Genomic DNA, 72,089 nt, shown 5'->3' on the forward strand with positions numbered 1-72,089 from the left:
CTAAAGCAGATGCAGTAAAGGTAATATAGGTCACTCACCAACATGAGACTAGAGGCAAGGTTGCATATGAAGAGTCCCTCAGGGAGTAAGTTAAAGAAAAAGTGTCTGCCTTAGAATCCCAGACATTACTGAGGCAATTGCAACTTTATCAGAAGCTCCTGCAACTTGGACCAAGGATCACAATATCTATACATACCGTGAATGATGATATGAGCTAGGATTTGACACAGGATTGCATAATTGCTTTAGCACAGAAAGAAAACCATGTCACTTACACAATCATGCTTGTAGCTCTATAGTAAGTATATATTTCAAGGTCAATTGTGTTTATGACTTTGTAGCAGTCACTTTTTCATAGGCTAATTGAAGTGGTTTTTGTAGTTTTTTGAAAAGTCAGAGCCACCAAAGCCTTCAACACACTATATATATAGTTGATATGGCTATTTCATTCAAGTTGAAGGATAACAAGACATTTGAAAAAAGCATTTCCAAGTGGCTCCAATTTTGCAATCTCGATTTGGTTGATATGCTTTTCGTCCCATATTGTTCAGAGTATATTCCCTGAACTTTTCCATTAATACCCTCTATTTATAAAATCTTGATATGTTCAAATTGTATTGACACCCTCTTGGTCTAATCCCCTCATAATTGTTTTTTTTCTTGCAATAATCACTAGAGTTTGGTGCATATAGACACACAACAAAAGTTATGCTATACCTTTAACTCCTTAAAAGGAACTCACCAGGATTTAGAATTATAAATCAATCATCCACATACTTTTGCTACAAAAAGCGTTTTCTACTTTTGCTACAAAACGCGTTTTGGTACAGTAATCATAGTCACTTATCTGTATCTCTCCCTTATTTTGGCACTCTTCATAGTCCAATATACATCTTAGTATTCTATTTTGATAAAACAGACACCACAACAAGAGGATCTTTTCTCTTATGGATGGAAGACTCTAACAAGTGCAAAATATATGATGGACACATACCTTTTAGAGATACAACTTGAATCTGTAGGCATTTTTATTGCATACTATTTAAGAAGTTCCAAATTAAATACATTGGTATAAAAAAGATTGAAAAAATACATTGTTTTTTATTGCCAATGAAAGAGGATAGTGTGACGCCAAAAATTGATATTTTTAATTTGGCATTGGTATTGTTTTTCTCTATGTTTGATAAGAGTTTGAGTATCAAGTGATAGCCTAGTGGCTCTCACTTATTTCTATTTTCTATGATATTGTATGGGATGGAGAGGATGAGTGGAATGGCTCATTGTAAATACCATAGGTATGAATTATAAATACCTTGGTATGGGGTGAGAGTTATTTGTGTATGGGATATTATGGAGTTTTTTTAGAAAATAGGAAGAGTGAGTCATATAAAGAGGTGGGCTCATATCCATGTGTTCCAATAACATAAGAGAGGCCACATGCCAAGCGCGTGGAAGGCATATGGAGGAGTGTGAAGTCAAGAGGAATCCTTCTAGAACTCCTATGTGGAATAAGGAGGATGTGGACAGGGGGTCCCTATGGGCTCCATGTGAGGAGACTCTTGACTTTCTCAATATTTTAAGAGTCTTGAGCATCTTGTGATGGGACACATGGCAAGAGTAGCCAAAAAGGACATGGATGGTGACATACGTGCTTATGTGATTGATGGGGAAAGGAATCTACAGGCAGCAATTGTAAATGGGTGAAGGAGGGTAATAAAATCTCTATAAAAGGAGCCCTCCTCTCCCTTGTTCATCAATCTCTTCCACCATTAGGCCTCATGTTGCTGTAGCTCTAGTCTCCCCAAGCCTCTTCCATGAGCCTTCTCTCCCTCTTGTAGATATTCTCTTATGTAGACTCTTGAGTCCATCTCTCTCTAGTTTATTCTCTCTCTATGAGTACTCTTGGAGCTTCTGCTCCCTCTTGTATGTATGAAACCTTTTCTTCTCCCATGTGTTTGTAGTGTTGGAGTGCATTCTCACTCTATTTGTAACGAAGGTCACTTCAGGTTCTCTCTCTCTTGATGAGTGTCTCTTCCCTTTTCTTTCTTTCAAAGCCTTAAAAGTTCTTTCTATTCGGCTGCTCACTGTGCACACATGGTCCATCTGTTTCCTGAGCCACCATGCAAGCTTCTTACCCTCTTCTAGGCGAAATCCATGAGGGGTGGATTGTTGATGAAGGTGGAGTCTTGAGGGAGCATCCTGCTCAAGCGAAATTAGCCTAGGTGGAGGGCAGTTTTCATGATAGTTTGACCCCCTGTTAGTGTTTTGCTCATAACTTTCTGCTCGGTAGTTTGATTGTAATGAAATTTATATCAGCGCAAAGCTCTCTTTAAGGCGCATGTTTGTATGTGATCACATCTTGAATCAAATACTGCTGCAAAATGTTATGAGTCTCTGTGTCTGACAATCTGTTTTCATGATAGTTTTTACCCCCTTCCAGTAAACTGTCCATATCTCTTCAACCGTCTGTCTGTTTTCAATGAAACTTATATCGGCACGAAGCCCATCTCAAGGCGCATCTCTTTGTGTGCTTGAATCTCTATTGATATCATGTCTCTACTAAAAGTTATAGGCCTCTGTGTCTAATGACAGTTTGTAGAGTGTTTTGAGCTAAGTATAAGGGTGTCTATGAAGGAGGTGCAATGTTTCCTCAGAATCTACCCATCCGACCCAATCAGCCCCTTCAAACTCCTCGATATATATCAATTCATGTCATGTTGAGCCGCAAGATCTTCTTTCAACAATGTATCGCTCTTCTCTTTGGCGTAGACCGGCTCGCTGAGATTATGGCCTCTGCTGATCCTTTCCTTCTCCCTATGCTTGATTACAACATCACTTGGGAGGTTACCATCTTCATTCTCATCTGAGGGAGGAAAGTATGGTGTGGTATCTTGGCATAAAAGCTTCTTTCTAATGTCCCATTCTCAATGATAAATATCTTTGTCAGTCAGTTCGAAAGCAGTAGGAAGTGAAGAGGTGCGTGAAGTTTATTACCCCCAGCTTCATGTCACATCTTTTGGTGGAGACACCAGGTACGTTTGGTATTAGATTCATCCCACCTTACTAAACGGTCTCGGGTGTGCTTGATTGCATGTTATGCCTAGAAGAGGCATGTGTTTTGATGAGGTAAAGAAGATGCCTAGAAGAACTCCGTTAGAAGAGATTACAACCCGTTTAAGAGAACTTGAAGATTGTGAAGGTGATGCTCAAGCTATTCGCATAGTCACCTTGATCATATCCTTTATGTTTGCACTGTTGAATATGTTGGTGAATTGACAATGCCGGCAGCAGGCACAATGATAGATTGGGGATTGTTCCATGCACTGGCACCATGGTGTGAAGAAGAGTTGAGTCTTTGGGTAGTTTTCGACTATAACAGTGGAGTGGTGATTCTTAATGCTTTCAACTTCTTTTGCTATGCAAATGATGAAGAGTACAATATCTTGAAGCTTTTATGTGCACTTTCTATTGTGAGAAGGGTGATTCTAGAATGCATGTATACACAATGTTTTCATGGTGCTGGTTGGTCACTTATTTTTGAAGATTTTGTTGAGGATCACATTGTGGAGGGTTTTCAACAAGTGGCTATGCATAATAAGTTGGTCTTGGTATACTAAGGCTCTGTGGGATCTTGTTCGGATCTTGTTTGGGATATTATTTGGATCTTGGTGTTTCCTTTTTGTGTTTCATCATGGTGAAGATTCCAGTGTTTCGAGGGACCCAAGGGGAAGACCCGGAGTCTTATCTTCGAGATTTTGTTCGAGGATGCCAGCTTTCTGGATGGTCCATGAAGGATCGAGCGGAGATTTTGCTTGATTTTCTTGAAGGTGTAGCCTTGAGTTGGCATGAGACCTTGCCGAACTCTACCAAGGAGGACTGGGACCAAGTGGTGGCAGTAATGAAGCAGAGATTTGGGGCAATGGAGTCACCAAATGCTTTGATGTTGTAGTTGGACCGGTTCTATCAACGAGAGGGTGAGTTGGTCTCTGCGTTGGCAATCCGATATGAAACTTTATGGACAAAGTATGAAAGGGCAGCTTTGCGAGCTGTGGCATCTACATCATCAGCCCCTCAAAGTCTCTCAGGGATGGAGCACTTAAAGATGAGCAAATTTGTTATGGCTTTGGAGCCTCGTCTTCGCTCAAAAGTAATGAGTAAAGATCCAACAACATACGTGGAGGCACTTCGCATTGCAACCAAGAAAGAAGCTTCTCTAAAGATCGAATCCTCTTTTGTGTCTTCAACAGCTTCAACTTCTAAGGTGGAGGTAATCGGCACTCCTCAGGTACCAAAGTCCTCTGAGTTAGATCATAATATCTCCCAATTGATGGCAGAGTTTGCTGATTTGAAATTGCATTTGGTTAATGCATGACAACCTAGAGCACCAAAGAGTGAAGATAGGCCTCGAGATAGGAGTGGGGTCACTTGCTATGAATGTAATGAAAAAGGTCACTATCGCCCCGAGTGTCCTAGATTGGTAAAGAAAGAAGAAAAACAAGTATCCTTGTTAGAAGCTTCTTCAGGGGATGAGGAAAGAGAGGTAATGATGGCTAAACGGGGGCGTGGTAGAGCAAAAGAAGAAGAAGAGAGCAAGGAAGAAGTAGATGAGGAACATCAAGAAGAGGAACACCGTAGTAAGAAAAAGAAGGCATCTAGAAGGAGAATTAGCCAGTCAAACTTTCCTTTAGGACAAGGAATTGGAAGCTATGACTTGTTGTCCGACCTTAAAGAAAAGGAAGCTCATATCACCTTTGGTCAATTACTTGCTGTGTCTCCAAAACTACGGAAGGAATGGGGAAAACTAGCAAGCACAAGAGTGTCAAAGAAGAAAAATAAGAAAAGTGCCATTCTTATTGTTCAAAAGGTAGATATAGATGTTGGTGATGATGTACCTGTGGTTGATGTGATCATTGATGGTCAAGTGATTTCTAATGTGTACATTGATGGAGGTGCATCGATTAATGTCATGAGTGAGAAGACCATGATAGATGCTGATTTAAAATACTCTAGTACTACCTCTCCTTATCGCATTAAATTGGCTGACAACACTAGGGTTAAGACCTTGGGAGTTGTGAAGAATCTAGAAGTGGATGTATGTGGAATTTCTGTGCCAACTACTTTTCAGGTGATCCCTACTGCCTATCTATTGATTTTGGGAAGGCCTTCGCTACGTAAGGTGAAGGCTGTTCAAAAGTGGGATACTGGAGAATTGATTTTGCAGGGAAATGATAAGAAGGTGCGCTACAACATCAGAAGCCACAAAAAGGAAGTTGTCAAGGAGGAGTCTTTAACATCAGAGAGTTCAACCGATGAAGAAGAAGAGACAGGGTGTAGCTCCGAGGAGTCCAACTTAGAGGGTGAGTGGAAGGAGTGGCCTTTGGTCTTTGTCTTGGTGCTGATCAGGATGAGTCAGGAAGGAACAAGGTGGTGGTGCAAGAAGATCCTGTAGAGACACTTCATGTGGAGGATGTGGAGCACACTAAACGACGCCAAGAGCTTCTTGGTAATTCTCTATCAGGTAGTGAGAAGCTCCAGTACTTGGATATGCTAGATGATTTTCCATGTCTCTTTGCAACAAGCTATTCACAGGTTCGACCAGTCTCTCTTGTGGAGCACAAGATTGAGTTGAAGCCAGAAAGCAAGCCAGTTGTGCAACGCTTAAGGCGATTGGGGGTGATCCAAGCTGAGGAACTAAAGAAAGAGGTAACACAACTACTTGAGGCGGGATTCATCTTTCCTGTTGATGATTCAGAATGGATATCTCCTGTAGTTGTCACACCAAAGAAAGAAAATAAGTGGCGAGTTTGTGTGGACTTTCGTCCTTTGAATGCATGCACTAAGAGGGATCATTTTCCTTTGCCATTCCAAGATGAAATACTAGACCAAGTAGTAGGGCATGAGATGTATTCTGTATGTGATGGATGATTCTGGGTACTTTCAAATTCGTATTCGGGAGGAAGATCAAAAGAAAACATCATTTGTCACACCTTCGGGAGTTTTTGCTTACAGAGTGATGCCTTTTGGGTTGACCAATGCACCAGCTACATTTCAAAGGTTCATGAGTCAAGTCCTGGAGCCTTACTTGGGAAAGTTCATAAGGGTGTTTTTGATGATTTTTGCATTTATTCTCGGTGCATAGATCACATGAAGAAGTTAAAGACGGCCTTAGCTAGGATTGATGAAGCAAAAGGGTGTCTAAATCCTAGCAAGTGTCATTTGGCTCAAACAAAAGTAGTCTTGTTGGGGCATATTGTGTCTAAAGAAGGCTTGCAAATGGATCCTGACAAGGTTCAAGCAATCATGGCATTGCCAAGTCTTGAGAGTGTCAGTGGTGTTCGTAGAATTCTAGGAAAGAGCAAGTATTATCAACGCTTTTGTGATGATTAAATAGAGATAGTGCATCCCATGAACTTGTTGACAAGAAAAGGAGTTTCTTTCCAATGGGGTGTGGAGCAACAAGAGTCTTTCCAGCAACTTAAGGAGGCCATGAGTAAGGGCCCAATATTGAAGCCCCCTGATTGGTCTCAAGATTTTTATGTAAATCCAAGTGTATCTTTGCATTCAGTTGGTGCTGTATTGCTACAAAAAGGAGAGGCAGGTAGAATGCAACCCATCTATTATGCCAGCTAACTGCTTACAGATGTGGAAACAAGGTATGAAGAAAATGAGCAGCAAGCTCTCTCTTTGGTGTTTTCCGTCAGAAAGTTTCGCTCCTATTTATTACCTCGACCATTTTTCTAAGTACCCAATGATATCTCCACATCAATCTAAAACAGCATCTATTTGAAATAGTGTGGCATCTGGAAAGTTATCTTCTACTCTAGTGGCTTCTTCTCCCAATTTGACACAAGACATGTGATCGGCAATGTAGTGTTGGGCACCTTTGCGGACCACTATTTTGAAGTTGAATTCTTGAAGCAAGAGAAGCCATTTGGTTATTCTTCCTATTGTACACAGAGGGTTCACAAGATAAAGCAATGATTGATGGTCGGTGTAGAAGACAAAATCATTTGCTAGTAGATAGTGCCAAAATTTCTTAACACTATACACCATTGCTAGGACTTCTCTTTCTGTGGTGGTATAGTTGATCTCTGCATCATTGAGTTGTTGACTGGCAAAGTAGAATGGGTAGTCTTTCTTATGTTCACCAGATTGACAAAGTACACTCCCAATCGCATACTTGGGTCCATTAGTATGAACTGAAAATCAATATCCCAATTGGGAGATATAAGGATGGGTGTTGTGATGAGGCACCACTTTAAAAGCTCAAATTCTTGGTCACACTCTTCTATCCATAAGAATTCCACTAATAATTTGTACAGTGGTCTGGCTATCATGGCGTACTACAAGATAAATCTTCTATAATAGCTGGCATGTCCCATAAAGACCTGTACACCTTTGGAATTTGTAGGAGGAGGCAATTCCATGAGGATTTTGATTTTGCCCATGTCAGTTTGCAATCCCATGTTGAGAAATGATGTGTCCCAAAACAACTCCGTGGGTGACCATGTACTGGCATTTTGTTGGATTTAGGGAGATGCCATACTCCCTGCATTTGATTAGTACTGCTTCGAGACATTTGAACTGGTCTTTTTTGTTTAGGTGGATGCATAAATCATCCAAGAACACCAATAAAAACTTATTCAAAAATGACTTGAAAGCTGTGAACATGACTCACTGGAATGTGGCCGAGGCATTACAAAGGCTGAATGGCATGACTCTATAGGCAAAAATACCCCATTTTGTAGCAAATTCTATTTTTGATTGGTCTTTCTAAAGGAGAAATTTGCACTTGGTTGTAGCCACTGAAGCCATCCAAGAAGCTATATATTTCAGAACCTGCCACCTTTTCCAACACTATTTCTATTAAGGGTAGGGGATAGTGATCCGTAATTGTGGCAACATTCACATTTTTTAAGTTTACGCATATTTTGAGCTTCTTGTTGTGTTTAGGCACAATGATGATGGGTGAAACCCAATTAGTGTGCTCTATCTCATAAATGAATCCGGCATCTAGAAGTCTTTCTAGCTCGTCATAAACCATGGTGCCATACTTAGGATTTGTGCAATAAGGTCCACATACCTTAGGGTGGGAACCTTCCCTTATAGGTATCGTATGTACTGCCATGTCTGGTGAAATTCCTTTCATCTCCTTATATGACCATGCTAGGCAGTCACAATATTCCATTAGGAGTGCTTTGAGTTTGGTTTCATCTTCCTGTCAAAGCTGTTTCCCATAATGAAAACTGTTTTTCTTCCCCTTCCAGAGTGAGGTTCATTGTGCAAGTTTTTGCCGGTTCCTCATAGATTGGAGTTTCTCCAATGCTATCGGTTTATTGAACTTCAAATTATCTTAGTGGTCGTGGCATTGCTATGGGGACACTGCCGTGTGTAATGCTTGAAGTATTTCGGCAGTTCTCGAAGATCTCAGCCTCTGATGGTGTTGAACTAGCCTAACATGTGCTATGGGTACTGGGTGGCATAGTATCATGAGAGTATCATTAACCAATTTGTTAGGCTCTTGGTGACTTTATTTTTTGAAGTCTCTTGATCGAGCTTCATTCGCACATGTGGCTTATACTTCTAAGACTTCTTACGTTGGGAACTATGGGGTAACTTTTCCACTGGTAAGGTGTTCCCAAGTAAGGGTTCATTTGTTGAGCATACTCCTTCCAATCCCTCAAGGGACCATTCAAGAGGAAGTGGTGTAGATTTTGAGGGAGCTAGCTTTGCAAGATACAATTTGACGATCCTTGTTTGGACTCGTTTGAATTCATTGAAGTGTTCAGCCTTGGCTTTTTTGAAAGGAATTGATCTCTTGGGCCCCCATTGCAGATTCTTGGGTCATTGGGGTTGACTTCAACATGGTGGAGGTTGCCATTAGATAAGAAAGGGGGTAGAGAGTGTGGCATCCATTCATTGGAGAGAGCAGCGTGGGATGCCTTCATCATCTGTTTCAATGGCAAAGATGTTTGGATTGATGATTCCTTTCACACTCAATCATAGCCACTCCTATTTTCATAAGTGGTTGAACAGGAGGCCGTAGATGCCCATCCATGCATGGATTGACAGGTTCTATGTTGATGATTGGGTTTGGATAGAGGTGGATCAGTATGCATGTCTCATGGGGTGTTTACCTCAGACCACTTTCTTGCAGGATTTTTTGTCTTATTCAACTTTGGAGGTTCAATTTTTGGAAGCTCAACTGCCATTAGGGTAGACAGAATGGCTAAGTCATTGTCATAGACTTGATCTTCAATTTGAGCATTCTCAGCCTCAGTTTTGAGGTCCCAAGGAAAATCTGAGTTATCATTGGTATGGGTACCTTCTTTAGGTTCATTATCCTACTCGAGGTCAGCCATAAAGAATGGCACCTCTAGATCAATTGGTTCTTCATGTTTGAGTTGAGGATCTACCTATATCACCTTAACATCTATCTGCAAGAAGATGGGGTCTAATGAATGGTAGTTGTCGATGGTTGCAAATGTTTGTATCCAGTTATTGACATTGCTTTGTGAATTGCCCGCTATGGCATGTTGTTGCAGGGGAGCTGATTTACTTGAGATCGTCATTGAAGATGTGTCATCCAACGCTCTAGTCACAATTGGTTTTATAGCTCCTATCCCCACATTCACCCTGACTATGATGTCGCGATTTTGGATTGTCAGTCTATCAGTTCCCTAGTCATGGAGGACTGATGCTTCCCATAACCAAGGACGTCCGAGTAAGATTTGATAGGATTTTTTGGGGAGATCCAAGATTGTGAATTGAAGGAAAAATGGGGCTCCTGTGACATTTGTTGACATGCCATTCACTATTTCCAAGGGTTTATCCCATGAATCATCAGCAAGGCGTATGTTGAAATTAGCCTTTTGCATTGGTGGGAGGTCCCATTTATTGTAGAGCTCCTTTGATAGGACATTTACACCTGCTCCACCATCCACTATGGCTTGGACTTCATTATATGCCTTGTGGATCAAAGGCACCGTGATGTTGTGTATATCATCTCTCTCACCCATCCACATAGGGATATCTTCGATGTCGTCCATAGGTGGAGGGGGATTTCCCAGTTCAATCTAGTCTTTGAAACTCTCCCAGAGATTGGGACAATTCCATTGGAGGATTCCAATGGGAATTGACACAGGGCAACTCAGGATGCTAGACAGTGCGGCTCCTTCAAGTTGACTTGGTGGTACATTTTGTTGTGGAGTCTGTTGTTGGAACAGAGGCTCGAGTATAGTATCAATATTCTGTGGGGTCAAGTCATGGATTGGATCTTGAGCTTGCTTCTTGGCCTCAAATTGAGCTTGTTCCTTTTGTACCCATTGTTGAAGTGCCTGAAAATGAGCCTTCTCCACTTATGCATTTGGGTATAGAGCTTTTTCTTTTTGAGGCTCGGGAGTTGATGTGGGTGAGCTTGGTTGCTCATTACTTGGCAGAGTTAGAGGCACTTGTGCAGTCTTTGTAAGAAGTCATCTTGGTTGGATTGGAATGTTAGGGTCCTTGGTGACCTCTTTCTACTGGCGTGTAATTACATTCATAAGTTGTGATATTACGCTTGTTGGCCCCAGACTTTGATGAGCACATTGCTTCCTTTCTAATTTGTTTTACAATTGGGCTTCTCTTCTTTTGCTTGGTTTCTCATCGGGATTAAAAATCTATTTCGAAGTGTGATGAACCCAACTTGTGGATTATCTTGAATTCAAATTCTTAGAGGAGAAGCATCTAGTGTTACATCAATCATGGTTTCATGATCATCTTGTGGATGAGGTAAAGGAGTGATTGGTGATCCATATGGAGGACAACTAGTTGTTGAAGAGATAATGTCAAATAAATTGCACACTGTACACCATAACTAGGGCCTCCCTTTTGGTCGTTGAATAGTTGAACATCTATCTTGCATAATAGATGGGGAAATTCAAGTTTCTTTTAGGTTGAGGCAAAATGGAACCAATCATCATTTTGGAAGGATCAACATGTAGATGGAAAACTATGTTCTAGTTGGGCTTAGGATCGACATCTTGACTGCCATTTCTTGTATTGCCTTGAATAAGTTTGTCTCGCTCACTACTTCATTCAAACTTTGTATCTACTCTTGTTAGTTGGTGTAGTGGTTGGGTGACAATTGCGAGCTTCTTGATGAAACATTGGTAGGAGCTCAAGTATCCCATGAACGGATGAACTTGCTTTATGTTATTTGGTTCCTTCATCAAACATCTATTGGTTGGATAGCATCTATCTTGTTTTTTTCTATCATGATGCCTTCGTTGGAAATTGGGTGCTCCAACAAGAACTCACAAAAACACACTTGTATGGGTAAGAGAAATCCTCATTTCCCTAAATTTGTGAAATATCTTTTGGAGGAATTCCAAGTGTGCTCATTCTGTGCTATATACTAAGAAGTTATCCAACAAAATTGCTAGGAGTTCATAATGTAATCCTAGAATGACTACACTATGAATTGTTGAAATGTTGCTAGCACGTTCTTCAATTTGAAAGGCATGACTTTGGTTGAGTATGCCCTGAATGTCACCTTTTCTTGGTCTTTGTCAACCAATGCGAGATGATTATACCTGTCATATCTATCCATGAAGAAATACATTTTGTGCCCAGCCACTTTATCCACTGAACAATAATGCGATTGTATTTGGTAGTGGGAATGGGTCTTTGATTTCTTGCTTCTTGAGCTACTTGTAGTCGACACAGACTGATAGCTTGACATTTTCATTGGGTACAATAGCAAAGAAAAAATTTGTTAGATCCAATTGATAGATAAACCTCTCCTTGAGTAGCACCAAGTCTATCTCTACCTTCACCAACTTAGCATAGTTGGGGTTCATTGGGTGTCATTATTGCTGAATAGGTTTTGGGTCGGGGATGAGTGAGATTCGATGTTTAGATTAAGGTTGGTGGAGCCCCCTTTATGTCTATGTATTCCCAAGTGAATACGTCTCTCACTCTTGGAGGAACACTTATGCGGTTGTTGTAAAGGAACTCAGCAAAAGGAAGTTCTTTGTTGATCTAGATCATCTTGGGTCCTTGTCTCATCCCCACATTGATTTTGTAAATCGCATGGACCTTGATGATTCATCCACTATCGTTGCTAACTTGGCTAATTAGGCTCATGGATTGTTCTTTAACTTCATGACAACCTTCTTCTTCATCAATGAAGCACTTGGGAAAAACCATATGAGGCTCTTCAACTCATAGTGTGTCGGTCCTTGTGTTGCAAAGGGTACAATAGTCATCTTCAGTATGTTTTCTTGAACATTAAAGTATATTCTTCTTCTACCTTTAGAGACTCCCACTTACACTCTTTGTTGATGGTACCCTTACCCATGGGTATGCACACTTCATTGCCTTCTTCAATTATTTTTAGGACCTCATTGCCCCAATCATGAAGCACCTTGGCACCTTTCAGTCATGGTCACCCCAACAACATTGGATACCCACCTTCATGCTCCTTCTTCAACACGATGAATGTCATTGTGAAGTAGGCTCTTCAGATCTTAATGCACATGTCTTTGAACATCCCTATTGGCAACACTAGCCTTTGATCCACCATCTTGATTTTGAATGGCTCTTTAATTGCTTTGGTTTAATCCTTTTTTGAAATTCATATGAGATGATGTTCACCCCCAAACCTCCATCAATTACCATTCTCTTCACATTATGATTTGGGCCTTCACATTGATCATGAGCAATTATTTGTCCTAGATTGTCATTTTGTTTTCTTGGATTGTTGATGCTAGTGTAGTGGCTAAGGGATGTTGGTCCATCACTAGACTTTGGATGAATTTTAGACAATGGGGATCAAGTTCAATAGTTGGTCAATGTGATTGTGACATTAAGTTCCTTGAGCTTGTCCCATGCCATTATCCCACACCAAAATCAATCTTTGTCTGGTCCATCTAGTTGTGGTCTATGTTTTGTTTGGTCCATCTAGTTGTGGTCTATGTTTTTGTGTTTTGAGGGTTTGTTGCCTTGATCTATTGTTTTTTTATCGACGTCTCCTCTCATTATCAACCACTTCAGTGAGTGGTTCCTTCTACTTTAGCTCTTGGATGATCTTTACTACTAGCTTCTTTCCTTCCCTACATTTGAAAAAGGGTTGTTTCAACTTTGGTGGCATGACATTGGTCAGACCTTGTAATCTTGTGACCACCTTTGTATCCACTTTAGTGATCACTACCCTGGCTTGGGCCTGGCTTGGGGTGCCTTGTTGTCATCCTTGGGATGCCTTTTCTAGAAGGTTTTTCCATAACCTACATTCACTCTTTTGGTGCACTTCTTTTCCACAAAAGTAGCATGTATTGTTGTTTTCCATTCTTTTTCAACCCTTATGCCACTTGATTGACTTTAGGGGCCTTCTTGCTCTTATTGTACTAGCAACTTTTGATGTCATATCATGGACGATTGTAGATCATGTAGAACTAGCCCACTCAACACTTGTTTGATGTGTGGCCATTCATCTTGCATTTGTGACACCAGACCTCTCCCTTCTCAAGGTTGCCTCAAATGCCCATTTCTTTTAGGATCTTCTTGAGGTCGTTTTTTCTTACATCCTTCTTTGATGTCTTTTGTAATTCTTCTTCTTTGCCTTCCTTGCTCTTTGCTCCTCAAACGAGTGGTTTCTTTTTCTTTTGGGACTCTATGTTCCCTTTTTCTAATACAAGTGCTTGTTGGAAAATTTTGTCATGCATCCGTGTTGGGTACGCTATCTCCATTTTGTGCAGCTCTAATCACTTACAACCATGACCTCAATGCCATCTTGTTTGCATGTTGTTGACATGGTTGGTCAGCACCCTCATCTTCATTTGTAAAGTTGTATATCAGTTTTCCTTTTGCTTGCTTGACATTATTGAGCTTGATTAATATATCTATCTTATTGAATTCAAAATGGAACCTTTTTAATAATGCAACTTTCATCTCATCCCATGTCATGAAATGCCTATCGGGGTACTGGTCATAACAATTGATGGCCTTCTTGGAAAATGTGATGGGGAAGTGAATTAAGTACTCATATTGATGAACAATATATAGGATTGCTATTATTCTCAGGAAATGTTAAACATGGGATCAAGGATACTCTCTGTTGGCACCATTTAAGGTTTTTTTTTTTTTAAGGAGAGAGAAAGTGTTACTTCGTATTAATATCAAGTGCCATATCCTTTTACATAATCCCACCTTATACAAAAAAGGTGCAAATTCTTGGAAAAACCTTGAGTAGTAGATAACCATAAATACCAGGGACAGCCCCAAAGGGGGTACATAGGGAAAACCCACAAGTGCTGAAATATTCAACTTGTAACCACAAGTGAGAGAAATCAGAATCATCAAAGTCACCATCCAAGTCATCTTTAGAGGTGTCACCAGAACTTGTGACCTTAGGAGTAAAAGAGTCATCATCATCAGAAGAGGGCGGCTCTTAAAGGTCTAAGGTGGCTGACATTTCTAAGAGAGAGATGAGCCCAATCACCTTGAGGATGCATAATAGCTTTAATGACCTAGGTGGTAGAGAGATTCCTAGGAGCTTGTTCTATATCAATGATCCCTAAACCACCTTCCTCTTTATGTTCCATATAGAAACTCCAATTGATCTTAGCAATTTTCTGACTCCCACCCCAAAGGAAATATCTGCAGATTCTAATGAATTTTTCAAGTCTTGCCTTGGAAGGAAACCAACCGATGAGGTAGAAGATTGCAATGGGATAAACACAATGATTGAGGACAAGTCTTTTGCTAGCTAAGTTAGCTTGAAACCCTCCCCATTTCTCAACCTTTTTCTGGAATCTGTCCATGAGCTAGTCCCACCTCTGTTTCATTGAAATGTCAAGCCACAAAGCTATCCCAAGTAGCCTAAAAATAGTACCTTGCTTGATTCTATGGCATCCTAACTCCTTTAGGACTTCTTATTCTTCTCCTCTGAGAGTGGCATACCCAGTCTTTGTGTTGTTGATCTTGGATCCAGAGGCCTTGCAAAAAGTGTCTAAATAGTCCATCACCCTTTTAATATCCTACTCATTGTTTCTAGGTGTAAGATTGGTGTCATATGCAAACTATTGACGTATCAACTATTTTGTAGAAGGCAGCTCTATGCGCTTTGAATCTCTTGCATTACTATGACACTGAAGAAGCAATCCCAAAGAGTCAGTAGCTATTGAAAACAGTAGAGGTGCTATGGCACAACCTTGTCTGATGGATCATTTAAGGGTAAAAGGTTGACTCATAGCTCCATTCACATAGATCTTAGCTGAGGCATTAGTAAGCAACAGCTTTATGTAGGAAATATACAAAGTACCAAGGCCCATGTCTATGAGAGTTTGAATGACAAAGTCCCATTCCATCTATCATATGCCTTATCAAAATCAACCTTGAGAAAATAAATATCCTACTTAGTCTCCCTTGCATATTCACACCCCCCCAGATGTTGATTATGGCTTTTAAGAGGTGTCTCCATTTGATGAAGCCTTTGTGCTCTTGGAGGATCCAATAATCCATTCTTTTTTTAATTCTAGGCAACAAGTTTGGAAAATATCTTTTAATAGCAATTAAGCATAGTGAGAGGTCTCCAGTTTTGAAACTCCTCTCTAGGTATCAGTTTAATGACACCACCATTATGAGGAGGTAGGGCCTCATCTCTGATGCTCTATTGCCAAAAAAGTAGCTCAAGTGAGGTCCACCTATATCCCAAACCACTTTATAAAATTCAAAGGGAAGCCCATCTTCACCAAGAATTTTGTCATCTGCCATAACTTAAACTACTTCCATGAGCTCCTCCAAGGTTAGGGGTTTTTCAAGGGGTAGACATTGCCAAAGTTGTGCACAGTCCTCTCTCTAGCAAGTCTGCATATCTCTTTGGCTCTGTTGACCTCATTATCATAGATTATTGAGGAGGAGAGAAAATCCTTGAAATGTAGTTGAATAAGCTCTACGTTCTCTTCTGAAGAAGAAGCTAGAATGTTCTCAGCTTTTCTAAGCAAAGGTACTTCTTCATTTGACCTTTTCCTTCTTATAATTCTCTGGTAGGTCTGTCTACCTTACCTACCCACTAGTCCCTAAAGTAAACTTTTGAATCATTGAAAATAATTTGCTCTCGTCTCCTCAACTCCTTTCTTTTTAAAACAAGATTAGCCTCTGAGCCTGAGAGTCTCCTTACCTAGCAAGTTTTTCTAAGATGCTTATTATATCATGAATCCTATCCATCCTTTTAGCTCTGATTTTGGCCCTGTCTTTTCTAGACTTTTTAGCATCTCTTGGGTTTGCCCAACTACTGTAAGCCAGGCATCAGAAGCGATTCTAGCATTAGTAAAAGCACTCTACCTGATACTATTTACACTCTCTTGTACACTTTTTATCTCAAAAAGCTTGGTGTCAGCTTTAAACCAAGAAGTGGACTTTTGACCTAGTCCAAAGTCACAGGTAAGAAGCACATGTTTGTGATCAGAGAAGCAGAGGGAAGAGAAAGTCTAATTTTGAATAAAACTAACTTGACTAAGAAGATCGTGTGAGACATAAATTCTATCTAGTCTAGCCTCTCTTCTGTTCAAACCTGTTTGACTGTTGCACCAAGTAAAAGTTCCTTTGACACCAGAATCCACAAGGCATAAAGACTCTTTGAACTCTTCCCAAGCTGTAAGTTCCCCTCCTTTGATAACAATCCCTTTCCCAAGCCATCTGTCAGCACAATCCTCCACCATATTGAAGTCTCCCACGGCAAAGCAATTGCCCTCTGCATCAAGTAAAGACTCCCATGTTTCCTTTCTATTCTGAATATTGTTTGGTGCATAACTAGAAATTAAATTGAAGTCCCGTTATTTAATTGTACATCTGTGAAAGAGCCATCTATTTTGTGCATCAAGAACAACACTTGAGGTACTATTGCTGTAATGAGAAAAAGCCCCTATAGCAGTTCCTCCCTTATCATCATGCTATGTGTAAAATCAATCCCTTCTTTTGTCCACAACTTTAATTCTACTTTCCAAAGTTGCACTAGAAACTTTGACCTCTTGTAGAGCAAGAAATGTTGGGGAAAGATTATTAGCTCTAAGCCAATGAGCCAATTAATCTCCTCTACCAAGGTCAGTAAGACCTCTAACATTCAGAGACAGAAAAGAAATCTTTTTATTTAACATTCTTTATTTGCCACTTTTTAGCCCTGGGGTTTGGGTTGTTCACCTCAGTTGAAGAAACCTTACCCTGAGACATTTTTCTCTTATTCTGGACAAGAGTGAAAGCTTTCCCTTGAATTGAAACATCTTTTTCCTTGCATTTAGGACATCCTGCTCATCATCAAAATCTTCCTCCCTTGATCTTGTAGAATTCATGACGTCTTCTATGTTGATATCATCCTCAAAGTCCTTAGACCATCCTACTTCAACCTGAATGTCCATGTCATCACTTTGATTTTCCTTAATCCACTCTTTAGTTTCTCTATCTACAAGAGTCTCAAAAACATTTTTTGAGAGAATAGAAGGGGGGATTAAATTCTCATTACCTTTATCCATAGTGGATTTAGGACTGGAGGAAGTTCTCGCTTGAGGAGTAGCCTTATCTGAGGTGCTAGGAGGCTTGGGTATCCCCTTCTTTGTGACTCTGGGTTCCTTGGGGGTAGGAGCAGCATTGGGCTTAGGCTTAGCCCTTTTCTTGGGGCAGTTTTCAACAGCATGACTAGCCAACCTACAAATGAAACAAGAATTTGGGAGATTCTTGTAAAGGAGTTGCTGCTCTCTGATTGAGAATTACAAGAGTACTCGGTAGCTCTTTTGCAATTTCCATCTTAATACAAATATGAGGATTACCTCTAGGATTTACAAAATTCAATTTCTCCACATCTACAACCTCTGCAAGGCCACTGCACAAGGAAGATAGTTGATTGGAGAGAGGGAAAGAGGTAAATTAGGAAGTTCTACCTAGACAGGGGTAACAATTGACCAGTGATCACCATTCAAGATATAAAGGCTGGTGTCCGACATTGGTCCAAAGACCTTACCGTAGGGCACTAGCAGCCATACCAGGTTTTTAAAAAAGAATCAAGAATATTACATTGGTAACAATGAGCCCTTTCGTCACCCAATTTGTCCTCACCCAGCTCTCTATGATGCTAAAGGAGGTCTGGCTATCCAGGCAAGTGACCACTAAGCCACTCTATTGAGTTAGAAAGAAGATTGTCGTCGATGGTCGCAGTGACATGCATGCCTTCTCCACGTCCTTCTTGACCTCCGCCAGCTCCACTTCCTTCTTGACCACCACTGCATGGGGTTCTACTCTTTGCCTCTATTTTCATTTCCTGGACTGGCTCTTGAGCCTGAAGGTTCTGTCCTTGCAGTGGTCCCTCCGAACTTCTGGGAGTAGGCAAAGTAAGAAGGAGAGTTTGTTCACATCAGAAGAGAGAAAAAATTGCCTCTAACCATCGGTGCAGCCGTCGAGTAAGACGCACGCGCGCTTCCTCCTCTTACCCATAGATTCCTGATGTGGTGAGGCCATTTTTGAGCGTAGGCAGAGAAAATATACATAGGTGTAATTTCTTTGTTGCTACCCGACAGATTCTGCCCAACAAGAGAAAGAAGAGTCACTTTCTGTCCACCAAGGGAAGGAAAGCTCTCGTCGTTAGTTAAGTCATGGAGGTGCCAGCCAAAAGGGGCAGGAGGGAGCTCTATGGCTCTGTACTCAGGATGCAGGGGCGACAGCGAGAAGGGACGTAGGTGCCAGTAAAAAGGGGCCTAAGGGAGCTCTATATCTCTGTACTCAGGATGCAGGGGCGACAGCGCGAAGGGAGGTGACAAGCTACCACCATCACCATCGCCCACCCCCTCCACTGAGGACTCCTCTTACCCTTAATTTTTCCCATTGGAGTCTTGGAACTTCACTCTTATCTTTGGTCCTTGTGTGATAGGTTCCTTTCTTCATCTCCTTGGTCACTGGCATGGTCATCTTCATCTTCATCTCTTTTGTTTTCTCTTCTTTTATCTTTATCTCTCTTCATTTCTACCTCGTTTTCTTGTTCCAGTATTTGCTTCTCTATCCCTGCCAAAACTCGCCCAAAATCACTAGAGCTAGGGTTCCTTGACTCCTGCAGTCACTCCCTTCAACCTCTCAGTGTTCGACGTTCATGATGGTGAACTGGTTGGTCTATTCACGTCCGTCTGCCAAGGATTCATCTCCTTCTCAAGCAACTCCTCATCTTCGTCTTCTATCGTTGAGTGCCACGAATAATGATTCTCTCTATAGCAAGTATCTTGGTTGTCTTCTTGATTGTTGTTCGACGGCTCTGTCATACAGTGCACTTGAATTACTCGCACTGAAGTAGTTAATACTGAAAGCATGGATGCATGCTATGGATCGATGTATCATCCCACGGACCCTTCATCTTCTAGGTGGTTGGGAATTGCTATTTCTAGGTAGCTCGCTAAGTGGTGCGCGGAATGAAGATGAAGGCAAAGAGATTCTATTGCATATGGCCAAACAAACACTGGGCTGCACTTGACACACGTCTCAAATCTCTCTCAAAATTGTAGACCTTGACTTCCATTTATACCATCATGACTCTAACACAGGCGATGGATACCACCCAATACCTTTATGTGATTTCAAGAACTCTGACATTTGGATGTCTACTGTGTCAGGTTCTTTTACTTGGATCTAGCATACATCCATCATGCATTGAATTTCACTCCTCTTTTCGGCCTGTGGGAGGGTTCTACATTTTCCATGTCCTATAGCCACTCGTTCTTCCAGGAAGTCATGAGGTGGAAGTGTCAATTGCCCACTTCACCCTTTGTCACTCCGTCATTTCCATCTTCATCCTTCAACTAGGGCTCCCGACTTCATCTTCAGCTTTGGTTAAATCCCAAGGTTCAACACTAGTGTTCAGTAGTTTTTCTAAGGTTGGTTGACTTGACTTTGATTTGCAACTTGCATGAGGAATTAGGAGGATATCTGAAGCAAGGACTCTAGGTGATTATTTAAGGTATATTCTTGAAAGGACTAGCAGGTATGTACCAATTCTTGAAAGGACTAGCAGGTATATTTAAGGTATATTCTTGAAAGGACTAGCAGGTATGTACCAATTAATAACAAACCATGTTTGATCAATGTGACTCTTTCAAAAACGCACATATTTAAGCCATATTCTTGAAAGGACTAGCAAGTATGCCCCAATAAATTACAAACCATGTTTGAGCAGTGTGGCTCTTTCAAAAGCGCAATATTTTCACCTTGAATGCAATGAAACAGGTGTAGGGAACAATGGTCGAGACACATAAGGATGTTTATATGACTTGGCACAAGGACTTCATTTAATACAATGTGTGTATGACCTAGCACAAAGATTTCATATAATAATATATTTTTGACTTGGCATAATGACTTCATATACATGTCAAATGATAAAAGAGGAAAACTCACACCTGTCTAAGAGAAGAAAGCTCGTGCATTTTCTAGATCAAGAAAGTAGCAAGTTTCTAAATCAAGAAAGCGGCATATTTCAAGGTGTAAGTATGGAGCTCTATGGTTCTTATGCATAGAAATTCTCCCTTTCTAGACCTTTGGTTTGATGGCAAGAAAATAAGCTTAAAAGCATACATATATGTAGCATTGTGGCTAGAACAAACAATAAAGTAGGGTGCTTGGCTCAAAAACTTATAGTATAAGAAGGTTCATGTAGTGCTCAAAGGAAGGGTTCACACGAGTTACTCAAGAAAACACTTCTAAGTTTCTCAGTCAAAGACCTTGCCGTTTTGAGGCAAAGCATGAGAGTATCTCAAACTCTAGAGTCTATAAATTGAAATGCAATGGAATTTCCAATGTGCGTGATTTTTTAGCAAAGGTTGTGTTCAATTGACTCGATTTTTAAAGCACAGGAAGAACTCAAGTGAGGATCCATGCACACACAAAAAGGCTACTATGCATGATTTACATAGCAAGTGGGCTCTATGGCTTGCATGACTTACAACAAGGGGCTCAAGTGATGACATGGCTAGGTGAATGTTATGTAGTGCGAGTCTAGACTTCCAAATAAGAGCTATGTGCTTTTACATGTTTTGGAGCTCTAATAGTTGGCAATAATATGAATTGCATCAAATATGGCATTATTCGGTTGTTGGTGTTTCCTTTTAAGCATGTTCTTGGTGCCTTGGGCAATGTGCAAAGGACCATTGAGTCTTGGGTGGCCTTATACCCTTGTCTTGAGGTTTGGCCCCAAGAATGTCTTTATGTTAATAAATCGGGGCACCAACATGGTTAGCGCCTCAGCTAAAGACAAAAGAGTACTTTAAGCCTCTATAGGCTCGTGGAATGATGTAATGATAAAGGAAATTTGTTTGATAAAGGCCATGAAAAGAGAAATTCACGAAATATGTAGTAGTAGAGGTTTTTTGACCCTCACAAAAAAGTTCAAGAAGGGCAAAAGGATATGTTTCACCACCTCTCTCTCTCTGTTTCACCTGGCAAGTCCAATTTTTTACATATATTTGGTCATCAATCAATGCCATAATGAAGTTGAAGTGTATCTCTATGCTTCTTGATAGAATGTGCACAAATCTTGAAAAAAAACATTTTGAAATGTTGAATTTCAAAATTCAATTGGAGAAAGTGAAGGCATAGTCGAATTGGTAGGTGAGCATTGAGTGAATAGTAGTAATGATGGTTGTAATCAAAACTTTACTGGAGTTAGTGAAATCCATGGTGAAGTAAGAAGTGATGGAAGCACATAGGTAGGTGGCAAAATTATAATAGGAATCATAGATCTTTACAAGCTATACAAGGCTCATGGAAAGCACCTTCTTTTGCATGACGAATCTATTGCTATCTCCAATTTTTTTCAATTAGAGCCTCTTGTGCATCTTTCTCCTTGTGTAGCTTTGAGTGAGTTGATTAGTTGTAGCATTCGTTTTTGTCATGTTTTATGTAGGTCCAGATCCTTGCAAATAAGATAGTGCAATTTCCTACAATTTAGTATCAAAGCTTGAAGATTCCTTCCCAGTCTTGAGTGTAGCGATTCAAATTGCTACAATGGACTTTCTGCAAATGGCTACCATGAACATCAAACTGTAAGCGCTTCTCTACTAGTTCCCTGAACCCAAGGCTTCTTTGCAAACCTCTTATCAGATTTTCTCCCAGCTTCTCTCAGTTCTATAGCCATAAAGTTTAAAAATTATTCAATCACTCTTGGACTCTATTGTGTCTTCCGGATCCTACTCTATATTATCTAGACTCTTCATGCTGTCCCAAATTTCTATCGTACTGCTATGTCTACCCAATTTGGTCCGAACTAGCCCAATTTGAATTCATTTGGCTCGGTTTATCCCAGATTGTCCTAAATCAGCCCGACTCGACTCAAACTTGACCCAATTTGTCCCACTTTATCTTGGATTGGCCCAATTTACATAGATTGTCCCACATTATTGTCACTTAGATTGGACCCGAATTGCTGGATTGGACCATATGCTCCTAGATTGTTCCTGATTTGTTGGTTTTTCCCAGATTTTTCTTTCTTATGTGCCTTCCAAGATTAGGTCACACCTATACCTACAATTTTCAAACTCTTTGATGAAGAGAACTATAAACAAATGACTAATATGGCAACTTTTGTGGATTGTACCAAAGCAACGCCTACAATTAAATTGTTCTGCAGAGAAAATTTCCAAGTATGGTAGCTACATACTTATCAATCAAAATCCCTAGCCTATCTGGCAAAGAGAAATGACAAGAAAATACTCAACAAAACGAGAAACAGATAATGGGATGCGAAGAATGACAAGGCCCTTGGATTGGTTAGATGAGGTGTGAGAAGACTATACTAATCACCTCGACTAAAATCAGGGAGTTAGAAACACTGTTTGATTCTATGAAGAACATGCAAAAGTTCATGCCTAACCAAGAACTGTATAGCTTGAAGAAGAGTGAGAATTTGGAGAGCATTTGAGTCACATATAAGCACTAACAAATCAATTAGAGGAGCTCAACTCTAAAATTGATTAAGATAGCAATGTGTCTTGCAAGCTTGTCCTCCAAATATAATGATGTATGAGTTCTAAGATATAACAACAATGTAGATTATCCTAATATGGTGGATGCTTTGACTAATGAAGAAGGATGGGCATCTAAGTTGTATGAGAATACGTATGCCTCAAAGAAAGCATTACTTGTAGACTTGGGGGATTCACTATATAGAAGTCCTCTACATCACGTGCATTCAAGGCCTAATTTAAAAGTCCCTTATATGTGAATTTTCCTAAATAAAATACACCCTTTTTCTATTCAATTTGTGATAAAAACATGTGCAAAAAATAGATTTTAAAAACTCTTTTTGTTGAACCTGCATGCTATGCTTACATATTTATGAGTGATCCCATCGACTCCAAGAAGGAAAAAGAAAATTTGGTGTCCAATACTCTATATCGGCTTCTACCAATTCACAACAAACTACTACTTATTTTGTAGCAAATGATCTTGACTACGTTTTTTGAGTGGGCGTGCCTATTATAGTCATGCTTTAGTTCTTTTTATGTTTGCTTCATGTTTTTTGTCTTATTGATGGACGAACCTCTTCTATTGATGAAGGTTTTCTTGCAATGTAACTCCTACTCGTTTGATGAGAGAATTGCATGCATAGTCTAACTCATAGGTACACATTGAGTGAGCTATAGTAAGGATGGTTGTAGTCCAACATTTGCTAGAGCTAGTAGAATCTATGATGAGGCAAGCAATGATGGAAGCACGTATATAGGTGGCAAAATAACTGCAAAAATTACGGCTCTTCACCAGCTATGTAAGGTGTAATGAAGTAATGGAAAGCACCTTTTTGCATGAAGAATTTGTCGCCACTTCCATTGTTCTTCAATGATAGTCTCTCATGCATCTCTCTATGCATAGCTTCAAGTTCTAACTTGTCATTTGATTAGTTGCAGCAGTCGTTTAGAAATTTAGTTTCTCCTTCTCTGCATTCGGGTTCATGTTTTACGTAGGTCTAGCTTCTTGCATATAGGTTAGTGCAATTTGCTACAGAAAGAGATATGATCTAGCCAATAGCATTTTGAATTTGAGATGGGAGATGGGAACAAGCTAAGAAATGTTTAATGGGATGGTTAAAAGGGGGGCTGAAGCTCAATGCCGATCAGATGTTTTGTTATGATGTTGGGTTTGCCTGTGAATGATGGATTAGACTTTGATCTATAGAGAAGCCTTTTGAGTGGATATATTTGCCTCCTTAGAGTACCATAAAGGAAACACTGAGGGCAAGTGGAGGGGGCTTACCACCTCAAATTTTGCATCTCCACTAGATTTTGAACTCCTGTGCTGCAGTAATAGATGCTATGGAAGCTCTAACATACCTGCACAATGCTGATTTACAAGATTCTATTCTCCTGACTGAGCTCAGATTGATGACTTCGCTATATCTAGATCTGTAAATATACTATGGAAGAAAGCAATGAACAATAGCTGCATCTTGGCTGTGGGCGAAGGGTCAACATCATGGACATTCTGCTATATTTTCAGTTTTTTTGCTAATCCTTGTTGACCCTCTTTTGGACACGAATAATTTCAGTAAATATAAAATTTGTCTTACAGTTCCAATAACTCACAGGACACCAATGGAGATTATGCCTTTTCATCAGAAAAATTTGCTACTTCCGCTGTACATACAATACGCCCATTTTCTATTGTCGTAACATCTTCAAAAAGAGATTCTCTTAAATGACTTAATTCTGCTCTGAGTCCCAACTATATTTGACAACAGACTGACGAAATTTATCTTCCAAAGTATGAATAGAAGGTTTCCAAATCAGGTCATCACATGGTTGCATAAAGGACGGTGAGCATAATGAGAGAGAGAAAGCATTGCTCAAACTTAGTCTTTCCCTATTTCACCACCAAATAATGAGCATGCCATTGAGCAGAGGTGACATTTTCCATATTTGAGGTATTCTTAACTAATCGCCAGGTTGTTTACCTTCATCACAAAGTTCTCATGAACTTCAAAGCTTCTACTCTTCATCTGGAGAAGCAGCTTTCTCAATAAAATGAATGTTGTTTGCAGCACATTTTGGGCATACATAAAGAGCCTGTAACTGATCACTCAATGAAGCATACAAGGACTCCAGTTCTGCACTCTGCATGCATTGGCTAAAGAACATCCTTACTGACAGCAGTTACTTTCAACAGAGACAACTCAAGAAGATGACAAACAGAAAAAGAAGAGGACATAAAAAGCTTCAGTGTCGTGAAGGATATTTGGATAGATCTTCAAGATCCTTTGTTAAAAGTAAGATGGCCTCGATCATGTTGAGTTTTTGTTCCAGCATTCCTTTTCTTGCTAAAATCTGACACAACCAGACGTATCTATCAGCAATGAGCATTATATTTGGACGTATTTGCTAGGAGTTTTGAAATAATTTGTCATGATTAGATCTAGGAAATCTCACTACTTATACTAGCTCGACATACCTTCTCCTTGATCAATAATCTCGCATGATAACCAGGCTGTAATTTTTTTAATTTAAAAATGAATTTTCCCATAAATCATTTTCTATAAATGATTGACCAATTGAAGAATACAAACATTTTGTTCAGACAATGGGGAAGAGTACACCATAGTTACCAGGGAACGGGAACATTTCGGGAATGTGGGGGGTTGGAATGGGAACATATCAGAAAGAGGGAACGGGGGAATGGGAACAAGAACGCCACGTCATATGACACATCATCAAATCACATGGAAACATACCAAAATATGCTAAAAATAACCAGACGTAGCAGCTCTAAGCTTTCCATTTCAGCTTTAGACTTTTATAGACACAAAATCCTTAGAAAACTGAAATATACATCAACGCAAATTGCAATGTGCATTGTGCAATAGGCAATGGGCAATGGGCAATGGGCAATGTGCATAAACTTTAAAGCTTTTAGCCAAAGAATTGCAGATTACTCTAGATCATAGAGGCTAGAGCATATAATATGCAAAATACAAGAAAAGAAGTTTAGAAGGTAGTGGAAGGGGCTGAACCTTGAGGCCCGAGAGCTTAGAGAGGGGGCTTAGTGGGCTGAGAGGGGGCTGAGTGGGCTGAGTGCTTGAGAGAGGGGGCTGAGAGGCTGAGTGGAAGGGGGTGGAGATTGGTTGGAGAGGGCTTAAAGCCCCCTGTCGGTGCCAAAACGGCACTCCCGCGCAGCCCTAAACCCGAAACGCCAGAGACCTAGGCCAGAATTGGGAGCGTTTCCTAGGTGTTCCCACTTCTGGGAACGTTCCCAAGCTTTTCCAGACATTCCCACACTGCATCCACCTGGGAACGGCATTCCCACGTTCCAAGATGACGGAACGCCGTTCCATGGTAACTATGGAGTACACATCAAATGCTTTTGAAGGGTATTTGAAGGAAAATGGCATCAAGCATCACAAGACAGTGCCATATACACCACAGCACAATCCTATTGCAGAAAGAAGGAACATGACACTTATGGAAATGACAAGATGCATGCTGAGATTCAAGAAAATATCAAAGGCATTTTGGGGAGAGGCCATAACTACAGCCACATACATACATAATAGATGCCCTCCAAAGCATTGGTCAATGTGACACCTTTCGAGAGGTTTTATGGCTATGAGCTAAAGGTTCATCGTGTGAAATCTTGTGTCCTAGGTAAATGATCTCCTTCATAAAGAAGTCACATTTTCTCATCTTGGCATGCAACTAATTCTTCGTAGTAAAACTAAAACAATGCAGAGATTACCAATATGGTCCTCCAATGTCTTGCGGTGATGCAAGATGTCATCCAAGAATACAATGACAAACTTGGCCAAAAATCTCGGAACAAGTCGTTCATCATTTGTTGGAAGGTCGCAGGAGCATTGGTCAACCCAAAAAGTAATACAATGGACTCATAATGACCATACCTAGTCCGAAAGGTTGTCCTTTCTATATGTTTAACATAAATGCGGATATGGTGATAGCCAGTATGCAAATTGGTCTTAGTGCAATACTTCGCTCTAGCTAATCTGTCTATTAAGGCATCAGATCTAGGGAGAGGAAACAAATTCTTGATTGTCACTTTATTCGATCGTTTATAATCAACACACAATCTCCATGTATTATCTTTTTTCTTTCTTAACAAGACTGGGGCACCCCAGAGTGATTTACTTGGGCATATGTAACCAATCTTCAAGTAGTCCTGAAGTGCTTAGCCAACTCATCCTCCTCTAACTGGCTCATTCTATAAGGTGGAATACTTATAGGCTGAGCGCCAAGGACTAAGTTTATGTGATGCTCTACTGCCCTTTTTGGAGGCAAATCTTCTAGCCTTGGGCTGGAAATACATCAATAACTTCTTTAATTCTTGTTGTTCAAACACAAGTCATTCTTGTCATTAACAAAAACAACAAATGAAGAAAGTGGAATCAGGACACACTGGAATACATCATAAGAAGTTGTTTGCAAAATATTTCGCAAATGCATCGCAGATACAAAAGGTCCCTGGGAGGGATGAACATCATCACACTGTATATATATTTGGGTACCTCTATGAGAAAAAAAGTGTATATGAGCTTCCCAACCAATCTAGACAGTGATGGTTTTAAGCCACTCTATCCCAAGTAGCAAGTCTACATGATCTAAGTGCATAACATAGCATGTCAATACATCATCATAGGCCTGAATCTTGATTGGAAGGTTCTCAACCTTGCGTTCCCAAAATCACTTCCCGCTGCACCTCGTAGGTGATTGCTAGGTGTCGTGGTAAGCCCCAATTTTTACAAAAACTTTGTAATTCACAAAATTGTAAAAGCTTTCTAGATCAAAGAGAAATGTGACTTGTTGATCCCTCACTTCTCCATAGGCTCGAAAAAGATCATGGGGCCAAACAATTTATGATTGAAATGTTAGAAGTGAATCCCCAGAGAGGTACCCCACAGCAACGGAAGACTATTAGAGCATTCCTAGGAATTACACGCGGAAGTGTGTAGCTATGGAATCGAAACTTCTTTACTTATGTGTAGTTCACAACCATGAGTGTGTGCAAGCCAATAAATAGACAGTGCTCCAAGCAAGGTATAGAATCCACAATGGTATATTTCCATCCAAAACCAGACACAATACAAAAGAGAGATCCAGAGTCCCACCAAACAGTGGTTCTCTGATCTTACCAAAAGCTCTCCTACTATCTACTGGGCACTCCTAGATCCCTGACCCCGCATGCTCCTCTCTGAGCTTATGTAGACTCTTCGTCTGTGATCCCTGTACCTTCCTGCCTTGGAAGACAGCCTAAGGTGCAGCCACTACTGAGCTAAGTGTGCAGCTCCTCTGTCCCTCCTTCACCTCCTAAATGTAGGCCCAATAGAGGGTCTTTTGCTGCTCTTTTCTGCTTACTGAAGGCTGCTTTTGCTGGATACTAAAATGAGGCCCAAGTGCCTCCTTTACATAAGGGAATGCCCTTTCCAAAATAGCCGACTGGTAGGGGGAATTGAGTGGACCCAATCAGCCCCGCACCCGACTTTTCTGCTTCCCATAAAACCCCCTGGTGGAGGCACACATCTTGAGGGCTGGCTGGCCCAGCGTGGCCATGTGGCAGGCTGCCACTGGCACAAGCTCTACCAGCCCAAACCCAACTGCATCCAGGCCTATATAGCCCCAAAAACTGCCACGATTCCTGCTCTTCAATGCTGCTACAGATCTGCCTTTGTACAGGTCCTCTCCAGCCTCTGGATCTGCTCCAAGGCGATCTGTACATGCTGATATGGACACCCGTATGGATGCCGACATTGTCCCTGCCTCATCGCAGCCTTTCCTTGCTGTAAACCCTACGCAGGTCTGCCCTTTCCAAGCGTGGACAGCCTCTGGACATGTTTCTGCCAGATCTTCCCTCCATGGTGGCTTTCCTCTGCCAGATACACTCCTCTCTTTGCTGCCTACATGGCAGCCTGTTTGCTGCCCATGTGGCAGCCCCAAAACCCTTTCTTTTTCTCTATGGTTGATGCACTGGGTCCACAGATGGGGAGGTGGCCTTTATTAATCTAACACCCTCTCTCTCACTAACACTTCTTGGCCTGATACCATTCCATCGATGAAGATGCTCTAGTAGCTCCCATGTAGTAGCTCCAGTGGTATCAGGTCGATGTTGCTTTCTGGCTTTTCATCCAGTGGCTCCTGTTGTACCAAGTCCGGTTCCACATAAGCACACCAGTCTGGTAGCACCTGATGGTCCATCTTTGGTAGCACCTGATGGCACCACTCCTTCAGTCACATACCCGCCTTCGAACTCCAGCACTTCAAATACCACCATCCTCCAACTGTCCCGCTCATGATGGGTGAGGAGCTTGGAGTCCTCCAGGCACCACGCTCTCAGGGTATGTTTCAACCTGTCCTTTGTCTAACAATGTTTGCAACCAAATAGCATAACTGAGAGGTTATATCCCAAGCATAAATCAAGATTACCTGGACTGTAAGTCTCCATGTGTGGTTCTGAGTTGTCCCCCTCTAAGTCACACCACCCATCTGACTGTCCTCAGGTCCTATCGAAGAATCCCCCTTTGTGTCAGCAACACCAGCCAAGCACCTAGATGGCTCCAAGCACTCATCCCTGTCCATCACCTTCACAAAGGTTTTTGACTCCTCTTCTGATCATTTCTCAATGTCCGGCATCCTCACCGCGGGCTCCGCATATCTAATCTCAGCAACATCAGGAGATGCCACTAAGAAAAGTTGACCACCATATAAGCTGTAGACTCCTCTTACTCCGAGCTAGCCCCCTTCTTCTTTTGATCAGTCTTGCTCTTTCTACAGTCCTTTGCAAAATGCCCTGGCTCATCATGATAGAAACATTTCTTTTCTTTCTTCCTCTTCTTCTTGTTTTCTTCAATGCGAGAGTCTGCTCCGTCGTCAGATTTTTCCTTCTTCGGCTTGCCTTTGCCATGTTTACCCTTACCCTTGCCTTTGCTCCTGTCTCGAGCTATTAGTGATTTATCATCTCTTCCATCATATTTCTTTTCCCGAGCTTCTTGTTACAGTAGCAATCGAACCAGCCCTCGAAAGTCACTGGTGCCACCCTCTGTCCCGCAATCATTGTGGTCACAAAACTACTATAGCTTCGGGGTAGCATTCCTAGCAATAGCCTTGCCATCCTGGTTGAGCTTGTCCTTTGACCAACTGCTGCCAGTTGATCCTACACCCCCTTTATCTTGGTGATGTGATCCTATTTTGGCTCCCCTTCATCCATGCTCATGCGAGGGGTGTTCCCAAGAAGCTTGTGCTGCATCAAAAGCTTCTAAGGCTCAAAGCTTGGAATGAGATCTCTCACTATCAGCTTGCCGAGGAGGGTTCTATTCTGCATCTCACGATCAATGATGCCAAGGCCTCTGTGGGACTCTGGCAAAATCACAATCTGCCACATTACCCTGGCTCCGGTGTTTCAGGTGCCGTCCGATGGCAACAATTAGGATGATTTACACCTCAACGTGGTCCACGCCGAAGGAAGTGTTCGTCGCCGTCTGAGGAAGCGTTGCCTTTGCTATGGTTCCCACAATGATTGCCAAGGCTTCCACATCACGGATCTGCCAGGATTTCACTACCACCGGGTCCACTACTATCGTCATCGTCGCTGCAATAGTATTGATCCGGTATCTATTGGCCATGACAATGAATTGGAAAGGATAAAGTTAGAGTATCGTACACCTACCTAAACCTAAGCCTGCCGCCTAGGTACAATCCTTCAAACACCTGTCTGAACTGGAGCCTTCCGCCTGGGTACTATCCTTCAGACGTAGAAGTAGATTTCCCCCTAAGCAATGAATCAAGGTCGTCCTTTAGCAAGGTCCTTGTCTACAAGCTCCACTTTCCATAAACTTTCATTAGGGCTCTGATACCATCTTAAAAATGAATCCCTACAGGGGTATCCTGCAACAGCTGAAGACTGATAGAGTGTCCCCAATAATTACATGTGGAAGTGTTTAACACTTCTTTACTATGTCTATTTCACAACCAGGAGTGTGTGCAAGCCAGTAAATAGACAGTACTCTAAGAAAGATATAGAATCCACAATGGTATTTTTCCGTCCAAAACTGAACACAATACAAAAGAGAGATGTAGAGTCACACCAAACCGTGGTCCTCTGATCTTAGCAAAAGCTCTCCTACACTCTGCTTGGCACTCCTAGACCCCTGAGCCCACGTGCTTCTTCTCTTGATCTTATGTAGATTCTCTGTCCGTGATCCCCGCACCTTACTTCCCTAGAAGACAGCCTAGCTTTTAAGCTAAGTCTGTAGCTCCTCTACCCCTCCTTCACCTCCGCAATGTAGTCCTAAGAGAGGGTCTTCTGCTGCTCCTTTTTGTTCACTGAGGGCTGCTCTTGCTGGATGTGAAAATGAGGCCCAAGTGCCTCCTTTATATAGGGGAAGGGCCCCAAATAGCCAACTGGTAGGGGGAATTGGACCGACCCAATCGGCCCCCAACCCGACTTTGTTGCTTCCCATAAAACCCCTTGGTGGGGGGCTTGACCAATTCGCCAGCATCTATAGGACCATTGCAGTGATGCACACCATAACTTCCATCCTCTCCATGGGCTTAGACGTTTTATGTACTAGGGTTTCTATGTTTACGTTGCACTTGTCTTGGGTGTAGATGCCCGCTTAGAGGCTCCACCCAGTCAGCTCATTGTATCTGGTTGTTTCAGTTTCATAGACCCTTTGGTCTTTCAAAGACTTTTGATGAACTCTCTCTCTCTCTCTTTTTGTGATTCTCTCCCCTTTTATTGCAGTGATACACATGCGAGAGGACATTATCTCAAAGGGAGTAAAAGGAGGATAACAAATCTAGCTATCCACTTGGAGTGAACCAAGGGAGATGGTGGACAGCATAGGCATGTCAAATGGATGGGTGCCTTTTTTGGTATACGCATACCCCTCCATGTGATTGGCATCAGAGGATAGAGAAGATGATCCCTTGTCTTTTCTATAAAGTCAAGGGCGGCATGGTGAGATTGCCAGATGATGATGTAATCCCAGATGCATGCATCGAGCCTATGAGAGTAGCGGGTTTTGTTGAGGAGTATCGATTTGCTATATTGAACCTCCTCCTAAGAGTCTTCTTGCGGGTACTTGGAGCTCGTGGTTATATGGTGTCCCTATAAAGTATTGATGTGGAATCCTAGAGAATGGGATTGGATTGTAGTTCATAATCACTTCAAAAGTCTTTCGGCCTTCCACTTCCAAATTCATAATGCCATAGATTCTGGCTAGAGACTGGAGGTCCTCCAAAGCAGCTCATTTGGGACAGTTTTCATCTCACTTGAACTTGCAAAAGTGCTTTTGGAGGAGAATTTGAAAATCCTTCAATATTGGAAGATTTCTCTATTCTTTTGGCATTCTATTCATGGAGGGATTCCAGTAAACAAGTGGAGGGAGATCTTTGGAGCTATGGAAAGATACTGTGCACTTTGACGGCCATTTCTTCAAAGATGCAGGGACTTCAGATCAGCATCAACTAGGAGGAGGATATTTCTCATCTCATGCTCTTCATGATGTGTCAGTACCTTGAGTTATACTCTTGGTCAATTTCTTTCATACTTGATAGATTCGTTGAAAAAATATATATTTGAACAAACCCCCAGTTGTACTATGAAGATGAGATACATAAAGCTAAACTCATGGACTAGTTAAAGTGTTTATAGTAGCTCCCCAACCTACAAATCCATATAGTTATGTTTAATACTGAGTTGTGATTTGAAGCATGGAACGATACAAAAACAAATTATTATTCCACTGCCTAGTTCCAAAAAAATTCAAACTACCTATTCATTTCAAACAGAAGAAAATGCTGGGCGATTATTGGCTTCTGTTAAAAAATGTGCAGTTATTCCTTATAGATGAAAGAAAGAGTCAACATATTCCTTTTTTAATAGAAGTTTAAAAATACTGGTCTCCTAGAAAAGTTATAAAAGTTGATCATTGAGATACTTCATTGTAATTCCACGTCAATGCTTCCTCCTCCTTTCTCTTCTTCCCAATCTGCATATTGATAATAGCCAGATCCTTTTCATGTATATTCATACGACCAGCAGGATCTGTCCGCTCTTGTTCCTGGTCTGAAATCATTCTGTGATGCATATTGTTCTCCCTTTCTGCGGTACATGATATGATTAGAGGATAAACGATTTATTGCATTGAGCTCATAGTTAGACCAAGTAAGTTCAGGTACCTTTGTGTGATGTGAGATTCTCTGACTTCTGTTTGAATATCAGTTCTAAGTTGGGCGTGGAGTAGTACTGTTGCATATTTCTGAAAAGGAAATCCAAAGAAAGCTAATTTTAAAATCTCACATGAAATTTTCATAGTTTCAAACATTCATCTTACTTATAAAACTTTGTAAACACAGGTTTGATTTGCCAATGTTAAAGTTCATTTTGAACAAGTTCTTTTCTTTTAAAAAACAGAATGTGTAAAGACGTGTGTGTGTGTGTGTAGAGAGAGAGAGAGAGAGAGAGAGAGAGAGAGATGCCTTCATAAGATTAGAATATATTCTTCTAGAAAGGAACCATGTCTTCCTATGTTGCTGCAAACCATGCCTAAAGTACAACTATCCGCAAAAATTATATTTTCTACAAGTGGAATGCATGTGTAGAAAGAAGAATCTTGGGGGTCTGAAAGCTTGTGTACAGCTTCCAAAATAATTGAAGGAAGGTACGCCTGTGGAATTGGGAAATGAGAAAGTTTCTATACACTATGTACAAACAGTGATTCTTTACGAGTGTCCAGCAAGGATTGAAGAAACCAAAATGCAGCAGTGTACCCTGCAAGAAACCCCAATCTACTCTGTTGTAAGCTTTATCAAAGCCCAGGACTAGAATAGTCAAGCCTTGGCCACTCGATTTAAGGCCTCCCAAAATATTATCAAAGATGATGCGCCCATACATATATCAAATCTGTGTACCATGTATCAAATCAAGGAGTAGAGACTATAAACAAAGACCGATCGCCTTCACGAATATCTTGTATGCAAACTGCATGCCTCAAATTGTGAAGGGCCCTCACTATTTTATCAGGTTTTTGCACCGCCGTTAGGGATAAGATGAGTTGAAGCTGGTGTAACACCAGAGTCCCATATGCTTTGCAGAGCTGAAGTGATATGATAACCAATGTTCTCCCAAAAGGCAATAAAGAAAGAGGGGGTCAAACCATCTGACCCTTGTGAAGGGCAAAGTAAAGCAGCCCTAAATTCCAAGGTGATTAACAGTGCATCAAGTGAGATCATCGTGTTGTGTCATGTCTCACAAATTATGGAACTGTCTACCAAATCCTCAATCTAGCACTCTCTCTCTGTCATGTCAAGTTTTGTAGTGAGGAGGGAAGCACAATAATCTCAAGGAATAGGCTTGACTGAATGGAGATTTGACTGCAAAATGCTGTCAAAGTCAATCAGATGAGAAACACTTTCTCTGTCATGTCTAGGACCAAGAGCAAAGGGAAAGTATTTCTTGACTCTCCACCCCCCATCTGAATCCAGAAAGTCTCCCATGCATGGTAAGAGAGCCCAGCTCTACTCTCCATAAATCCTGCTAGCTTACAGCAAGGTGCTTGTGGACCCAAGCATCTGAGGGTTTTTTATGTTCTTCCCTTTGAAGGGTTATCAACAACTGACAGATGGCAACCTATTGCCTAAGATGTTTACTCGTCCTAGCAACAAGTGATAAAAACCAATATCATGAGAGAGAGTTTCTGCTAAACCAGAAGGAGAACACAAACCATCTTGGAAGTAGGAATCCCAAATCTGCACAACTACCACTGAAAGATCTTCCTCTACATAGAATCGTAATACAAAAAATTTATGCATGAGTGTGAAATAATAACAAATTTAGATACACTAGGGACAATGCAAATAGTACCACCTCTATCGAGAATCCAATCATCCAAATTAAATCTATCAATCTGTGCATGGATGGGCCTCAAGTGTCTCCTATTTGACCAAGAAAACAAGAGCGACTATGGCAAGGCATGAAAAGCATCATCGATCTAACAATCTCTACCTCAGACCTGAAAAGTGAAAGCTCCCAAGAAGCTCTCTCAAGAGAGCTTCCTTCCCTTCCTCCTTTTCGTCTATAGGCGACTCCACCATGTTGAACTTGCCTCCAATTATCCAAGAATTAGCAACAGGAGCCCAAGAGAGCAATTCCTTTCATAAAAGAATTATTCTCTCTCTATTATTATGATCATAGATATTGAGGAAGCCAATATTCATCAATTTATCAACAAGATAAGCCATTAAGTCCTAGATGGAATAATGATACCATGCCCAGTCACAGAGGAAAAATGGTTGAAATGCAAGTCCCTCCCTTGATACCAAGGGCAACAGGCTAAAAAGTATAACCAGAGAGAAACTTACCTGACATTTTGCAATACTTATTATACAATTTGTGCTCTTGGATAAAAAGAATATCAATGGGTCCCCTGATGCCCCTAGATGTAATTGATTGCGTATCATCTGTCTTCAGCAGCGATAAGAAATACCGATAAGACACTAAATATTTCAGAAGAATCCTAAGAGTGCTTCCTGGATCTCGTGATGGAAGCATATTCCCTCTCTCAAGCTCTCCTATCATAGGTGAGGAGCAAGAAGTTCACTAGAGAAAGGATAGTACCATGTTGTCTTGTGCCAATGGGAGTCAATGCCTTCTCCAAAGGAACTACAGTATCAACAAAAGTGCAAGGTACGAACTCAGAAAAGTCTAACCAAAGGAGTAAAAGCATTGCTCTGCATAAGCTGAAATGGAGATGGTGTTATCAAAACCCCCACCTACACTTAGGCAACCCAAGACATAAAAGGGGCCTCCACTCTTATAGCACTATTCTAGATCTAGGTGTATGAGCATTGGCCAAACCAGGTCCTTCATTAGGTGGAAAAAAAAAAGGCTGATCAAGAGACCGAGAGTGTATTACCTCTCATTAGATGGACATGAGAAGGAGTATCTGAAAGATCATAGTGGTAGGGAGACAAGCAAGCTAACACTAGGAACGTAAAGGAAAGATAGCAGGCATAATGAAAATGAAATGGAAAGGAAATGAAAGCAATGGACAAGTACTCACATGATACCAAAGAGCTTGATGTTGACTGATTTTTTAATGACTCAAGACAAGTATAACACTATATAGTGTGACACTAGACTCTAGAAAGCCATAGTGTATATGGGATAACTCCCAATATGACACGTGGCATGTCTAGGACTCACTAGACTCTAAAACACCACCTAGACACCTAGTACACTCATTTTTGACTCACTTTCGCTTCATATTCCAACACCCCCCCATGAAGGCAAGGTGAGAGAATAGAGGAGAGAAGCCACACCTATGATAACATCCAACTATTAGCCTATGCAATCTCAGAGGCAAGTGTGCATGGCTCAGAGGCTAGTGAGCATGGTACAACAGACTCACAGACTCATCTAGCATGCCTTAGAGGCCCAACATGCATGGATGCAAAAGACTAAGAGCATGGCTCAGAGGCTGGAGAGCATGGCACAATAGGCTCAGAGGCTCTACCAAGCATGGCTCAGAGGCTCAACAATGGAGAACTCATCAACGGAAGGACTCCTTCCAATACATCCCCCCATGGCTTCATAACATGAAGTGGTAGGAAGCCACACACAAATAAACAGGAAAACTAATACATCTTTTTAGGAGGACTATCCAAGGCAGAGAACCTTTATTGGCTCAACACATATCATTTATTGCATTCATTTTTACCTAGGGCAAAGTACCCTATGACTCACACATAAGGAATATAAAAAATATATATTCATTTTATGCATAGCAAGGGCAGAGAACCCGTATAAGCCCGAAGTAGCTACTTGCTCAAGAGTGTGCACATTCCCCCGTATCGATGAAGTGTCGATGAAGCGCATGACGGGAATGCCTGGAAGATATGTCGATGTCGGCCATGGGAGCGACTACATGGGACAATCAGCCCATGACTCTTAAAGTGACAGAGTGAGAGTCACCAAATGTCGGAGAAGAATCTCAAGTTTGAGCAATTAGGCCTAAGGGGGGGCAAAATTCCCAAATGAATGTACCAAATGGTGATGAACTTACACGAATTTGCTTACACGAATTTGGCAAAATCCCCAAAAGATTTACATAGTAGAAGCTTCAATTATGCCAAAGGAAGACATAGGACAGAAAAGCCCTAGATTTTAGGGTTAGGGTTGCTGCTAAATTAGGGCTTGCAGAAAATTGGGGCTTTTCAAAATTTCCTAGAGCATAGTGTTCTAGCAATACTAGGGAAGCTTCATACCATATAAGCCCCAACAAATTCACCCAAAATGAGGCAAATTTCTTGAAAATCGCAATTTAGGGTTTCGGGCTTAGAAATGGGCTTCAAGGTCGGGCTGAATCCCCTCCAAATGTGGCGGCGATTTTGGAGCTGGTGACAGCTTGAACAGTAAGAAAAACGAGCTGGAATCAGTTCATTTTTGTTCCCATTCGGAGGCCAAAAACATGCTGGAATCCCACAGCTTGAACAGTAAGAAAAACCAGCTGGAATCAGTTCGTTTTTGTTCCAATTTGGAGGCGCAAAATGTGCTGGAATCCCAAGAATGGTGGCTCATTTCAGATGCAGGTTGTCTAGGAAAAGGGCGCATTCAGCAGCAATAATGACCATGCTTTCCTGCAGCATTTTGTCAATCTTCAGCTTCGAAAAATCAGCTCCATACACAACAATGAATCAGCAACAAACAGTCGGCTGTTTGGTGCAGATCTGGTCAAAATGGAGTTGAAGATGGCGGTGAAGCTCATGTTGGTGAAGTCCTTTCTTCAAGATCTTCAACGGTGAGGCTCGGGTGGAGGAGAAGAGCTCAAGGATCTCACAAGGAGAGAGAGTGGAACTAGAGTGGAAGGAGCTAGCCTCTCCATAGGTCAGAGATGGCCTTCAAGGCCTCCTCATTCCTTGAGGAAAGCTAGCTCTGATACCATATGAAAGATCATAGTGGTAGGGAGAGAAGCAAGCTAACACTAGGAACGGAAAGGAAATATAACAGGCATAATGGAAATGAAATGGAAAGTAAATGAAAGCAATGGACAAGTACTCACATGATACCAAAGAGCTTGATGTTGACTGATTTTTTAATGACTCAAGACAAGTACACCACTATATAGTATGACACTAGACTCTAGAAAGCCATAGTGTATATGGGATAACTCCCAATATGACACGTGGCATGTCTAGGACTCACTAGACTCTAAAACACCCCCTAGACACCTAGTACACTCATTTTTTACTCACTTTGGCTTCATATTCCAACAGTATCCCGATTCGAGGGAGAAGGAATAACAAACCTGTCATCTCGGGCTATCCTCCATCTTCAAACAAGGAAGAACAAGGGCCAAAGAAGGATATGTTGAGAAGAGGAAGAAGCATTCCCTCTATTCTTCTTGGGCCTTTTTTCCTACTTTGAGCAATCCTTAGCAAAATGCCCAAAGAGTGCAGATATGACATTGATCCTAGCAACTTGCAATCTCAATCCTCTATTAAAAAAGGGAGCCATCTAATCGCTGAAGTAAGATGCAATCATCAAAGATGTTAGGGTCAGAAACAATGATCGTACTCCATCAAACCTGTGTCATGAATTTGTACTTCTCCCAAGACATACAAAGAAATATTTTATACTGTCTTTGGTCAAAAAAAGTTAACTAGAATAAGTTTATTTTACTTTGTGTTGCATTGGTTAAACAAAACTTTGGGAATGACCGCAAGAGACTAGGAACAGTCCAAGAACTAGAATGCATGCATTTGGCTAACCTCTAATGGGACAAGTGTTGGATATTGTTTGTGCAATGTGTAGGATATTGGAGAGTGCTTCTTAAGGGAAAAGCACAAGACAAGTGGTGTCCCACTTGGATGGAGGGCCCACTTAAGGCAAAAGAAAAAGAGGCGCCCATTTCTAGGAGAAAGCGCCCACTTTTTGAGAAAAGCTCTAAAGCCGCTTTTGGGAAAGTTAAAAAAGCTCCCACTTTAGGAATGCCAAGAAAGCTCAACCTTATGGAAACACCGGGGGAGGGGGATGGGGGGATTTAGAAATCATGTGCTTTCTAGTTACCCACCCCAACCTATAAATTGAGAGCCCCTATGCTCCCATGGTTGTTGAGCTTCGTACTCAAAAACATATTTCTATTGCAATTAAGACCGCGGGGGGCGGGGGGGGGGGGGGGGGGGGCTTCTTTATGGCCCCTAGTGCTGTGTTTCCTCCTTCTCCCTACTTCCCCCACACTCTCACTCAACTCCGATTTCCGCCCAACCCTCTTCTGAGAGTTTCCCAAGCTGTTTCGCAGCCTCCCAGCCCCCAGACCAGGTGGTTTACAATAGGCAAACTGTTCTAAAGTGCTGCGAATTGGTTTTTGTTGCTTTGATTGGATTCCAGCCACCTGTGGGCATGTTTTTTGAAGTATGATTTAGCAAGAAGGCTGTGATTTGACTGAAGAACCTGGATTTGAGGTTTGGTTAAGGTTTTAGTGGTATCAGAGCCAGCCTTGCCCCTTTCCTTGACGATCCAAGAAATTTCCAAATTGAGGAGAGATATCAGTGATTTGGAAGAGTTCACAGATTCCTAGACCAAAAGAGAGTTTTCCAACGTCAAGATTCCAACAAGGATCCCCCTATTCGACTGCGATCCAGCTCAGCTTGTTCCGCCTCATCAAATCACTCCCAAGTTGTTTGCAAAAGTGCATGTGATTTTGGCACGCAAGCAGCCTTTGAATTCTACCAAAATTTGGCCTGGGAGGTTCCCCTTGGTTGCTGTCCTCTATTGCAAAATTTCAAGGCCTCAACGAATCTCAAATCTTGACGATTTCGTTGAGCCTGTTGTCTGTCCCAAAACAGTCAGTTATTTGGATGATTTTTGCAAAAAGTGTTGATTTCAGGGTGAGTATTTGAACCAGAATTCATTGTGAAACATCTGGCCAGTTCCTTTCAACGACTCAGTATTATTTTTGCCTCAGCAAGACTAGAATCAGTTCCAAACTAATCTTTCTTGATTCTTGAGCATGTCATGGCCTTAGGGCATGGAAGTTCCGATGGCCAAACCAAAAGGGTCCCATAGTGCCAGACGATGATCTTGATGAAAACTTTGTGAGAACCACAATTCAAGAGTTGAAAACATGAAAGAAGACCCCTTGATTTCAGCATCTTTCGAGGGTTCACACATGTTTAAGAAAGTGACAGTCTCTCAAAAAGTAAGCCGGTGGCGTTCTCCTAGCCCATTACCTTCCCGATACCGTCATAGTTCAAGGGAAAGGGGGAGGAGTCCCATGTCCAGCAAAAAATGAAAGAGATCGCCTACGTTTCAGAGCAAAAGACAAAAGAGAAAGCCTTCCACTTCCATTTCCAGTACAAGCCCATCAACTTCTTCATGCTTGAAGCACTCAGAACCAAAGGTAAAAAAGTTCAAGACAAGAGGTAAATCTGTCCATTTTATCACCCATGACGAAGCTTTTGAAAAGTATGAAGAATCTCCAAGATTTGCAGGGTGAGTCTACATCTCATAAACACGGCCAGAGCACGGTGGAGTGCGCAATTGGTTGCCAAGAAAGCTCCCAAGACTTGGGTAGATTTTCAAGAAAGTATTCTATTGCCAATTTTTCCCAAAACAATTTGTGGAAGTACACATGGCATGGGAAGGTCTTCACAAGGACAAGAAGCAGCCTCTTGAAGCTTACAACAAGAAATTGTGGGATGCCTATCTACAAGTTTCCTGTTTTTCAGAAATCCTAGATGAGGTACAACTTCAAAAGTACAAGGCATGACTTCCACCTAAGGTACGAGCTTATGTGAACACCTGTTGTAGGCCTTGTGGAAAATGGAGTAGAAGAGGCCTAAATGGAGATGAAGCAAGGAACTGCCATGTGGCACAAAAGTTGTTATCCCACATATGATGGGTTGTGGAGAGGTCTTGGGGAAGTGGCCATACTTGTATTTTAAGGACACTTGTGTTTTGGAAAAAGGGGTGATCTTCATATAAGCCTTATCTTATTTCATTAGTTGGCATACTTTTCTTTTAGTCACGGTCGCCTTACCCTAGGGCCTAGGACAATTTGGCGATCATGCTGGGAAGGAGTTGAGTTCTTACTCCCCCTCCTCGTGCATCTCTATCTTATCCTCTTCATTTCCCCTCCACCGTGCGTCGACCTTATCCTCCTCCTCGCCCTCTCCATGTGAGCTTGCAAGTCCCACCTTATCCTCGGATCTCTTCTCCCCTCTCGTCCACATTATCCTTCCTCCTCCTCCTTGAAGCCTGGAAAAAAGCTAGCTTGGTTTGGGATGTTATAGAGGGCGGGAAGGAGAAGCCCTATTTGGTTTGGTTGATGCAAAGGGGTGCTTCCTTCCTTCGGTGGCAACAGCATTGGAGTGCAAGGCTGGGCAGGGGCAACCCCCCCTCAGTGTCATAACTATAGTAAGGTTGTGGGCGCAGGAACGCCTCCCACCCCCCTCCTTCGACTATGGTGTATGAGCAACAGCCATATGCTTTCTTTCTCTTCCCGAACCTCTCCCTCATCGCATCACTCTCTCTCTCTCTCTCACACACACACACACCCCTCAAACCTCTCGCTTAGTATAGTGTTTCCTCCCTCTATCGCTTGCGTTGTGACTCAGACTCCTCCCCTCTCCTCTTTTTTCCAGCTCTCCACTCCTCTTTCCCTTTCTCATAGCACTTCTCCCCTTCCTCACTATTTCTTCCTACTCGTGCTGTGAATAGCATGTGAGCAAATGGCACGGTTGACGTGGTGAATAGGCAAGTACGGTTGCCAACGTTGATGTCCATTTGTGACAACAGTGGTTAGCTATGACATATTGTGTAGGTAGTTTGCCCATGAATTATGCTAGCTAGGGACACTGTGGACAATATAATGGCGAACTCGAGCTATGATAGAGATTCTAGTCTATTACAAGCTATGGTGGCACAGAGATGCGATAGGTTGGTAGAGGTGGCTGTGAGCTTGAGAATTGGTTGGCTAGTGAAGGCATCATATGGGCTTTGGGCAAAATTGTAGTGAGATAGTGACAATAGGATTTGAGCAGCCAAGCAGGCAAGCTTAGCTTATGGTGATGAAAAGTAGTGCCGGTTGGCAAAGAGTGGCCAAGATGAATGTGATGAGGCATGGCGACATTGTGAACGAGTGAATGGAAAGTGTGGCTAGCAACAAGAAGGCTTGGTGTATGGCGAGCTTGAGTAGTGGGCCAAAAAGGTGTAGCATGAAGACACAGAGCTTTGACAGAGACACGAGACACGAGTAGTATCATAGAAGCCTTGGCTTCTAAGTTATAATTGTTGGTGTGTCTATGAAGGTAGATATTGCTATCATTTCATCTCATGTTTCATGGCATTGGACAAGAAGCTTAATGTGCCATTTGTTAGTGTCATCTCCATTGGGTTTATCGGATGGTCAGGTTATTGTGTTGGGTTATTTTTTGCATATATAATGGTGGGTTTTAGATTTAGATTAAGGGGATGCTTTGTGTAGGGTGATGGCTAGAGCAAGGAGGATCGCCTAACCCTTGTGGAGATGTGTGTGTGTGCTTTGGACTTATCCTAGATCCTTTGAAGCAACCTATCATTATGTCCACAGTAGTATGAGATAGTGTTGGTTCATTGATGGCTAGTGGATCATAGATGGAGGTGTGCTCATGATCATTTGAATACTTGCAGCATGGTAAAGATTCCATTGGTTATGTTTATTTTCTCACAATGCTAGCTTGGGGGCTTGTCCCAACACTTCATATATTTATGCCATATAGAGGGAGGCATGTTCCCTCATTTTGTTGTTTTACATTCACCAGGGACGATAAATGATTTAGTGCTGGGAAAAACTGTTGTAGGCCTTGTGGAGACTGGGATAGAGTGCCATGTGGCATAAAATGTGTTATCCCACATATGATGGGCTATGGAGAGTGGCCATACTTGCACTTAAAGCACACTTGTGTTTTGGAAAAAGGGGGAATCTTCATTTGAGCCTTATCTTGTTTCATTAGTTGGCATACTTTTCTTCTAGTCATGGTTGCCTTACCCTAGGGCCTAGGACAACACCCTGTTGCATAATACAGAGATTTAGGATGTTATCATTCAGCTACTTCTATGCCTATCAAAGATCACCCTTCCTTTGAGAAAGCAAAGAAGGTAGGATAAGAAAAGAAGAACACGGTACCAAGAGGACCAGGAAAGAAGTCTTCAATGCCACCAAGATTTGAAAAGAAGTCTCAGCCACAGAAGCTGAGGAGTGAACCAAAGCCCTCTAAAGGAAATTCCAACTCACTCCAGAACAGATCTAGACCTTCCAAAGGAGGAAAGGTATTTTGGATGTGGGACACAAGGACACTTGGCAGCCAACTGCCCTGAAATATCCAAGAACTCAAAGGACCCAAAAAGGCCAGAAGAATTGCCCTTTGGTAGGCGGAGTCCTTGTAGGGAGAGCAGCCGATCTAGAGGCCAGGGCACTCTGTCTCTCATGGGGCAAAGTACGAGATCGGAATGTATTGAATTTGTTCAATCCCGGAGTAGTGGATAATTTCAGCTCTCATGACCTAGCCATGCAACTAAGGATCAAGACAGAAGCGTTGGGGTACTCTCTCGATGCCCAGCATATTTTCCTAGGACAATCCGTACCAGTGACGCCCCTTACTGACACACTTGAGATCTATTTTTAGCAACTATGTGGATCACGAGGACTTTTTTGTTTCACCTTGGGATCAATTCGATGTAGTTTTGGAGATGCATTGGTTCCATCAGAAAGAAGTACATCTTATGATGCCTGGAAGAACACTAGTTTTAGTCATAGAAACAAAGAACATCAGATTGTCGTAAGGGAATAGACGAAACAATTCTACTTGTATCCAACGCTTCTATTGGAAAATTAATAAAGTATTAGGTTTCAGCATACATGATCTTTGTTAAAGAAAAAGAGAATGAACTGAAAGCTGAGTTTGATCCCCAAGATCAAGATGCTTTCAAAGACTGTTTTTCAGATTTATTGCTAGGACAATTACCTCAAGCGGCCAAGTCATCGAACTCATTCCAAGGAGAGTGAGCCTCCTAATCAGCCAACCTATCAACACAGACCAAGGAGACCATGGCTCGTGTACAAGATTTGCTCTCTGTAGGACTTATCCGACCTACTTCTTCTCCTTTCTGCTCACCTATGTTGTTGGTTCAGAAGAAGGATAAGTCCTATCATATGTGTGTTGACTACAGAGTTCTCAATAAGGTGACCATCAATAGGTTTCTGATTCCACACATAGATGATGTATTGGATAGGTTGAAGGGAGCCACTATTTTCAGCAAGATTGATCTAAAGAGTGACTACCACCAAATAAGGATTCATCCTTAGGATATCCATAGGACAGCTTTTCAAACGACTTTTGGATTAAATGAGTTTTTAGTCATGCCTTTTGGCTTAACAAATGCTCCATCTACTTTCAATAGAATGATGGATCGGATTTGTCTGATCGGATTTGTCCGACCACACAAACATTTCACAGGTACTTTCTTTGATGACATTCTTGTATTTTGTAGAATAATCCAAGAGCTAGAATGCATGCATGCGGCTAACCTCCAATGGGTCAAAGTGTTGGATATTGCCCATGTAATGTGTAGGACATTGACATTGGAGAGTTCTAAATTCTCTCACTTTTTAAGGGAAAGAACAAGTGGCCCCCCACTTGGATGGAGGGCCCACTTGAGGCAAAAGCAAAAGAGACACCCATTTCTAGGAGAAAGCACCCACTTTTGGAGAAAAGCTCTAAAGCCGCTTTTGGGAAAGTTAAGAAACCTCCCGCTTTAGGGAAGCCAAGAAAGCTCCAGCTTTTGGAAAGCGGGGGGGGGCACCCTAGTCTATAAATTGAGAGCCCCTATACTCCCACAGTTGTTGAAATTTGTATTCAGTTGTTGCTCCTTTGTGAGCCACTTTGTACAAACAAATTTCTATTGCAATAAAGACCTACGGGAGGACCAGCCCTTATTTATGGCCCCTCGTGCTGAGTTTTCTCTCTCTCCCTCCTTGTCCCACACTCTCTCTACTGCTGTTTCTGCCCAGCCCTCTTACGAAAGGTTCCCAAGCTGTCTCACAGCCTCCCAGCCCCCAGACCAAGTGGTTTTCAATAGGCAGACTGTTCTAAAATGCTGCGAATTGGTTTCTGTTGCTGCGACTTTGATTCCAGCCACATGTGGGCACGTTTTCTGAAGTGTGATTTAGCAAGAAGGCTGCGATTTGACTGTAGAACCTGGTTTTGAGGTTTGGATAAGGTTTCACCTAGCTAGTTGTATTGCCAAAGAAGGCAGACTAGGTAGTGGGGGAACCCCCGTGACCAGACTGAAAGAAGCTTCGATGGTGAGAAGCCGCCGCTAATTAACTTGTGGAAGGCCGGGAAACCTGATGAACAGACAGGTGCTTCACCTATCCTCTTCAGCTGGAACAAAACACGAGATAAACGGAGACAAAGGAGGGTGAACGGGCTTCAGGAGAGGACGACCAGAGAGGGGGTAGACAGTTGAGAGGGAGGAGAGAGAAGGAGCAGGCGGGAGAGGGAGAGGGAGACAGGGCTGCACAGAGGCATCCATAATGATTGTGCATGTGTTGCCATTGGATTGAAGTTCTTGGAGTAGGCTCAACACAAAATGCAAATGATTAAATACACCTGTCTAAATCTTGGTCACCTTCCTTCTCGCAAAGGTACCTGTCCTTCAGACGTAGGAATGACTTCGATTTCCACGAGCCTGTAATGAGATCTCGTCACACTTGTGAATCTTCCTCAGGGCTCTGATACCACATTAGAAAACAGAGATAGAGGTTGCTTGCCGTAGCCAACACTCCCACAGAGCAAAAACTTAGCCTTGGAAACACACAATGCGCACAAATGTAGATAGAGATAGATACAGGCACAGATCTAGAACAATGCACAATAGAATAGAACAGCCAAACATGCATTGTAGAATGCTCCAATGATGGACAAAAACAGTGTGGCACCATCCAGGAGTCAAGGTATTGCCTAGATGTGGACCCCTGATACCTTCAGAATTGCCTGGTACTTCCTACTGGCACTTCCAATTGTTTGTCAGCCTATGGAGCTTCAGTGGGCTGCCTAAATGCCGCAGAAGCAGGCCTCCTTGCTGATCTGCAAAGCAGGCAATGGTGAGGCACTGCACATCTTCTCCTTGATCTTCCTGCTGCTCTGGATGCAGCCCGATGCAGCCAACTGTGGGGCTCACTGAATGAATGACTGCCCCCACAGTGGGCCTGTTTATAGGGCTGACCGGCCGACCATTTGTCAGCCAACCACAGACTTGCTGACATGTTCCTGGGTCTGTTTAAGGCCCTGCTACAGCACCTCTTGCTGGGATCTGCCCCAGCCCATCTGCAGCCTTGAGGCTCTGCAACAGACATTGACTCTGCTGCAATGCCAACCAGTACAATCCCAGATTGTTCCAGTCACAGTACCTGCCGTCATGCTTCTGTCCTGCCAACCTGATCCTACAGTCTAGCCTTACAGTCCTGCTTACGAAGCACCTTTGTCACCTTCAGGCCTTGCAGAACCTCTGTTTCCACTGTTGTTGCTCCTGTCTGATCATCAGCACTGTACTTGTTTCACCTGCTGCAGGCCCTAATCCAGAGCTCCTGCCCACCTTAGATAGTGGACTTTACAGCAGCCCAGGTGGCAGTGTCCAGTGCTGTCCACATGGCTGCAATATGGATGTTCTTATCCACCGAGGTCTGCTCATGTAGCATCTTCTTCTCATACCCACAAACAGGCTCTCTTGTCCCCCATTCCACATGGTACCATGTCCATGTGCTTGTTGGGGCATTTCAAATTGTGCAGTGTGAACAGGGTTGTTCTAGTGTTAGTGTGAAAAGGGTTGTAGTTTGTCTTGTGTGAGCTTGAAGGGTCAAGTGCCCTTGGGGATTTGATTTGATTTGTGTGTGACATCATCTATGATGTCAGAGAGATTCTCTCATTACATCAGAAACTGAGTATGTTTGCCTCCACCTGTCTCCATCTTGCTTGCCTCCACTTGTCTTCACCACGCAGCTCACCATGTTTAACAGCGTTGTCCTGGCTTACAGGTGGATTAGACCTGGTGTAGACCAAACTAGAAGATGGCTCACAACATCCTAGCAAAGATAAGCAACTTTGGCTGATGCAAAGTGGTGGGATCAACTTCCTTTTCGACAAGAAAACAGCTCACTGGGCATGGATCAAATGACAAGAAATATAAAGTTCAAGGTTAAGAACTTGCCTCAAGGCAAGGCACTTTGAGCCTCAAGAAGGACCCCTCCACTCTGTGATGCATACCCGCTCTTGGGCTCTCTCTCGAATTGTAGCGCAAAAATCTGCTATATATAGTCCCCCATCTCGTTTTTCTGACCAAAAGCTTGTTGCAATTCATCCTAGCCTTCACTAAGGGCACACAGATTCCTTTGAGAAGGGGTTAGCACTCATCAGGATGATTCAAAGGCGGTACAAGTTAGAGGTGAGACTTTCTGAGAACTACAGCCGGATTTTCTTAACAGCCACTGGTATGCTGTTTATGGGCTAGAAGGATCCAAGTGAAAGACGGCTGAAGGTGCATTACTAAAGTAGGTGAGGAAGGTAGAAGGATGAAGGAAGGGCCCTGTCTTGCTCACAATGCAAAAGCATTAGATCTCTAAGTACATACTCGCAGACCAAATGGGTTCAATAATGCATTTGCTGAACAGCTCTTTGACCTTCACATAATGATGTTCAACTCATGTGCCCTTGGACACTCCATTTCTAAAATTGATGTGTGCAATGCATGGCTTCTCAAGAAAAGAAGCGTGGAGGAATGCTACAGACATTGTTCGCACACATCATTTGGCATGAACACCACGTGCACGTGCTATTATGGTGGCTGATCTTGTTGCCCAACCTCATAAACACCTAGTATGTATAATGTCAGCAGATGCACTGGTTTCCTACCAAAGAGCATGAGGTGGAGATATTTTGGAGGAACCTCAATTGGTTTTAAATTTCTACACACTTCATTCAGTTACCATGGATTTTTCTCAAAAACAATGAACTCAGCCTATCTTTTACAGCGACTAGGAAGGGCATGCACTCAATCGGAGAAAAATTCTCCCAATCTTCGTGATATCTTTCAACCAGAAGACGTGTCTTTCTCTAATCCACCCATAAACATTAGGACCTTGTAGTATAAAATAGGAATGGGTAGAAGAAAAACCAACCGTAATTTTTCATTCATTTGCAACATTGCCGCCATAAAATTATCCCTGCATGAACAAAGGGCGACAATTGCTTTAGATCTACTTCGTTTGTGAATAAATGCAATAAAGATACTTTATGGTGTGTTTTCAGCAAACCTTAAGATTTATCATGTGTTTTCAGCATACCTTAAGAGCCGCTGTTCTTGCTGGATATTGACCATTACATCATGTCATGACATACAAACAAGTTAGTGCAGAAAAGACTTATATTAATCCCATAATTTTTTGGATTTAAGCTAAAATCTCAAATTTCAATCTAGTTGTCTGAACAGTGATTTTGACATTGTTTCAATATATACCCGGCCATGGTTTCCTTGTTTTTACTGTAGCATTTCAAGAAATATTGAATCTGTTGCATTGCTAATTGGAATCAATCCTTTGATATATTTCATGGACTCAATTTCCAGTACACGTTCTAAAAATCTGGCCCAAATTTGACGCATCTGTAATTGAATGTTCATGTAATCCTCCATGCATGTGGATTTTACGTACACAAACTTCAAGTTTGACTCCGATGCACTGTACAAAGCCTGCCTGCCTCTGTGTGTGTGTGTGTGTGTGTGAGAGAGAGAGAGAGAGAGAGAGAGAGAGAGAGAGAGAGAGCTTGCCTCCAGAGCTTCAGTTTCATTTTTCGTTTTGGCCATCTCATCTTGCTGAAATTGAATCCTTGCCTGAAGCTTGCAAAAAAGAATGTTCTTTCGTGAGATTTCTTCATACTGCATCCATCCGTCACGGTGCGCATGAACCAAAGAGTCACGTGCTGGAAAAGCAGATTTTAAGTACGGGCACTTGCTTCGCCGCATGCTTCGATTACATCAATAGCCTTGCACGACAAAAGACGCTCCAGGGTGTCCCATAAGAAAATACCTGCCTAGCTTGTATCACCATTTCGATAGCAGTCAACTCTGCTTGAAGTCCTTTCAAACGCTCCACGACTGATTTTTTCTGCGATTTAGCGTCTTCCACTGCTGATGCTGCGCTCTCCAACTCGGCTCTCAGCGCCAAATTTCGACTTTTCAATTCTCCCACGTTGCGTTCTGTAGATAGAAATTGCAAGCTCTGAAATACTAAAGCTCTCCTGGTTTCCGCTGACGCAAATAAAGAAAGGATTTCAGAAAACGTCAAACAGATCCCAGCTGTTGAACGGCCCGAACGTTTTGTGTTTCTTCAAGGAGTAGCAAATCGTTTACATTTCTCAGGTACATGAATCGCGACGCAGCACGGTTGTGTAGTACGTGTCGGTCAAGATATTTCCAGCATCATCACCCGAGCTTCCACAACGTATCCCATGGAATAAAGTTTTCGGTAAGCTACAGCTAATAAACTACTTATCCCGTCACAAATCTACATATAAGAGACCAAACGCCAGAGGTACGTGATGTTCTGCAGACAAGATGTGAAATGTGCTGACACAGCACATCAACAACTCTAAAACGCTTACGGAAAGGAGGATTTCATCAAGAAGGCTAAGGAGAAACTATATGGAGCAGTGCGCTGAAGCATGATAGTAATTCTTGTGTCTTTCAGAAAGATTGATGCAGCGTGACTCGAATAGATTAAGGGCCAAGGCAACTCGATATTCATCCATGCACCGTTAAAGCCGTCATTCGATAGAAATTCTTCGATATGGACAATGATTTACGCATCGTTAAAGCTATAAAGAAAGGAAGGAGATTGAGAAGCGTGAAAGGAAGAAGATTGAGAGGAGGAAACTAACCGTGAGCGAGGCGTTCGCTGCTGTAGAGGTGGATGAGAGCAAGCAAGCTCTGCTGCTGCTGCTGCGCCATAGCCATGTATGAAGCCTTCTTCCTTCTTGCTTTACCCAAAATGTTACGTTTCAAAAGATGATATATATGCTCGGTGAAATGTTACGTTGATATATTGAACACATCTCTTTTCTCTGTTACGTAGAGGTTTAGGGGATGATTGGAGAATTTTGGATCGTTAGATTAGATTCAAAAATTATGGACCATTGGATTCTATTCTTGCACACTTGGTAGTTTCCATAGGAAAGTTTCCATGCAAATTAGTTAGATAGACGTGTCCATTAGATGTTCATCTTGAATTGTAATGGATTGATCTCTATTCGTTCATCTCATGCTTCTTCATATTCATCTTTTCCATCGTCATCTCATCGTATTTCTTCACGAGACACACATCACGCTAGATCAAGGTGCGACAGGATTCACGAATTTTAGTCCGTGGGTGGGTGCATGGTAAAGTGGTACACTTGCATGTGCTAAATAGTGGTGCCCCAATAGTAATATATTAGCAACAAGTAGAGGGGTGAACAATCTTTTTAAAAAGCGTGTAACTGAATCATGGATGAGTGAAAGCCTTTACCAACTAACTCAGTGTAACAGATTGTTATGATTTTGGTGACACACACTACACTGACTGTAGATTTCGTCTCTCACCCACACTTGTAGACGAAACGAAAGTTTTGCATGAACCAAGCCCTATGCAGCACATGCAAAGCTTCCTTCCTGGTCTTCTTCTTCCTTCTGCTAAAGTCTGCTTCTTCTATTGCTAATCATGAGCTGGAGCGAGTTGCAAGCGAAGCCTAGCGACATCCTTCTTGCACGAGCAGGTGCACCAGGTGAGATGACATAGCTCCAGGATTGTTCTTTTTTTTTAACAAGCTCCTTGCTTGTCCAAAAGTAGCCATTGATTCTGAAGCTTCTAAACGTAGGACTGCTCTTTCTGTAAAAATGAGCTCCTCCAAATGTAGGACTGTTCTTTCTGTAAAAACGAGCTCCTTACTTGTTTGTAGCATCCAGCTTCGAAATGTAGGACTGTTGGCGAGTTTGGAGCCCTCCACTATGAAACTAATGGAGAGGGCCTCTATAACGATGAGAGGAAGAGAACCCTTCAATACAAATTCATGTTCAGCTTGCACATGCATGAAAATGAGGTGCAAAGACATGACGCTATTAGATAAAGACTTCATAGAAGAGTTTGGCTGGTGACAAAGCTTCTGCATCTTGCCTTTTCAAATCCTCTTTAGCATACAATGTTGGCTTGTCGAATGTCATGTAGCCACAAATTTGCTTTACTGTTTTAACTGTTTTAACACAATCTATATCTGTTTTAACTGTGTCTTTAAGAGTATATCTCTTTCCTTTTTTAGAGTCCATATCAGATGTTTGTCTGTGTACATATCTATATTTTAAATTTGTAGTATCAGTATTCAGTTCACTTTTTGGGGCAATGTCAAGGTTTAAAGCACCCCACATTGACACTCCATGCCAGAAGGTGTTTTGCAAGACCAAGGAGGAATTCCACGTAGAGTATGGCCTGAGCTTGGTGGGCCTGAACCCCCGCCAACCCATAGAACTTGATGTTTTGGATAGGTTTTGGTTGATTGTTTTTTCCCACCTTCGGTAGGGGAAAGAAAAAAAAGAACAAATAAAGTGCCGGTTAGTCAAGCCCGAGGTATACTCCCAACTTCTAGAATTTCATCTAAATGTCTATTAAGAATCTCCATTCAACTTGGAGTTGTCCCTCTCATTTGTGAGAGGATTTTCTTATGAGTATGGACAGGACAAACACAGGGTTGATTGTTTGGGCACATTTTGCTGAGAGCATAATCTCCTTGGTCCAACATCAAGACAAGCTCCAGCAAAAGTTCGACAAGTGGTAAGAAGGACGACATTAAGAGGAAATCTGGAACTCCTTTGGCTTCCCAAGCTTTTGTTGGTGGAATCGTTTGTTTTGATGCGAGTAGCTAAGGGTGGCCAACCCCAGGCGCAGAAGATGCCAGGTCGGAGAATTTAGTGATACTGTTGCAAGACAGAGAAAAGATGCTAGCTGCGGCAAGGGAGGAATACAAAAAGGCAATGGAGTCTCTTGAGAAGGCAAAATGCCAGAAGGTGAAGAATGATACGGCCAATGCCATGGAGGCATATGAGACTGCAGCAGAAACATGAAAACATTTTCTGCATGTCAAAATCTAAAATCCATGTTTGCCTACATGGAGCTTGATAGCTCCAGCAATGTTCAGGTTGCAGTGGATTCTGCAGAGGTATGTTAGTCTCACTTGCACAAACTTTGGTGCTTGCACAACTTTGATTTTTCAAACACCTGGAAGATGGTTTTTCAGTTATTCATGTGTTTGCACGAAGAAGCTGTGAAGAGAGTGGGAGAGAAGTAAGGAGTCTCACTTACAGCTTTCTCACATACACAATGGGGGAATACACACAAAGGTGGAGGCTGAAAACAATTTTCCTCTTCTTAGTTGTGAAAGCCAAAAGTACTCTCTCTACATACAAAAGGAATAGATGAACCCTATATGTGGGTCTCAAACCAAAGTCAGCTAACCTAGGTGTTTGGAGATGGAAGACTAATTGGATTCCTTTTCCAGTTGAAACAAAGACTCATTCATAGTGTTCTTCTTTTAACTCCTGCTTTGTGTTTTTATAATGTAATGTGCTTAAAATTAATAGAATGTCCTTGGGAGGTACATAGTATTAAAATCCTTTTTGCAATGTGATGGAAGACACTAACCATATTGAGCACTGAGTACCACTACTAGCAGCACTTACTAGCACTACAACAACACCAACCACTTGCAGCAGCACTAATAACTAGCAGTTGCAACACTATAGTAGCATCACTAGGAAGGACTAGCAGCACTATATACACCACTTTTTAGTAGCAGTATGTAGTAGCAGCACCAACTAGTAGCACTAGTAGCACCAACTACTAGCTGTAACCACTAATCTAAGCCAAGCACTGAGTACCACTACTAGCAGCACTTACTGGCACTGCAACAACACCAAACACTTGTAGCAGCACTGGCAACTTGCAGCTGCAGAACTAATTAGTGGCATTAGCAGCACTACTTAGTAGCATTATCAATTTGTAATAGCACTAGTAGCACTAATTAGCAGCATCACTAATTAGTAGCAATAGCATTACTAATTAGTAGCACCAACTATTAGCTCTAATCACTAATCTAAGCCAAGCACTAAGTACCACTACTAGCAGCACATTGCAACAGCACCAACCACTTGCAGCAGCACTAACAACTAGCAGCTGCAGCACTAATTAGTGGTAGTAGCAGCACTAGTTAGTAGCATTACCAATTTGTAATAGCACTAGTAGCACTAATTAGTAGCAGTAGCATTACTAATTAGTAGCATCACTGGGCAAGACTAGCAACACTATATACACCACTTTTTAGTAGCACCAGTTTGTAACATCAATTTGTAGCATCACTAATTAGTAGAAGCAGCATTACTAATTTAGTAGTATCACTGGGTAGGACTAGCAGCACAATATGCACCACTTTTTAGTAGCACTAGTAGCACAGGTATGTAGCACCAACTAGTAGCACTAGTAGCACCAACTACTAGCTCTAGCCACTCATACAAGCCAATCACTATATACATGGAATGAGAGGGTGGTAGCCATTCAAAGTATACACAACAAGACAAAGTACCTACAGACGTGCACACAGATGCGTTTATCGAACTAAATAAAAAACTTACGAGCGTGTCTATTTTTACATCTAGAGACCCGTGTCTAACAGCGCGTCTATATAGTAGACACATGCACATATAGATACGCATTTAGATGCGTAAATAGACGCTCTACTTAAAAATTTAAAAACCAGACAGACGCATCATTAAATGCATGTATAGACGCGTTTTTAAACGGTCTTATAAATGCGTTTATAGACGCGCAAATAGACGCTTCTCGAACAGACAGACGCATATATAGACGCATTTATAGACGCACTGATAGACGTGCTTTATAATATTTTTTTATAAATTTATAGAATGCTATGTATGTTGTGTATTCTATATAGTTACAAGAATCCCATTTCCACATTGTGTAATTCAATTCTTACAGCCAACCGCATTTTAATTACAATTCCAAATAAAACATTACAACTCCAAAACGAAATAAAATTGAAAGCTCAAAAAGTGCTTGTATGTACATATAGCACGAAGCTAAGCCACGTCCTGGGCTTCAAGTACAAAAAATAAGAGGAGTGTATATACAAGGGGCACGAAGCCAAGCTAGTGGCTTTAAGTACAAAAAAGAGTAGCTAGCACTACTTCTACGACTAATCGTCGCTCCCTTCCACGCTCCCTTCTGCACTCCCTTCTGTGCTTCCTTCTTCGCCTCCTTCCTCGTCTTCTTTCTCGTCGTCTTGTGCAGGGACCTGTAAACAAGGAACAACATATATCAATGTATGAAAAATCAAATCTTTACTTATAATATTGACATTATTTAATTACTTTCAAATGCCTCGGGGGCTGCTCCAGTAGCCTAGATATACTGCTCCTCAGTAATCAACCCGTCATGATAGAAGTGCCTCCATGTATCTCCTCTGCGATGGTGGCGGTGGTAGGTTGTCTCGACAGGAGTAGGGTATCTGCCCATGATATCAAGCTACAAGATGACACAATTTGTGGAGGGATTAGTACAAAGAAACAACCTCCTAATAAACTACATAAGCAATATAATTTGAGATTGATACTTACAAATTGGCACTACAAGGCATAGGCCATTTTCCGACGAAAATACCGATGCTTTTTACATTAAATTTTTTTTTTTCACGGGCGCAAACGTCGCTATAAGTGTCGCTAAAAGCGTCGAAAAAGGACCGTCGCTATAAAGTGTCGCTATATAGCGACACTGGCAAACATCACTATATAGCGACACTGTTAATCGTTGCTATATAGTGACACTGGTAAACGTCGCTATATAGCGACGATTAACAGAACTTAAAAAAAAAGGGTTAGTGGGGCTAAACAGGGCTTCCTAATCCAGTTTAGCCCCACTAATCCTTTTTTTTTTGGGTAATTACAAAACAAAGCTTTTTTATAATAAAATTTCCCTTGTGAAAAGGGTGATACAAAATCGCTCTTGTGAAATGATGAGCAACAAAAGCATATACATGTCGGACATATACAACATTGTTTGTAACAAAATTACCCTTTCGAAAGGGCGATACAAAATTGCTCAAACGAGCGGATATACAAAATGCTACTACCACTACTACTCATCCGAATCCGAATCATCCTCGTCTTGTTGGCCTGTTCCTTGGTCCTCGTCACCTGCGTCTTCTCCCTCGTCCTCGTCACCTGCGTCTGATCCTTGGCCCTATTGATCGCTTGCCTCTGATGATGGGACGCTTGAGCTTTGACCCTAAGAGTGAACCATATAAATCGAAAATTAGATTGGAACTTAAATTAAAAAGTGAGATTACAAGTAGGAGTAAAACTTATACCGTGCGAGCAACCACCTCAGCCCAATCGACCGTCGCTCCCATTGCCTCTTGCTCAATGAACCATGGCTTTATTCCTATCCGAAATGCGCATCGCATCTCTGCATCTGTAGGAAGACGACCCATCACAGCTTGTTGTGGATCCAATTTACGAGAGTTAGAGTTAGCTAAAGTGCATGTAATATGTAGTAAAACAAATAGAACAATACATTAAATGAGAAGAAGTAGACTTACCACGGTTGCCTCGAACGCATACCGTCCACCTGCACCAAAGTGCGAAGTACCTATGACGTCCAGCCATCTCTTCGCAACCCTCCTCTGACCCTCGAACAATTCAGGATGGTCCCTATGTTGCTTCTTGAAGTACTTCCAAACAGCTTTGTCTGCCCAGCTGGGTTTAGCCGACCCCTTTGTGATGGAAGTACGCAAGGTTGATCTATGATGCTTCAAGACCAAACCAATGCATTCTCGCATATAATCGTCATTAAACTCCACATTTGGCGGATTAGGGTATCTTTGTTTTAACTCATTGATGACCGCCTGCTTCTTTTGGGCATCTTGATACCGCCAATCGGTATTTATGCCGCTCTTGAAGTGATGACTTATCCACCTCCTCATGGTGGCCAATTGCTTTGCCCTTTCTATCTTCTATTATCTCTCCGGCAGCTGTGATTTGATAGGAGATATCCCCTGATGAGTAAGGAGGACTGACGGTAGCAGAGTCAGAAGGAGTGGAAGCTGCACGAGCTCTTCCGGAGCGAGGAGTAGCAATGGGAGTAGGAGGGGGAAAGGGACCTAACTGATACTGTGTCTCTGGACCAAGTGGAGACCTAAAGGAGCGTGAGTGTGTTGACTCGTCTACATCTCCCGAGTCAACACAACATGAGCCGCCCATCCTACTCTTTCTTCCCTTATGAGAGGCATGCGCAGGTGATGACCCCGCGGTCGAAGGGGCACGAGGGGACGGCTGGGCAGTATGTCCACCCGTCGGTGGAGGGGAGGGAGTTACTGAGGTCCTCTGAGATAGTAGAGAGAAGAATCTCGCTGCCTCCTTATCGCTCATCTGCGCTACAAACTCGTCGGGACTCCCGACAAAGCCATGCGCGGCTAGCAAAGGAGTTCCCCGAGGGGTAGTCACAGTGCTACGTGGAGCTCTTCTCCTGCAAGGCTATCCATACTCATCGGATGAGCGACGTGATCCCATGTCTAACATAGACACAAACACGAAAACAAAAAACAAAAAAACAAATATAAGCATAGGCATAGGCATAGGCATAGGCAAGGAGAAAGAAGAGGGAAAGGAAAGAAGAGGGAAAGGAAAGAGAAGAGGAAGAAGAGGGAAATAGAGAATAAGAGTTAGAGAGAATAAGCTCATGCTTATGCTTATGCGGAAATAGAGAATGAGAGAAGGGGGAAATAGAGAAGGGGGAAAGAGAGAAGCATAAGCATGAGCTTATGCAGAAATAGAGAATGAGAGAAGGGGGAAATAGAGAAGGGGGAAAGAGAGAAGCATAAGCATGAGCTTATGCAGAAATAGAGAATGAGAGAAGGGGGAAATAGAGAAGGGGGAAAGAGAGAAGCATAAGCATGAGCTTATGCTTATGCATGAGCAGGAGCTTATGCAGAAATAGAGAATGAGAGAAGGGAGAAATAAAGAAGGGGGAAAGAGAGAAGCATAAGCATGAGCTTATGCAGAAATAGAGAATGAGAGAAGGGGGAAATAGAGAAGGGGGAAAGAGAGAAGCAAAAGCATGAGCTTATGCGGAAATAGAGAATGAGAGAAGGGGGAAATAGAGAAGGGGGAAAGAGAGAAGCATAAGCATGAGCATAAGCTCATGCTCATGCATGAGCATAAGCATGAGCTTATGCGGAAATAGAGAATGAGAGGAGGGGGAAATAGAGAAGGGGGAAAGAGAGAAGCATAAGCATGAGCTTATGCAGAAATAGAGAATGAGAGAAGGGGGAAATAGAGAAGGGGGAAAGAGAGAAGCAAAAGCATGAGCTTATGCGGAAATAGAGAATGAGAGAAGGGGGAAATAGAGAAGGGGGAAAGAGAGAAGCATAAGCATGAGCATAAGCTCATGCTCATGCATGACCATAAGCATGAGCTTATGCTTATGCATGAGCATGAGCTTATGCGGAAATAGAGAATGAGAGAAGGGGGAAATAGTGAAGGGGGAAAGAGAGAAGCATAATCATGAGCTTATGCGGAAATAGAGAATGAGCTTATGTGGAAATAGAGAATGAGCTCATGCTTATGCTTCTCTCATTCTCTATTTCCGCATAAGCTCTTTCATGATTATGCTTCTCTCTTTCACCCTTCACTATTTCCCCCTTCTCTCATTCTCTATTTCCGCATAGCTCATTCCCCCTTCTCTCATTCTCTATTTCCGCATAGCTCATGAGCTATGCGGAAATAGAGAATGAGACACATTCTCTATTTCCGCATAGCTCATGAGCTATGCGGAAATAGAGAATGAGAGAAGGGGGAAATAGTGAAGGGGGAAAGAGAGAAGCATAATCATGAGCTTATGCGGAAATAGAGAAAGAGCTTATGCGGAAATAGAGAATGAGAGAAGCTTCTCTCATTCTCTATTTTCGCATAAGCTCATGCATAAGCATAAGCTTATGCGGAAATAGAGAATGAGAGAAGGGGGAAATAGAGAAGGGGGAAAAAGAGAAGCATAAGTATGAGCTTATGCGGAAATAGAGAATGAGAGAAGCATAAGCATGAGCTTACGCTTCTCTCATTCTCTATTTCTGCATAAGCTCATGCATAAGCATAAGCTTATGCGGAAATAGAGAATGAGCTTATGCGGAAATAGAGAATGAGCTTATGCTTCTCTCATTCTCTATTTCCGCATAAGCTCATGCATAAGCATAAGCTTATGCAGAAATAGAGAATGAGAGAAGGGGGAAATAGAGAATGAGAGAAGAGGGAAATAGGGAAGAGGGAAAGAGAGAATCATAAGCATGAGCATAAGCATAAGCATAAGCATAAGCTCATGCTTATGCTTATGCATGAGCTTATGCGGAAATAAAGAATGAGAGAAGGGGGAAACTTAAGCATAAGCTCATGCTCATGCATGAGCATAAGCATGAGCTTATGCTCATGCATGAGCATGAGCTTATGCGGAAATAGAGAATGAGAGAAGGGGGATATAGAGAAGGGGGAAAGAGAGAAGCATAAGCATGAGCATAAGCTCTTCTCTCTTTCTTCCCTCTTATTCTCTATTTCCTCTCTATTTCCGCATAGCATGAGAGCATGAGCATATGGCATGCTATGCGGAAATAGAGAATAAGAGGGAAAGGAAAGAGAGAAGGGAAAAGAGAGAAGGGGGAAATAGAGAAGGGGGAAAGAGAGAATAAGAGAAGAGGGAAAAAAGAGAAGGGGGAAAAAAGAGAATAAGAGAAGGGGGAAGAAGGAAAGAGTTTGAGGGGAAGAGAGGGTTCCTATGCCCATCACTGCAGCTAGCGCTTAAGGCGCTAGCTGTAGGCGGCCAATGCAAATAACAAAAATAATAAATGGAAAAAAGAGGAAGCACTTACCTAAAATAGTATGTCCCACTCGGTGTAGTGAACTGGCCCTACAAAAGAGAGAAAACAACCCATTTTTTTAAATAAGATGTTAGTGGAAGGAGGAGATTACAAAAGCAACTTCTTGAAGGGAGGAGATTGAGGAGACAAGGAAAGGAGGAGATTGAGGAGACAAGGAGAAAGAGAAGGAAGAGAAATACAGAAAAAAGAGGTGAGTCTTCTTTCTTTCTTGAAATCTCGTTTTTTGTTTCAATCCTTTCAAAACAAGCATGAAAACTAGTTTACAGGTTTAGCAATACAAGAAGAAACACTCACAAAACTAAAGCTAACAAACAAACAACCTACATTGTTGAAACAAACTCACCTCTTGAAGAACTTCCTTTCAAGAAACCAAAGAGGGAAAAGGGTAGAGAGGGAGTACAAGAGCTAGGAGAAGGGTGAGGAGTGGAAAATAGAGTGGGAGGTTGCTTGAAATAGGTGGGAGGTCGTCAAAAATAGGTGGGAGGAGATATTGGCTTGCTTACTTAAGAGATAAGAGAATAGGATGAAGAAAACGCCGTGCGATTAGAGTTTCGGGTTTTAACCCACAGTGTCCCTATATAGCGACGCTTATCCGTCGCTATATAGCGACGTTTTTAAAAACGTCGCTATATAGGGACAGAACAGAGCAAAAGGTTGCTATATAGCGACGCTTACAGTCACTTTTTGTTGTAACATGAAAAGAAGCTCAAACATGCTATTTTATAGCTGTTAATATCTCTTCTTCATGCTTATGTTGTGATTTTATAAGTGTAGATGGAAGGGATGAGTGGAAGCTCGTCTGATGATGCGCCAACGCCCGGGAGCACGAAGTGGCTTACGGAGAGGTTATACTATCATTGCACTCATTGCAAGCGAGAAGTACGACATCAACGTCGTATTATCATGCGCCACTTGCGGATGTATGGGGAGGAGCCAGAACCAGTACCCCCCATTGGTGTTGCACATGTTGATGGACCATCGGTAAGTCAAAGCTATTTAAGTTCGCAATCTTATTGTATACCAGGAAATAGAAGATCTTATATTTACACGAAATCTTAAAACAGGATGAGGAGGGTGACGAGGGTACACATATACCTTCTCACTTTCAGCAAGACTATAGTCTCCCCGATGACGACGAGGGTATGGTCGACATGATGGATTCCATTTTTAGGGGCACTACATCCCACGTACACGTGATGTCAGAGTCTGAGGTCAAAATGCGAGAGTTGCAATCAACACAATTGTACGAGGGTGCTAGGATGTCTAAACTACGTGCTTGTCTCTCAATCTTGAATCTACAAGTAAAGTATGGGTGGTCGGATACAAGTGTCTCAGCCTTAATGAGGTTAGCTCTTGCATTAATTTGACTCATTATTTGGATATTGTTTGTTTTGAGAATCATCATTTGGATAGTGTCTTTGTCATAGGTTGCTCCAGAAGATGTTGCCTGCACCAAATACCATGCCCGCATCAAGAGATGAAGCGAAAAAGATGCTAACAATGGTGGGTATGGATTATGATACCATCCATGCTTGCCGCAATGATTGTATTCTCTTTCGTCGTGAGCATGGAGATTTGGCTAGTTGTCCAAAGTGTGGGGAACAATGATATAGAGATGACTTGCAGGGTGAGCGGATACCGATAAAGGTTTTGAGACACTTTCCCATCATTGCAAGAATACAACACATGTTCCGATGCAAATCCACCATAGTGGAGTTGATGACATGGCATGCATCTCATCGGTCCACTGATGACACATTGAGGATTCCCGTAGATTGTGCAGCTTGGAAGCACATAGATAATCAGTGGCCGGACTTTGCGAGGGAGCCACGCAACTTACATCTTGGGCTAGCCATGGACGGCGTGAATCCTTTCGGGTTACGCTCGACATCTTGGTCGACATGGCCCATAGTCGTGGTGAATTACAATATCCCACCATGGCTAACAATAAAAAAGGGACACCTCATGCTTGCACTACTTATGCCAGGAAAGTACAAGGCTAAAAACATGGACGTGTACATGGCACCTTTGATAGAGGAGTTACAAATATTATGGAGAGGAGTGTAGGTCTTTGATATTTCCAGAGCTCCCAGACATACCAATGATATTTTGGTCAGGGGTATCTTGATGTGGACCATGCATGACTACCCAGGATATGGAGAGTGTACAGGAACGTGGTTGTGTCTTTACATGTACAATGAGGGATTATGCTTTTTTGACTCTCTTTTGCATGCATGTCTTGTACTAACACATTCATGCACGCGTGCAGGACTTATTACAAGTGGGTACCATGCTTGTCCTATTTGTGGACCGGCTCTCAAATCGCTTGCACGCTACTCCAAACATACGAGGAAAAATGTTTATGAAGGTCATGCTCGATACCTTCCACTCGACCATCTCGCACGTGGAGGTCAGCTTGATCCACCATCATCATATTTGAAGGCAAGTGACTGGCAAGCTTGGAGGGTGAATGGAGAGGAACCTCCTCTTGCTATAAAGAGGCTATCGATCTTTCACGAGCTTCCTTATTGGGGTTAGTTACAAATCAATCATCTCTTGGATCCCATGCATATCTTCAAGAATGTGGGGGCTACTATTTGGGCACACTTGGTTGGTTCCAAAGACTCGAGAGGAGTGCGAGAAGACTTGCATGCTATGAATAGGATGTCTCGTTTGTGGCCCCAAGTGCATGCTTCGAGAAAAGTTGTCCTCCCGAAAGCAACGTGGATCCTCTCTACGAGGGAGGAGGTAGCAGTCAAGGCAGACATTGCCTCTTTTCAAACACCGACAGGGTACATGCATTGCTTGAAAGGAGCATTTTCAAAGGACAATAAGCTTAGTGGGCTCAAGTCCCATGATTGGCACAAGGTCTTACAGGTATTCTAAGTAGAATTAGTGTATTGATAATCGTGATGCGTTAGCATAATTATTATTATGTTATATTGTTGACATGACTTCATTGTTGCTTTGATAGCTCATCCTCCCAATTACAATCAAAGGGTGCTTACAAGAAGATGTTAGAAATGCTATATTCAAGATCTGTGGTATTGTGAGGTATGCTTACTATCAAAATCACATTATGTATTTTCTTCATGGACATGTGAAATAGGTGGATATCTCAAATATCTTACATATGCATGGACATGTGAAATAGGTAGATATCTCAAAAAGAGATCTCTATATCGAGCATCGAGAAGGCTAGGGTGGAATCCATCGAAGCCGTATGCTTGCTTAAGAAGCACTTTCCCTCGAGCATTATGACAACTCAAGTCCACTTGCTTATGCACATAGTTGATGAGGTGGCTATAGCAGGTACCGTTCATAGTCGATGGATGTTTTTTCTCAAGCGGTTTATGAAAACTTTAAAGGGATTTGTAAGACAAAGAGCAAGACCAGAAGCAAGCATGGCAGAGGGATGGCTTGTGCAAGAGTCATTAGTATATATCACAGAGTTTCTTGCATCCACGGATCCTAATATGTTGCAAGCTTGGCACAACAAGGATGATGATCGCATTGTTGGCGAGGTTCCCCAAGGAAAAGGGATTGAAAGAAAGATGAGCGAAGAGCAAATGGAGAAATTCAATAAGTTTTGTATCCTCAATAGCCCTGAGATGCAGAAGTGGATTGAGAGATATGAAGTGGCCAAAGCAGAAAGAATAAATGCAAGGACGAGATTCAAAGTAATGTATAGGCGATCGCAACCATATCCACGGGATTTGGCTCTTCTCCCTACTCACATGTCACTTGATTGGCTACAACTAGCTCTACGTAAAGTCGAACATGATGGAGAGACAATAAACGAGTGCGAGCGAGAGTTATCATTTGGATGTATGGTGCATGTAATTTTCTTACCTCTTGACGTAATTAAGTAATTATTTGTGGCAATATATGCTATAAAATAGATGCATCTTCATTGTTTTAATGATGCTCTTTTACAGTACAAAAAGTATAGTGCATTATGGTCATATGGATGACATTTTCGCGTGGAATGCATCGATTCAAAGAGAATCACGTATGATTGTGGAGTCATGGCTAACTTCACACAAGATATCCGAGCAAGTGCTTCAGATACCAATCTTCTCTCCTCACAGTTGGATTATTGTGGAACCATACGCGACATCTATGAAATTGATTTCAAACGATTTACTATTTTCATTCTTGATGTAAAATGGTTTAGAACTACTTACAACGATCCCCATGCGACAGTGAGAAAAGATAGTAGCGGTCTCTTTGCAATAGACTCCATCAAACATTGGACCAATGAAAGTGATACTTTTGTTCTTCCCGAGCACTGTGAGTAGGTGCATACTAATGATTTAATTAGTCGAAGCTTTCATTTTTAAAGTCCATTGATACATGTACTTGAGCATAATTTCATATATATAATTGACGACATTTGGCACCCATCTTCAATATAGGTGGTTTTTCATCCGGATCGTTCTGATCCAAGATGGTGGTACGTGATCCAAGTTGCACCACGAAGTAAGCAAATTTTTGAAGATCGAGATGTGGATATGGAGATGCCACTACCAATGCCAGATCCAATTGATGAATCTAGCGAAGAAGATGCAGATCACCATATGAGCCAAGAGGAAGATGCACATAATGACATCACACGGGAGGAGGATGGAGATCACGATATTGAGGAAGAAGACAACAATCATCAAGAATCACCACACTTAAGCTTTATTGAAGAAGATGATCAAATACTTTTAGGTGAACGTACGATGTTAGAGTACGATGATGATATAGGAGATCAACTCGGTATGGAGTTGGAGATAGACTTGTTTGGTGCCGTAGACTTGGCTCAAGATGAAACAGTTGATGTAAATGCTCTTATTTGATTTTTCTCATCTCAAACTTGGACATGAATATATGAGCTTCAAAGGCTTGATGTACATGCTCTCATTTTTTTATTCTCTATGAGCTCAAACATGTATGAAAATTTAAAAAAATTTGTCATTGGAAAAAACTAACTTTTAAGGCCTATATAAAAAAAAAACCTCTCTGGAAAAACATCACTATAAATTTGTATATCAGTGTCGCTATATAGCGACACTTAAAAGTCGCTATATAGCGACCTTTATAAAAGTCACTATATAGCAACTTTTAGCAACAGTCCCTATATAGCGACGATTTAGGAAACCCGCTTTTCATATCGATGATTAACGCTAAGCGGGCGCTAAACATCGGTACGTAAACGTTGCAATAGGATCCGTGTGTAGTAGTGTGGGCCTCCCATGAATCAACACCCCCTGCTCCAAAATGCATGCTTCCATATTGCTCCATCTGGATCCTTCGTGCCTCCACATGCTGCAGACTGGGGTCCTCCCTCGCTGACTTCATTGCTTTCTTCCACTCACGCTTGTGAGCGGTGTGGGGTGGGCCCCTTGGTGGTTGGACTCCCTCGAGCCTGGCAAGCTCCGCTAGTGCTTTCCTCTTAAGTGAAGATCTTTTATTGCCAAGTATCGTAACAATCTTTGACTTGGCCCATTTATCTGTGAACTAGCGATTGGGGGGGTTAGGATACCTAGAGTGAACAGTAGCGAGGGTCTCATGAGCCAACCTCTTTGGCTGGTCTTTGTAGTGGATAAAGCAATCTCTGTAATTGCTAGCAATTATAGAGCGCATGAAGGCCATGATATCCTTCCCCCGTGCATCCATCAAGATGCCTCTTGTCTGAGTGATGTCATAGAATATAGTACCATCACCCAGAGGCACGTCTAAATCATCTGAATCATCATTGTCCCCACTGCCACCCCTCCCAAAGCACTGTGCCATGCATCCCCCACTGCTCTCCCTGCTACTATGCCTGCTACCGTGTCATGTCAAGCTAGTTCGCTGGCCACTCGTAGCTGGAGACTGCATGGGACTACGTGGACCACTCATAGTTGGAGAACCGAGTCTCGACTGCACAGGAGTACACCGACAGCTTTGTGAGACAGAAGGACCTCCTAACGGCATGGGGGAAGGGGCATAAGACGGCATGGCGCAAGGGGCATAAGACGGCATGGGGGAAGGGGCATAAGATGGCATGGGAGATGGGCCTGCGTTGTGTACCCGGCTGGGTTGTGCTGACTTCGCTGGGGTGATCTCAGCTGGTGTGGGGTGGTTTGGAGTCTGTAGTGCCGACTCCTGGGGGGTGTTTAGAGTACTTGTCATATACTCGTATAACTCCGCAGGTCTAGGAGGGTGCCCTAAAAGGTTATATAAGTCCCTAAAAATAGACTCCCGGAGATCAGGTGAGCCCGAAGCGCTTCCTGGCCACATGATGAACTGGAAAAAAGAAAAAAAGATGACTACTGGTGAGTTGAGAAGAAAGGGGAAGGGAAGAGAGGATTACTATCGGAGTTCGTCTATAGACACGTCTGAGTAGCGCGTCTATTTTTGCGTATAATAGCGCGTCTATAGATGCAACTGTCTGTGTCTACAAACAGGCTAGACGCGCGTCTAAACGCGCCTGTAGACGCACTCTAAGATGCGCCTATAGACACGCTCTGACAGACGAACTTTTCTAAAAAGTAGAAAAGGACATGCGCTCGACACAAAAACGTAACACTGATACCCAAATCATGCGTTTTTTGGATACGAGAAAGTACAAATCCAAAGAGAGCAAACTTCCAAAAAAGATCAATTGCAAAAAGACTTACCTTGGATAGAGGTATGGAAGGTTCTTCTCCTTTTTCAAAGTTGCTTCTCTTCCTTGTTCGCCCTCTTCTTCTTTAAGCTTGGAAGTAAGTGTGGGTGCCTTCCTCTTAAGTGTAAGCTTGAAAGTAAGTGCGGGTGCCTTCCTCTTAAGCATTAAAACTATGGATCTGCTAATAGCGAAGCGAGCAAGCCATGCGAAGTATAAGTAATGTGAAGAAAAGCAAAGCAAGCGCGCTAAAAGCAGATTTAAAAGCCGCGTCTATAGACGCGTCTAATAGCACGTCTATATACGCATCTAAATACACAAATCAAACGCGATTTTAGACGCGCTTGTAGACGCGCACCACAAAATAGACAAATGCGATTTTAGACGTGCTTGTAGATGTGCACCACAGAACAGACAGACCTAGTTTTAGACGCGCCATAGAGTTTAAACTTTAAAATTAAATATTTGAAGAAAAGCAAAATTTTTTGGGTTGTTTGTTTGTAGGATGTATTCATCTTCCACAAGTAGCTCCAGTGAGGATGAATCCCTCTGTATCCACCATTGCGAAATCTGGTTGGAGCAAAAAATCAAATGTATGTGTGATCGATGTCAAGGAAACATGTATCGTGCACGCAGGATTACACTCAATCACATCTCAAAGTATGGAGAATGGGATGCGACTGTAAACATGGTAAGGGTTTGTAAGTTAAGGTTGATTAAGATACCTATGGGTGTTCATATGTTTGAGTTATGATCCCGTTTTAATTTGATACAGGATGCAGTGCCACACCCACATATGTTGCCCTATGCTCGCTGTGAGGAGGCGAAGCGTCGGCGATATGAGGTGGGATCTTCAGGAGGGACCATTACGGATGCATGGAGTGATGGTGATAGTAGCCCTCTACCATTACCTCATGAAGCCGTGGAGGAGGAGGTGTTTGATGATATGGTGCGGGATTTATATGTCCATCAAGGGAGGGATGATAGCATGGAGCAAGATGATCTTTTTACTGCAGCTCGACTCCACTATTTGAGGGGTGCACATTCTCTGTTCTACGTGCCTCCCTTGAGTTACTAAACTTGCAAACCATCTATGGTTTGTTTAGTGGAGGAGACATTTCCATGTTCTATTCTCACAAGCCAACTACATCTTATAGTGCATTTGGTGGATGAGATTGCTATATGCGGTACTATACATGCACGATGGTTGTTCTTCCTCGAGTGCTTCATGAAGACCTTGAAGGGCTTCGTGAGACAAAATGCAAGACCCGAAGGTAGCATGGCCGAGGGTTGGTTGGTACAAGAGTCACTTGTATATATTTCTGAGTTTCTTGTTGATGTGGATAGCTCTCTCCCACGACTATGGAGAGATGATGAAGACATAAGGATGACCTCTATTGTGCCTCAAGGGAAAGGACGCAACAAAGTTATAGACAGGGAGTTGCATAATAGTATCCACCTCTATTGCATCCTTAATAGTGATGTGATGAAAAGATGGGTGACAAGATACGAGGATGCAAAGGCAAGAAGACAAGAAGAAAGGGCCCTCTTTCATACACACCACGGATCTCGTGTGCCATACCCTTAGTATCTAAGAGCACTTCCAAAGGATATTCATGTGGATTGGCTACTTGATGAAATGGAGAAAGCAGAGAAAGACGAGGGGATGCGTATCAGAATGGAAGAATGGGAGTATGCTAGGGGATGCATGAGCAAGGTCGGTATATAGAATGTTATGCATAAGTTAGGAGCTTTCAATAATTTAGATTGCTTATTTAATTGATTTTTTCTTGGTGTAGTGCACTATGTTCAATGCTATATGGTGTGAGGGCAAGCATTTTCGAACACAACGGATTGATGATAAGAGAAACACACAAGATTGCGGCGTCATTGCTAGCTTTGAGGGAGCCAATGGAGCCATGGATGATTATTGTGGCATAATCCAAGATATTATTAAGCTTGACTTTTGACGCTTCTTTGTGTATGTTTTGGATGTAAAGTGGTTTAAGGACGTGGTGGAAAGAGGCCCTAGTGCAACAATCAAATGCCATGCAAGTGGCTTTGTAACTATTAACTCCACAAAGTTTTGGCAAAGTAGGAAGGACACACTAGTACTATCGCAACAATGTGAACAGGTACTGTGCACACATATAAAAATACTCGCTTTTAAATATTTGATGCAAGAAAAATAACATGATTGTACTTGTGTTTGAATTAGGTTGTCTGTCAACCAATGGTGGATAATAATAGATGGTGGCATGTCATACCTATTATGCCACGTTCCAAAGTGATGTATAGTACATTTACTAATATGGAGTGTATGGAGGATGATCATGGCCATGGACGTGATGATGACCGTGATACGAGAGGGGAGGATGATCATGAGATAGGAGATACAGATATTGAGGCCATTACCTGTGAGGACGAGCCTACCATTGGTGATGCTGATTTCGATGAGCACATGAGTAGCACAAGTAGTAGTGGGTTGAATGTATTTGTAGATCTAAACACTTGTTTGGATTTTGAAGTAGATAGTTTGGCAAGGGTTGATCTCATTGAGGATGAGATTGAACCGTAGCCCATCATTGATATTGGCAAAACTATTTTACATATTGTCTCATTCTCCTCACCTCACTTAATTTTTGTATATGTGGGCTTGCAAAAAAGCATTGATGTTTTTGTTAAAATTATGTGCTTTGGTAATCATGGGCAATGTTTGGAAAGCAATGATGTACACCAAAATCTCACTTTATGTATTCTCTAGTTTGCGTCTAAATACACGTCTAATTCCCAGTGTAAACATGCAAATAAACGCCCTAATACACGTGCGAATAGACGTGCTGATAAACACAATGTTAGACCGGCCCGTATTTTCTCAGTTTAGATGTGCAAATAGACGTATTACTACATGTGCAAATAGACGCGCTGATAAACATAATGTTAGACGAGCCCGTATTTTCTCAGTTTAAACGTGCAAATAGACATGCTAAAACACGCACAAATAGACGAGCTGTTAGACATGCTATTAGACGTGCCTGTAATTCCTCTACTCAAGCAACGCCTATAGACGCGCCCGCTATTTTGCACGTCTACCAAGCGCATCTATAGTTGCTTTGTGTTGTTCTGATAGCAATCCACATTTTTGCAGGGACAATAAAGTGATGTTTCCAATCATTCATGAAAGTATGAGAAGACATTAGAACTATGATGTTTACATCTCAAATGGCATGCTCTTGTATATGGATTCATGCACCTCATTCGACATGAAGAACAGTGTGTCACCATCCATAAGTTCCACCATGGGAAACTTTATAGCTCTGACAAGGTGAGAATACAAAAGAACCTCGGGTTCATTATCAAGAAGGTATGAAAAGTTATATGCCTTCTTTCCATAGTACAACCCCTTTACTACAAAACCACTAGATGAAATGATGTTTCCCCATCCATCCTTTAAATTTTGATTCACAAGTTCCTTCTTGGCAGTGCACCATAGGACATAGAAATCTGCACGCTCATCATTTTCTGCCTCTGCATTGACTGCAAAATTATCTCCAACATAGAGAGCAGTGTATCAAGATGTCCTTCATATGCAGGATCATCATAAGGTTTTCTTCAGCTTCCATGTCCTCTCCAGGGATAGTAAGTTGATATTCGTGTGTCAAGGCTCTTTTCACAATAGCTCGTGCTCCATCATGCTCACCTTTCCATGTCTAGAGCCAAAGAAATTCCATGTCATCTTTAAGTTAGTTAAGGAAGGATACCTTGCAACAAAGAAAGCAGGCCATCTCGCTTTAAACTAGGAAGCTGCACCATCTGACCAAACCCAATGATGCTTTAATGCTAAATCTTGTCCTACCAACCAATTGTGATGTAGCATAAAACAGTGCTGAACAAACAGAGTATCATGCACCTTGTCGTCACATATGTAGAAATGGATGGTTTTTTGAACCTCACCTCTTGTCCAAACATATGTTATTTGAACAAGAATAGTGACTTGGTCTGAGTGTCTCATTTTGTTCCTTAAAGGTGTAATTTTTTGCAAAATTCACCATAGACACCACAACATCTTTAGGAAACCTTTGCAAACACTCTTTAAATTGTTCAGCTTGCACTTGTATATGAAGTTGTTGCTTAATGAACTTCTTCATGCAACCCCGAGACATCTGAAATAAGGCACTGTAGGTCATTTTCTTGAATGTGAGCACCTTTCTTCAAATTTTCTCCCCCTGTTTTCCAACTATCTAGATCCTCGAAAACCTTAACGAAAACATGGTGGGTAGAGTCATCCTTCTCTTGTGGGTAGGCCAGAAAATTTTTTGGCCCATAACTAGTACATTCTCCCATGAGGCATTCCAAGTGATGGTACACGATTCTTGAAGGCTTTTGACACAACACACTTTCCCAAAAGCACGTAACGCTAGTGTATGTATGATTAGAAGCTTTACAAATAGCTCCAGTATTGTCCCCTGCACATATTTCACAATTGCAATAACAATGCGCTCCATGTAGGCCGGTGTTGGGATGAAGCATGATATTGATGGAGTCTTTCAAGAAGGCCATTTGGACATGTTGAATACTACTTAATGACATGCTATTTCGTGCTTGTTAGTTAATGCTATCTAGTGTTGCTTGTTTTTGCATGTTAGTGGTTAGTGCCGGATAATGCCTGTTAGTGCTTGTTAGTGTTTCCTGCTAGTGTTGCTTATTATTGCCCCACTTAGTGCTTGTTAGCGCTTGTTAGTTCTTGTTAGTTCAGAAACCTGCTAATTAGTACCTGTTAGTGTCTGTTAATACCTATTGATGCTTGATCCTAATCTGATCACTTTTGTAGATAAAATTTTTGATCACATTGGATGTTTTCATGTGCAGGTTGCATTATTTATAGAGTTCAAGAAAAATTATCCAGACATCACAATGCAACAACGCTCATTTGAATGATTAAAACCATTTTTTGTCCATAAATTGAAGGATAGATATACATGTTGATACAAGCACTAAGTGGGGCAATAACAAGCAACAACAAGTATGAACATGCACTAAAAGGTACTAATTAGAAGGTTTTTGATCTAACAGGAACTAACAAGCACTAACAGGCACTAACAAGCACTAAGTGGGGAAATAACAACAAGCAACACTAGCAGGCAACACTAATAGGCACTAATAGGCACTAACAGGCATTATCAGGCACTAACAGGCAAAGACAAGCAACACTAGATAGCATTAAACTAACAAGCATGAAATAGCATATCATTAAGTAGTACTAATTAGCAGGTTACTAAAGAAACATGCACTAACAACCACTAACAGGTACTAAGGAGCAGTTTACTGAACTAACAAGGCACTAACAAGTATTAAAAAGTGTTAATTAGCACCAACAAGTATTAACAGGCACTAATTAGCAAGTTACTAAACTAATAGGCACTAACAAGCACTAATTAGTACCAACAAGTATTAATAAGTACTAATTAGCAGGTTAATGGAATTTGTAATTCTATAAAGTTTGATGGTGGAGGAGGTGGCATTGCGAACCTGTTTAGACCTATTGATAAGATAAAATGACAATATTAGATTGTGAACACTTCACAAAAATATCCAAGTATGCGCTCTTTGGTTTCATTGTAATTCCCACAACCATGCTAGAAATATCTTTCTTAGAGAAGCTTGCATTCCATGGCTCCTCATTTTGCTCCATATCTTTCCTTGACATCATAATATGTAGCTCAATTTTTCTTTGAATGAAAACCAAACATGTGAGTCCACTTCCCTTCAAAGTTATCAAGAGCATACTCTTTCCCATGGTCCTAGGTGTGTTATTCAAACAAGTACTTATTGTATGGTCATGCAACTTTGCACGCAAGTCCATACCATCTAGGTTGAGGTGCATGCAAAGTATTGTGCCCATCGTATATGCTTTGAATGGTCGATAATCATTGATTTTTGTCGACAGTAATAGAGAAGACGATGAAATCTCAAAGATCTCATCGACATGTCCGAGATTCTGTCAACCATGTCATCGTTTCATCCATGTCACATGTCATTCCATCTACCACATCAGCAACCCTTGCCTTGTGCCATGTCATCTTATTCTCATGCCACGTGTCATCACACCTTACCTACCACATGTCACCCCTATCCTCATGCCACATCAGCAAACCCAATCCTGTTGCCACATCAACACCTTATTTGCCATGTCAGTAGTCCAGATCATCTGCCATTTCACTAGTACCACATCATCTATGCCATGTCACTAATGCCACATCACCATTGCCACATCATCATTATTGACATCATCATTTGCCAAATCATTAGTAACACGTGGCACACTAGACCTCTGCAGGCACACACAATGCTCCACAGTCACTGCATGTGACCACTCCTACCACCTCAGCACAAGGCTCAACTGG

At 41.9% G+C, this 72,089-nt stretch overlaps 1 protein-coding gene across 4 annotated transcripts; it reads right to left on the bottom strand.

Moving 5' to 3' along the window:
• Positions 1 to 24,592: 24,592 nt before the first annotated feature.
• On the bottom strand, positions 24,593 to 50,100 carry LOC147897629 (uncharacterized). Of its 4 annotated transcripts, none has more exons than XM_087380808.1 (9): positions 49,971 to 50,100; positions 49,121 to 49,290; positions 48,862 to 48,924; positions 48,380 to 48,399; positions 48,215 to 48,259; positions 33,180 to 33,259; positions 32,939 to 33,066; positions 25,233 to 25,322; positions 24,593 to 25,111 (listed from the first exon to the last, which is right to left on the bottom strand). In XM_087380808.1, exons 1-9 carry the CDS (start codon positions 50,044 to 50,046, stop codon positions 25,079 to 25,081), a joined length of 705 nt encoding a protein of 234 aa, XP_087236934.1. In that variant the 5' UTR covers positions 50,047 to 50,100; the 3' UTR covers positions 24,593 to 25,078. The 4 variants fall into 4 exon arrangements, with proteins under 4 accessions (XP_087236934.1, XP_087236932.1, XP_087236935.1 ...); XM_087380806.1 differs by having other exon boundaries at positions 32,939 to 33,102; XM_087380809.1 differs by lacking the exon at positions 32,939 to 33,066 and having other exon boundaries at positions 25,039 to 25,111.
• Positions 50,101 to 72,089: the final 21,989 nt, after the last annotated feature.

Source organism: Dipteris shenzhenensis, chromosome 10, assembly GCF_047967505.1.
Source record: "Dipteris shenzhenensis isolate YYH24624 ecotype China chromosome 10, Dip_SZ_1.0, whole genome shotgun sequence".
Taxonomy (NCBI): Eukaryota; Viridiplantae; Streptophyta; class Polypodiopsida; order Gleicheniales; family Dipteridaceae; genus Dipteris; species Dipteris shenzhenensis.

Coding starts and splice junctions, on each gene's coding strand:
- LOC147897629 (XM_087380806.1), bottom strand. CDS start 50,046: ATGGCTATGGCGCAGCAGCAGCAGCAGAGCTTGCTTGCTCTCATCCAC. Junction 49,291..49,970: donor CAGCGAACGCCTCGCTCACG/GTTAGTTTCCTC, acceptor TTCTATCTACAG/AACGCAACGTGGGAGAATTG. Junction 48,400..48,861: donor ATGAAACTGAAGCTCTGGAG/GCAAGCTCTCTC, acceptor GTCAATATCCAG/CAAGAACAGCGGCTCTTAAG.